Below are 72,089 nucleotides of genomic sequence, written 5' to 3' on the forward strand. Positions count from 1 at the left end.
TTGCATAGGACTGGCGTGGGTACGAGGGGAGATTGCTGGTTTGTGGTGGACTGTGACAGACCCGGGAGGTCCTCTTGGTTGTTAGTGGCGATACCTGATTGGAGGACGGTCGGGGGCAGGTGCCTAGTCTTTGGAAGTGACGGCCTGCTCATGATGGCTGAAAGATGATGGCTACCCCCTGGGGATTTGGCGATTATTGAGGGCTTCGGAGTCGGCGAGCTGCTGTGGGCTGTGGCCCTCCTCCCCTTTACTAATTGGGCAGAGGCTGTAGAAACACCCTTACACATCGAATGGACGGGGCAGCGGGGTCATAATGGTGGTGGCGCCGCCCGGGCAGGGCCTTCGTGGATGGCTCCCCCTTTGCTTCTTTTGTTGCCGCACTCTTGCCCAAACACTGCGGCCTGATTTCCTTACTACACGACTGTCTTTGCCTAGAGGCGCTACACCCACAGTAGCTGAGAATCGCTGATCTTGGCGGGGGGCCGCCTTGGACTCTATTCCTGCGACGGAGGTGACCACATCTGGAACTGCATGGAGACAATAACCGCTTCTCCCCTCCCCCCCAATACTTTTTTGTTGGTCTGCTGCTGTGGTATCATGGTCCGGAAAGGAGTCAAGGGGCTGGAGAGCCTGGGGGATCCAGAGATGACTTGAACCGGGTCGGCCGGCGGAGATGGGAGGACCCCGCCCGGGACCGCAGGTACGGCAATGGTGGGGAAGCACCAGCGGACAAGCTGGACTTAATTCTGAAAGAGATACGAGACTCCAGAACAGCGATGGAGCAACAACTAGGTGCCCTAACTACGACCTTATCCCTATTAAAGGCAGACCATGGTAAATTGGCAGATAAGGTGAAGGATCAGGGTCTTGTCCTTGCAGATCTCACACCAACGGTGGCTGATCACACTTCCTCCATACAACAGCTCCAGCAGCAAGTGACCTCACTGACGGATCGAGTGGAGGATGCTGAAGGGAGAAACCAACGCAATAATATACGCGTCATAGGCCTGCCGGAACGATGTGAAGGAACGCGTGCTGCAGACTTCATGGGACAGGATGTCCATAGCGCCCGGAGGAAGGAATGGACGCCCGGGCCCATCGTGGAAACAACAAAAAAAGGACCAGCTGGGTGCGATGGCGAAAGCGGGTGCCTTCCGGGAAGGCTCAGAGATGATTAGGACTGACTCTGAAGACAGTACGATTCAGTCGGACTCTGATCGCAGTGTTGTCCTGTTCCCTACTATCACACTCAGAGCCGCTGATGATATAGTTGATAACTGAAGAGGAGGAAGATCCGATTTGATATGAAAACGTGGTGTCAGTATGGGAAGTATCCTTTTTTGAAACAGCAATAACTATTATTCTGTTTTGTACTCATGTCACATCAAGTTCACTGTGCTGAATGTTGACTGGGATGATCTCAGACTGTATCAACATAGAACTATGGAGTTACCATATGTGATACCCTATACGCAATACTAGCTGTACTGTTTAGTTCCTTATTATGGTCCATTGTGTGCAACTCGGGAAGGGAGAGATGATTGTGATGGGTTGGGAGGAGGTACACATCTAGAGATGGTGGATGTGCCTGGCTGGGAGACTCCCTTTATAGACTCATCTATTCATTCTGAGGCCCTTTCCCTTAATTCCCACAGTGCCCTGCTGCTTGCTATTCCATATCCTGGTTTCCCAGGATGCTATTCCGTGGAGCCAACGGAGCTGACCATGAACGATGTTGCATTGGTGCGAACGCTTGACCCCCCCCAATGGCGTATGCACCATAATTTGGAAGAATATGTTTGTTATTCTAATGTTGGGCACAGCGTGTGTTAGGTGCTGTGCCGAGTTTGGTTGGGTTTTGATGTTATTGTTGGGATGTAGGGGCTCCTGGTCGCTTTACAAAATGGAGGATGCTTCAGGGCTAAAGGTACTTTTACACAGGATAGAAGACACACATGGCTGAGAACGTCGGGAAATACCAATTTCTCACCTGGAATGTGAGGGGGTTAGGGGCAATTCTGCAACGTCACCGGGTCCTCTCCTTTCTTCTTAGGCGCAATGCACAGATTGCATTCCTTCAAGAGTCCCACCTAACTGACACAGAGTCACAGAAACTGAGGAAGAAATGGAGGGTGCGATCTACTCTACTACATACTCAGCCTTCTCTAGAGGGGTGACTATATGGGTCTGCCATGGAGTGCCGTTTGTGGAGCTGTTGAGGAGGATGGATGATCAAGGCAGGTATATCTTAGTGAAAGGTACGCTGGATGGGCAGTTGATAGTTTTGGGAAGTGTATATGCACCAAATTACGACCAGGATAAGTTTTTACACACACTGGGCTTGGCACTTTCGGACTGGGTTGGAATACCTTGGGTGTTGGGAGGTGATTGGAACGCGGTTCTAGATCTGAGTATGGATAGGTCACATCCTCCCTTAGAGGCTACTGGAGCGACCAAGTTGGCTGATCTTTTTGCTTCCTGGGTCGAGGTTTGGACACTAGCAGATACATGGCGGGAGTTATACCCTACACATAAAGAGTATTCGTTTTATTCCCAATTGCATAATTTACATACTAGAATCAATAGGTTTCTGTGTTCACGGTCGACACTTACCAAAGTGAGGAAATCAGAATATTTAGCAAAAATGTTCTCCGATCACAGACCCTTAACTCTTACACTCCTTTGGGGTAGAGTGCTGACTCCGGTGCCTACCTGGTGACTTAACCCTTCCCTCTTAGAGGATCCCCCTTTCCGTGCAGTTTTATCAAATGCCCTCAATGATTATTTTAGAGTGAATTGTAATTCTGCCTCTTCGAACGTAGTGGTCTGGGATACCATGAAGGCCGTGATTAGGGGTGCAGCTATAGGACAATTGGTGGGAGCCAGACAAGAGATTCATAAGAATCTTTGTGAATTAGAAGATCGTTTAAAGTTCCTGGAGTGAGAGGCAAGTCTCGATCCTGGGAAGAAAGGAGCTTTACATGCAGGATACATTGAACACGTAGAAGTCTTAGAAACACTGAGGATGATAGACCATAAAGAATACTTAAGCCGCCAACACACGGAAGCTGATAAGTCAGGCGCGCTACCGGCCAGACTGGTGCGGGACCAACAGGATCCACCGACCATAATGCAGATACGGGCCCTGACGGCTACCTTGGTCTGTACACAAGTAGAGGTGAATCAAGGCTTTTTGGCCCATCTGAGGGGCCTCTATGCACCTGTAGACTCAGGGGATTTAACACAGATGACTGACGTTTTGAGTGATCTTCCCTTCCCTGTCCTATCAGACGACGTACAAACGACGCTGGAGGGGTCCATTACACAGCACGAGATACGTGCCGTGATCAAGAGCCCTAATCGTAATAAAACGCCTGGTTTAGATGGGTTACCAATAGAGTTTTACTCGACGTACTCGGATGCCCTTGTCCCGATGCTGGAGAAGATATACAAAATGGCATTCACAGAGGGTCATTTGCCGGATTGGACCATGCAGGCCCTGGTTACATCTATACCTAAGCCGGGCAGAGAGGCTCTGGACATGGCCAATTATAGGCCTCTTTCCCTCCTTTCGATTGAATACAAAATCCTTAGTGAAGCTCAGGCTCTTTGCATTTAGCCTCACCTTAATACACTCATACATCAGGACCAGTGCGGTTTCCTTCCAGGGTGCAGTACTTCATTGAATATACGTAGATTGCATGCCTTGATGTCGTCCTCACCTCCGGATCTCCCGCGCTTATTATATTATTATTATTATGTTTCTTATATAGCGCCAGAATCAACCCCCGAAGGGGTATCTCCGTGCTTGCCTTGGGAACCCGTCCTGGCTTTTCCCTGTGAGATAGCCCCTACAGGGCATCCCCAAGGTGAAAGCCAAGGTGAAAGCCAGGCATCCTGCCGTTGGGGGGGGTGGGCCGTTGTGGAGATTAAGCAAGCTTAGTGCCCAGAGTTGCAGAGTGTGAACCCATGATTAGGTCAGACACCGAAGTGAGAATTATCGAGTCCATGGACATTTGAGCTCAAGACCCTGCCGCGTCGGGAATTGAACCCTGGTCCCGGGTCTGACCTCTGCTTCAGGGTCTGCCTGCTCTAACCAGTGAGCCACACTGATTTGAGGCAAGCATTTGACTCTTTGCCCTGGGGGTTCATGTTTGAGGCGCTCAAACGTTATAGATTTCCAGTCATCTTGATACGCTGGATACACCTATTGTACACTAACCCCACGACCAGGGCGCGCACGGGCAGGTGTGTCTCCGAGTGCCATGCATTGCATAGGGGTACCCAACAGGGTTGACCCCTGTCTCCAATTCTATTTGTGTTGGCACTGGAACCTCTAGCGTTGGCATTATGAGCCACTTTGGAGTGGAGGGGAATCCCGGTACGGGGTACACACCACTTGATATCTATTTATGTCGATGATATTATGATTTATTTACGGGACCTGGAGGCAGATCACACGGCGTTTCCCACTATTTTCCGACAATTTGAAACGATTTTGGGTCTTGCGATTAACCCTGGAAAATCGGTTGGATTCTTCTTTAGGGAAGGTGTGCAACCATCTCATATCCCCTTTGGCACGTATCTGATTCCGGTAGCTCCGATATCTTTTAAATATCTGGGCATACAGGTATACAGAAAGCCTGAAGACCAGATTGACGGGAATGTTAAATCAGCCATCACACGACTTCGCAATAGCGTGGGGTTTTGGACCTCGATACCACTATCGGTAATGGACAGAGTTGCTCTTTCTAAAATGATTATGGTCCCCCGCTTATATTATTTTGTGAATATACCAGTAATCCTACCCCAGCATATTTTTAAGTCAATCAACACTCTCTTGATTACCCTTATTTGGGGCACTGGCCGAAGACGCATCAGTTTGCGTAAACTTCAACTGGGTACCAAGCTCGGGGGACTCGGGGTACCGGACTTCAGGGGCTATTACTACGCCAGCCAATTGCAGTGGCTATCCTATTGGGTTGCAGGCAGGAACCTACAGGAGATAGCCTTTACCTAGGAGCAGTTGGGTTGTGGGGAACTCCACGCTCTACTACTACCGAAGGCCCGCATCCCACAGAATTGTGCTTCCCTCCTACGCGCAGCTTTGACTTGCTGGAAGAAAACCCTGTTGTATACATCCATAGTACCGCCTTATGCAGCAAATTTCCGATTCTTGGGCATTCCGATACCGCAAGGGAGGCTTACAAGGAAGGCGTTACAGCCGTGGGAGGACAGCTGGGCTGGAGTAGTGGGGGCCTTTTTCGGGGGCGAAGCGATGTTAGATCACGACTCCTTCATATAGATCACTGGAGCTTCTCAGAGGTTATACCTGTTATACGCCACTGTCTCACACTATATTAAGAACACGGGGGAACCCTTAGGACTCAAACCTGCGCAACACAAATTAGTGTATTTGATGTATTACATGGGGGAGGGAGGAAACATCTTGTGCATTGGCTCTACACAGGGATCAGGGAGCATGCTGCAATCCCGCTGACGACCCTTAGAATGACCTGGGCTCAGACCTCCGATTTGGAACTGACGGACAAGATGTGGCAGCTTATATTGGAGCACCCGAAAAAAGTTTCATGTAACGCGAAATTCAGGTTCATCCGAACGATGGTGCTCGATAGGGCCTATCTAACTCCCAAGCGAGTACACCGCGTGTTCCCCGATTCCCCACATTGCTGTCCCCGGTGTCAGGGAGACGAGGCTGATCTCATTCGCATGTTGTGGACTTGCCCACGATTGTTAAGCTACTGGGCTGACCTGTGTCAAACGCTTCACACTGTTACACAGGTGCCTGTTCCGATGGAAGTTTTGTATTGTTTAATGGGGATGCGTAGGAGATCCAAGTCGTTGAAAGTTCAATTAAAATGTATAGACCTGGTCTTGCTACTAGCGATTAGATGCATAACGATGAGATGGAAGTCCCCCAGGCCTCCTAGGTATATCACATGGCAATCGGATGTAGTGCAATGGGGTCGGGCAGAAGGTGTGGCTTTACGTAGAGAGGAGGGAAAGGGACATAGGAAGCAGCCTATAGCAATGAAATGGGACGCACTGGTACTGAAACTAGTGGGAATAGATTTAGAAGTCACCCAGGTAGGGAGGTAGCAATAATTTGAGCAAGTGAGCGGAATCGGGATTTTTTGCTGTCCCCCCTCCTCCCAACACAGGAAAGAGTATAGGATAATTACGCCCTGCTGACAGTCATAGCGGTTGGCTCTACGGAGATTCCTGTAGAATGTTTCATAGCGACCTGGAGAGGGTGGGCTTGAGGGTGGGAGTTGAAATGAGGGTGGGAGTTTACGGTTTTGAGATGATTATTGCTCTTGTATGCAGTGAATTTTTTTGATGCGGTCAGTACGAGAATACTGACAAAGGTGGGGTTGGACTTAGCCTCCCTTCCTGGTTTTCTGTCTGTTATTTGGTTAAGAGACTGTATATATTCATTGTGAGACAAGAGGGATATACATGTTATCACAAAAAAGAAAAACATGACTGATAAGTATGCATATAATACTGTAAATGTGAACCCTTCTTGCAGTCATCAATAAAGAGTTACAAAAAAAAAGGTATAATGTGTTGCTAGGGGTCACCGGAATACTTGTCACCACTAACAGAACCTCTACTGAGCAACAGCAGAACCCTGGTGTATGTGGCACTGTCTCAACACCACAATAGTTCTTAAGATCACAACAATATCCTAACAGTTCTCAGTATCTGCTTTTTACCCTACCCGTAACCATCCTCATTGCTCATTGCCCTATTGTTACACCGCGATACATTGCGCTCCTCCCCACGCTCCTGCCCACGTGACCTAGGTGGGCATACCGAACGCAAAAGATATAAGAGTCTGTACAGGAAGATATACACCACAGTCCTGCACTTTCCGCGCTAATAACCTCTGAGAATAAATCAATCAATCAATCAATCAGGTAATTTGTAGAGCGCGCTACTCAACCGAGAGGGTCTCAAGGAGCTGGAGGAGGGGGGGGGGAAAGGGGGGGCTACTGCTGTTAGAAGAGCCAGGTCTTGAGGCGTTCCTGAAGGCGAGATGGTCCTGGGTAGTTCTGAGGCATGTGGGGAGGTGTTCCACGTTTTGGACACCAAGTAGGAGAAAGAACTTCTTCCGGCGGTGGTTCTGCGGATCCGTGGGACGGTGGCGAGGGCGAGGCTGGCTGAGCGGAGTTGACGGTGCAGTGCCCAGTGCCGTGGGCCACCAGGAGTCGTCCCAGGCTGAAGGGGTTTGTCCAAGGACGAGGACCTCCATCTTGTCTGAGTTCAGTTTAAGGCGGCTGAGCTTCATCCATTCCGCAACGTCTTTCATGCCTTCCTGAAGGTTGGTTTTGGCCGTGGCTGGGTCCTTGGTGAGGGAGAGTATCAGCTGGGTGTCGTCGGCGTAGGAGATGATGTTGATGTTTTGTTTGCGTGCGATGCCGGTGAGGGGGCTCATGTAGATATTGAAGAGGGTTGGGCTGAGCGACGTACCTTGGGCTACGCCGCAGATTCTCTAGGTGGGTTCTGAGCGGAAGGGAGGGAGGCGGACTCTCTGGGTTCTGTCGGAGAGGAACACGATGACCCAGTCCCGTGCTTTTCCAAGGATTCCAGTGGTGCGGAGGCAGGTTATTAGGGTGCGGTAGCACACGGTATCGAAGGCTGCCGAGAAGTCAGGATGATGAGGGCGGCTATTTCTCCGTTGTCCATCAGGGTCCTGATGTCGTCGGTGACTGTGATGAGGGCGATTTCTGTGCTGTGGTTGGCTCGAAATCCCGACTGGGGTGGGTCGAGCGAGTTGTTAGCCTCGAGGAAAGCGGTCAGCTGTTTATTGACGGTCTTCTGGATGACCTTGGCTGGAAAGCCAGACAAGAAGAATCTAATACTCTACGAATGTAATTAGAGAATATTGAGCCTAACCACTCAAGCACTTAACTACATCCATCGAGTAAACCCTGTTCGAAATGGCGGAGAAGGAAGGCAGATCTTCATACAAGAAAGTAAAACCAGAACCAACCACCTCGGATTCACCAATAAAGGCCAAACCAGACATAAAAAGCACAATTGACATGATACTAAAACAATTAGCGGAGGTCCACAACCTGGCGAAATCCACAAAACAAAATACAGACTCCATGCAATTGGAACTTACTGTGATTCATGCAGATATGAACACTATGAACACACGAATTGGTGAGTCAGAACAAAGAATAAGCAATACCGAAGACAAGACCCCCCCAAGCGATCAAAGAAATCAAACACCTCCACATCATCACCAGTGAACTCAAGAAACAAAATGAGGAGTTGGAAGATCGAAATAGGAGAGGGAACATATGCATCTTTGGCATTCCGGAAGGATCAGAGACAGACGCAGGTTCATGCATGGCCTTCCTTTAAACCTGGATCCCGATGGTAACGGGTTTAAAATTCCACTATGGTTTGGAACTAGACAGAGCATACAGAATCCCAACCTTCAGCTCTCTGAACAAAAAAGGATCTCGGCCGATAATATGCAAACCACTCCGCTACCAACACACAGAAGTCATTCTAAACTTCGCCAGGAAGAACCACCACGTAATCTGGGATGACCAACGGATAAACTTCACACAGGACTACTCTAAAGAGACAGTTGACATACGGAAAGGCTTCCTACAACGGAGAGACAAATTGAGGGTGAAAAACATTCAATTCTCATTTGCAGGTCTGTCAAAGTTTAGGATTACAGAGAATGGCAGACCACACATCTTTACAAACCCTCAAGACCTCTCAAGACACCTGGAGGAGTCGCCCTCCCAGGAGATGGACCTATCTGGAGGTTCCTCCAACAAGCGGAAAACCTGATATCTTTTGAACTGCTCTCCTTTGTTCTGTGGCACTAATGGGAACCCTGTTATCCTCCATTATGTCATCCTCTCTTTGAACAGCTAAGCACACTCTCATGTTTATGCAATATGTTTACAATACTATGCAATTCTTGTTAACCCTTAGTGTATACAAATGTATTGATGTTCACCCTATACAAATCACCTTAATGTTCATTAGTGACTCTACAACTCATTCTGTTATACAATTCAACCACGCTCTTGTACGTTCTACGCTAACCCACACAGATCACATCTTTGATTTTACCATATGTGGCAACACACACCAAAGATAATGTCGTCTTCCCCTAAGTTCCTGTTGTTCACCCGACTCAAAACACCTTAACGATCACCCATGACTCTGCGAGTCTACCTGTTATACTCCGTATATATCTTCATGCACGTTCTACACTAACACTGCATAGGTCACACAGACCGAAAAAACAGTATTCATCTTCCTACTATTGACCACGTGTCGCAAAGTGTTTTTCCAGTCTGCAGTAGCACCTACCACTATATCATTACAAACTCTATTTCATAGTTAACTCACAAATGTTTCTCCTGATGTGACACTGTTTACTCAAATCACTCCGTGTTGCCTTTGAACGGACCTGCCATCGCAGCTCCTAGGTTCGAGTTTTTCAGGGGAGGGTGGGAGTGGAGGGAGGGATAGGGGAGGGGGACAGGGACGGGGGGGTATATGTAAAATTGATTGTTTCCTTTATGTTTTAATCCCATTTATATCTGCATGTTAACTCAAATGTCCCTGTAGTACCAGATGTAATCTACCTTGTACATTTGCTCAAGGTCAACTACCAATCATGCACCGCTGTGAGAAATACCCCACTAAGGCATAGCTTCACAACATGTTATGCACGTTTTAACCAATGTAATCTTTTCTGGGATGACACTTTCACTGGTATAACAACCGTAGAACTCACCACATATATAGAGACTTCAGACCCCTAGATGACACAACATAAAACCTTAGCAGAAAACCTTAATATTGTATCTCTGAATGTTAAAGGCTGCAATCACCTGGTAAAGCGCAGGAAAATCTTTGAGTTCTTAGCAAAAACTAAAGGAGATATAATTCTACTCCAAGGAACGAAACTCCCAGAAGAAGATGTAGGATTCATTAAATACATTTGGATCTCCCATATTTTATGCTCCCCGGCAGATCACAAGAAAAAAGGAGTGATCACCCTTATCTCCCAAAAATCTAACATCACCTCTATCTCACACACCCATGAGGACGATGGAAGGCTATTAGACACACACCTATAGAGAGGGGACGACCCCATCCATGTAGTCAAGATCTATGGGCCTAACACGATGACCCAGAATTCTGGGAAAAGGTCTCTATTACCCTTGAGAGCCTCCCCCAGGAAGACCTCACTGTTGTGGGCGGAGACTTCAACCTACCAATGGACCCGCGTATAGACCGGCAATCCAAATGCAAATACCAACCTTCCCGTTCACATGAGGTCCTCAAATTAATATGTTCCAAGGACTCATGGCGTCTTCAATACCTAGACATGAGGGACTACACATTTTATTCGGCGCCACACAATTCCTACTCTAGGATTGACTACCTCCTACTCTCAAGACTGTTCACACATCTAATACACGAGACTGATATAGCCCCCAAACTAGTTTCCGACCACTCCTGCATCAGCACTAAGAGTAGTAAGTTCATTATGTGTATGCTAAAAGTAGTAAGTGCATTCTGTGAATTCCAAAATAGTAGTAAGCTTAGGATTGAGTCTTAAGTTCATTCTGTGAATCGGGCCCTAAGCTTGCAGGTACCCACATCATCCTACCCCCAAAAAGATGGCACTTTAACAATGGCATACTCTCCGACCCAGAAAATAAATAAAAAATTGAAAACGTAATTAAAGAATACATTACAATGAATGACCTCTCTGACACAAGCACTCCCACCCTATGGGATGCACTTAAAGCGACCATTAGAGGAGTCATTATCGGTATGAAAGCGCAGATCAACAAAAAGCTAAACCTAGCACTTGAGTCGCTAGAAGAAGAAATCAAGTCACTTGAAGTTTCACACTCGGTGAACCTAGACAACATAGACACCCTGGACCAATTAATTAGGGGGGAATACGAATACAATAAAATAGTGAGCAAACGTGCTGGAGTGTGATAAATAAATTCAAGGCACTCAAGCTGTGTGAGGGAAAAAAGGCAGGGAAATTACTAGTGTCATACCTAAAACAGAAACAAAAACAATTCACTATTTCCTCGATCAAAGACTCCAAAAATGTTATCCAAACCAAATAAAATAAGATACTAAGTACATTCCATGCCTTGTACGAGGATCTATATAAAAATAAACAAACATTGAATCTGGAGGACTGCTCTAAATACCTAGAGTCACAGAACCTGCCAAAACTATCAGTTTCAGACAGTTCTGCGCTAGGGACTCCCATCTCTGAAAAAGAACTCTCAACTGCTATTAAATCCCATAAAGCCCTAGGCTCAGACGGCTTCTCGGCCACCTTTAAAAGGAGTTTCAAGAATCTCTAAGAAATACTCTACCAAATTATTCAACTCTATAGCCAAGGAGGGCAGTGTCTCCAACTCAATGAGTGAAGCCAATATTATTGTCATTCCGAAAGAGGGAAAAAACCTCCTCTTAACAAAAAATTATAGACCGATTTCACTCATCAACTTGGACTGCAAGATATATGCAAAAATTCTAGCCAACAGACTGAACGCTATCCTCCCAAAACTGATCAGTAACTCACAGGTGGGGTTCCTCAAATATCGCATGTCTAATGACAACACTAGATTACTGTGTCACATTCTAGAGAAAGCTAAGATAACGGCCACCCCCTCTATCGCCATTACCCTGGACGTAGAAAAAGCATTTGACAGGGTATCATGGTCATTCCTAAAGCAATGCCTGGTGTCTTTTAATCTTGGTGAATCATACATCAACATGGTGATGGCATTTTACTCTAACCCTACCGTTAATGGTACACTTTCGGATTCATTCCACTTAGAACAAGGCACCAGACAGGGTTGCCCTCTCTCTCCTGCACTATTCCTCTTAGCCTTAGAACCTCTAATCACAGATATCAAAACCAATGAAGAAATTAGGGGAGCAAAATTTGGAGAAACTTGTGTGAAACTAGCCGCATACGCGGACAATATCCTCATGGTTACAGAGAATCCGGGTGAGTCCATCAAGGCACTTATGACTACCATAGAAAGATACTCTATCCACTCCGGATATGTTAAACCGGGATAAGTCAGAAGTCAAACCGCTGAATATTCTCAGCTCTCGGGACATGCTAGGTGACTCTGGCCTCACATGGCAGCCAGGTTACATTAAGTACTTGGGGATTGAGTTCGGCAGCACAATACTAGAGACGCTCCAGCGTAACAAAGCCATCACACTAGAGAAAATTAAAACTCTCCTAGATGCATGGTCACCTAGATTTATAACATGGTGGGGAAGGATCGAGGCCATCAAGATGATGATTTCCCTACTAGTGAACTATCTAATTACTATGCTTCCCCTAGTGTTATCTGAAGAATTCCACCATAAATTAGACATCTTACTCTCGAAATTCTTATGGAAAGGGAGAAAAGCAAGAATTAGTCTGAAAAAACTCAGACTAGATAAATAATTGGGAGGGGTCATCTAGCTGACTTTAAGCTCTATCAGACAGCATTTTTGGCAAAACAAGTCTCTTACTGGCTGGGGCCACCGGCCAAATACACCCCTGTGTGGCTGGACATTGAGGAATCAATCCTTATGAACCTTACACCAGCGACCCTCATGACCACAAACCTGAATACGGTCATCTGCTCTAAATCCCTCTTCAAGAACACAAAGTCCGCCCTACTAAAGATCAACAAACATTTAGACGTTAGCGTTAAGCGATTTAACCTCCGATTATACTTGTTTAAAGCTTAGCCACCACAGAAGCCACATCCACAATAGTCTTATAATAAAACGACTTAAAAGTGGTCTCTGTTGACCAATCAGCTGCATTCATAATGTCTGTTAAGCTGACCCCTAAAAAGAAAGACATAGATGTCATAGCCCCTCGAGCTGAATGGGCTCCAAATTTTGATACATCAATGCGCTTCGTCCATGAGCCAGCGCACCCATCTTGACAAGGGGGCAGGAGTCACAGGCGACATGGCTTTTGCAGCGTAATTAGTAGTTGTCCCTTCATGTCTGAACAAAATTCAGCTCATAGTCTTTTACGTATTGCACAACACACAGTTTAGGGTTATTAGGAAAAGCTAAGATACCCAAGCGGTATTGCACTTAGTCCGCCTTGTGATAGCAAAAGTTACACCCTCTGGGGAAGACTTAAGTTTCGCTAGATCCAACGCTTGGACATCTGAGACTCGCTTGCATGACACCAGATAAAGCAACATGGTCAGTTTGGAAGACAGTGCTTTCTTGACAAATACTTATTGGAAGGCCAGGCTTCCAAGAATCTCAGGACGGTAGACACATCCCATAATTCTGAGTATTTTGGGCAAGGTGGTTTAACCAACCAGATACTCTTGAGCAGTTTACACACCAGGGGATGTTCTCCCATCGTTTTGCCCTCCACTGGCACGTGCCCTGCTGAGATTGCCGACCGGAAATTGTTTACCGTTTGGTAGATTAAACCCGAAGCAGCGATGGATGCAAAAAAGTTCACAATCAAAGAGACATGTGCCTTAGTGGGATCCACTTCCCATTGAGAGCACCAGCTACCCCACTGTTTCCAGACTGAGTATCGTTTGTGAGTGTTAGCTGACCCCGCTTCACTAATAAACCTGTCAGCGTCTCTTGAAAGGCCCTGAACATTCCATCTGTCCCTGAAACCCACCAAGCTACCAGAGGGAGTTGTCGCGTTTCTATCTATGAATGAGGGGCTTTTTGAGGGTCCAGCAACAGATTCCACTGTTGTGGAAGAAGGATCAGCACTGAACAAAGCATTTCCACAAGCATTGGGAACCATGCTAGCGTTCTCCAGACTGGGGTGACCACTATTAACTCCGATTGTTTACATTGGGTTTGTGCCAGAACTCTGAGAATCATCATGAACGGAGGAAAGGCATAGCACGGAGATGCTGGCCAGTTTTGCATAAACTCCGGATCTGGCTGCCAGCTGTAAAATGCTGGGAATTGTCTATTGAGATGTGATGCAAACAGGTCCAACTGTCAAGGGCCCCAAAGGTGGTTCAGTGACTGGAAAACCTGGGGATGGAGCCTACAGTCATGGAAGTCCAGCAGATGACGGGAGTGCCAATTGGCCACCTCATTGTTGCAGCCCGGAAGGTATTCCGCTACCATTGAAATTCTGTGCTGCAGAAATCCTTGGCGATCTCCGAAAGAATCCAGGACCTCGTCCCCCCTAGCTGGTTCATGTAACGTACCGCTGACACGTTGTCCATGCGAAGCAGGATACAACAGTCCGTCTTCCAAGGAGACAGCTAATCACAAGGGAGCCTGCCAGTAGCTCAAGACAATTGATATGCAATGAGAGATCCTCCTTTGACTAGCGCCGCCGGTGGAAATCTGCCTACAACGGGCTCCCCAACGACTGGCATCGGATTCAATCACTACTCCCGGGGTGGATCCAAAGAGGGCTCCGCCTTTCCAAGACTCCATGTGGTCCAGCTAACACGACATCTCCAACCCCACCACCTTGGAGAGAGGAATCTGTTTTCCAAGGCCTTTCCGGAGATGCTAAATCTTTAGCCTTTGGAGTGCCTGGTAGTGATGGGGGCCCAAGAAGATCGGTCGAATCGAGGAGGCCAGCAGTCCAACGACCCGGGCAACAGATCTCAATGACACACTCTGTTTGCTTAAAATCAACCTCAAATCTCTCTTGATGGACCTGACTTTCTGAGATGGAAGGAGGAGCTGGCAACTCCGGGAGTCGATATGAAATCCCCAAAACTAGATCGACTCGGATGGAACTAGAATTGACTGCTGTGGAGTCACAAGAAAACCCAGATTCTGCAATATACTATAATGACTATAATCATTACCATAACCCAGAAACCGAAGCTAGTTATACCAACAAGCAAAGTAAAATGGGGATGCACTTAACTGATTCTATTACAGGACCGGAGGCTTCAGATTATGCTTCTCAATCTTTACTGCAATAAACACAGCAGTCAATGAAAATGTATATTTTCATAAATAACAGTAAAACAAACTACATTTCCCATGAGTACACAAAAGCAGAGGCACGCCCCCATAGTCCATAAGAACCCCTTGCGTGCTCCCACCATCCTCTTTCTTTGCTGCTCACAGCAAGAGTTAAGTGCCCTTGTTTATTGTTTATTAGTCCCCTCACTCTGCTGTAGCATGGGGCAATTTATGATAGATTATTGTGCTATTATTCTAGGTTTTATTGCTTGCTTAGCTGATTACTTGCTATAGTGGCGCTATTTGTAGACTACTTGGTGCAATTGCATTGTTAATTTGGGGCATTCCTACGGAGCCCGTTGTCGCGCTCCGAGACGATCAGGGACTTCAGGCGCTTGCTGGCTTTTCGCCGGTTTTGTAAATGTCCCAATCGCGCTGCGAGCGCATCTAGTCACGGTCTCTGACCGGTAGGGAGCCGGTCGCAATCAACAGAGGAACCCGTTTTTCCGGTGGCGCTTCGGCACGAGTTGGGCATCCCTCATACGCCCTTCACGTTGTGGCCGGGTGGCTCACGGCCGACGCGCGCGCCCAAAACGCGACCAAATTGGGCTTGTTTTTGGTTGGTTTTGGTCGCGTTTGGGCTGCGCGCCTCGGCACGATCCCCAGACAGACTAAAAACGCATTTGCTCAGCGTTTCCACACCGGCAGGCTCCCTGTGTGATCGCCTCTTGTCTCAAGTGTGTAGAGGTCGTAAAATACGAGGCCATTGAGTGGGCACATGCTCTGGAAATACTTGGCCAAGGTCTCTGACCATACTGATTACAGCATTGCTGAGTGGGTTTGGGTAACGTGATAGAACTGTCAGTGTGCTGTGGGCTGACCCCCCCCCATTACCCCTCCTGAGTTGGGCAGTAGGGAACTGTCCCAGTGTATCTATACTCCGCATTTAGCACTATGGAGGAGTGGGCCCAGGACCCTGAGGAGTATTATGGAGGAGAGGAGGAAGTCGGAGAGGGACAGCAGGAGGCTGTGCTAGAGGACAATATTGTTGAGGCTTTGGATGCCTCAGTCCAGGATTCTGTGAACAAAGCCATGGAGACTAAGGTTCCTCAAACGGTGCAGCAGGCACTAGCTGTGGCCCTTCGCCCTATCAGGAAGCAACTAGAAGGGTTTGCCAAGCGTCATGGGTATGACAAACCGAAGAAACAGAAGAAGGAGCAAGCCCCTTCCACCGCCACTGCTTCACAGTCCCAAGATCAGTCCCAAGATAAGTGGCCGCACTCTCAACCACTAGCATCTTTGCCAGCGTCAGGTGCAGCGGACCACGCTTACTCAGGCGGGAAGGCGAAAGCTAAGCGCCTGGCTCCGGATACAGACACTACTACAACCAACACGGACACAGACACTGATACCTCGGAGGAACCCCCTCCTATGAAAAAGGCCAAAGTGGCCCCTAAGGCTGCGGCAGACAAGGTGAGCACTCCTTTCACTTTCGACCCATCAGACATTATGCACCCCCGGTCCTCGGAATGGATGCCACCCCCTGCAGTGTCTGAGTATCTTCATGACAATCTGCGGAAGAGCTTCTCTAGAGAAGTCCGCAATCGTTTGAAATCCGAATGTCCCCGTCCGGAACTGCCGGACAACGTGGCAGAAACTCCAGAAATTGATGCCAGCATGCTGACCTTTCTGAAAAAATTCTCGAAGGACCCGAAACGTGGGCTCAACCGTGCTTGGCGCGGTTGCCAAGATAAAATGCTTGACGCCGTGGGTCCCCTAGCAGAGATACTAGAGTTGGCTCTGGCGGCCAAGGAGGGTGCTTCACCAGTCGACCCGGACATTTTGGCAGGCTGGACTCAGCGCGCCATCTGCCTCCTAGGCAATGCAAATTGCGCGATATCAATGGAGAGACGCAAGTCCTTACTCCTTAGGATGGACAGCAATCTGGCGGAACTAGCTGAGGCGGAACCAGGCCCCCTGGCTGATGGTCACTTGTTCGGAGACCGGTTTGACAAAGATGTGTCCAAATACGTTGGAACATTCACTGCTTTGGACAAAGCTCAGAGTGGCATCAAACGAGCCCTTACCCAGGGTGTTTTCAACAGGGCCGGGCGAGGCGGGGGCCGCTCGTCAGGCTGGGGCTATCAACAAGGCTCTCAGAGAGGTGACTATGGCCGCGGAAGAGGAGAGTGGGATTCCACCCGCGGTGGTACCTTTTACCCGTCCCGCAGAGGCTTAAACAGGGGCCGTTTCCAATCGGGAAACAACAGGGCAAACTTCAAGTCCCAGCAAAAAACAGGTGAGTGTGACACATCTCTCTCAGTTTCCTCTGGGGGGTCGCACACGACATTGTCTTCCACAGTGGCAGACTCTGACTCAGGATGCTTGGGTTCTGCAGACTGTACAAGGGTTTCAGTTGGAATTTTATTCTCATCCGACACAAGTGTTCTCTCCCCCTGCTCTCCATTTTTCCCAACAAGATCACAGTTTCATAGAAAAGGAAATTGCAGACTTGCTGCAGAAACACGCGATTGTGCAATGCCAAGGCGGACCTCACGGTTTCTGCAGCAACGTCTTTATTGTTCAGAAAAAGGGAGGAGGCAACAGGTTAGTGCTCAACCTCAGAGACTTCAACCAGTATCTTACTTACAACCATTTCAAAATGGAAGGTATTCATCTGTTGGCAGATATGTTACAGGAAGGGGATTGGATGGTCCGGTTGGACCTCAAAGACGCGTATCTGTCCATACTAATTTTTCTTCCACACCGCAGGTTCCTGCAGTTCCTCTGGAACGGCCAGTGTTACGAATATTTGACTCTTCCTTTCGGGCTTTCCTCAGCTCCCTGTTGCTTCACCAAGGTGATGAAACCAGTGGTAGCTCACCTCAGAGAGAGGGGGGTCAGGCTTATAATGTACCTGGACGACATACTGATTCTGGCGCAAAGCCAGTCCACACTCAAGCAGCATTTAGACATGACGACATCGCTGCTTCAGAGCTAGGGGTTTGTTATCAATCAAAAGAAGTCGGTGATGCTGCCGTCACAGGTAATAGACTTCCTAGGGTTCACAATAGATTCCCAGGCAGCACAACTGTGTCTTCCTCAGGCGAAATTGAGAGACTTGAAGAAGGAAATTCTGAGGTTACTGGACAGCCAGACGGTTACACTCAGGGCGATTGCCAGAGTGGTGGGAATATTAGCCTCATCCATTTAAGCAATATTCCGGGCCCTCTTCATTACAGGGCAATGCAGCGCCTGAAGATCAAAAATCTTCAGAGAGGTCTGTCGCACACGGACTCCATTCCACTGTCGGAGGAGGTCCGAACCGAGTTACAGTGGCGGCTCGGACATGTGGAGGCCTGGAACGGCAGGGCGATCTTCGGATCACAGCGAGAGGTGGTAATCTAGTCGGACGCCAGCAGATGGGGCTGGGGCGCATGCTGCGGAGATATCTCCACAGGAGGCAGATGGTCAACGCAAGAGCTCGCTCTACACATAAACTGCTTAGAACTGCTCGCAGGATCGTTTGCGATCCTCACGTTATCCCCGAGGCAGACATCTTGTTGTATCCTACTGCGTTTGGACAATGTGTCCGCAGTGAGATATATCAACAAGTTGGGCGGCACAAGGTCGTCGCTTCTTGTTCAAATGGCCAAGGACTTTTGGCATTATTGCCTCGAGAATCAGATCTCGGTGATAGCGGAGTACATTCCGGGGCAATCCAATCAGGTAGCGGACTGGAATTCCAGGCACCTCAGGGACTACAGCGACTGGAAGCTGCTTCCCCAGGTCTTTCAGTGGTTACAGACAATTTGGGGTCCTTTTCAGATGGACCTATTCGCCTCCAGGCTGACCTACCAGATTCCCAGGTGTTTCAGCTGGAGGCCAGATCTGATTGCGTCTGCAACCGATGCCTTTCTCCAGGATTGGTCGCAGGGGATTCAGTATACCTTTACCCCGTTCTTGTTAATCCCCAGGGTAATGACACAGGTGATCAGACAACGGGCGGAAGTGGTCATGGTGACACCGTGGTGGACGTCTCAAGCTTGGTTTCCCAAGTTGTTGCAGTGGAGCTGCGATCGCCCACGGTTGCTGCCGGACCCGGAGTGGCTATTGCAGGGCCCTCGTCAGGAGCAGCATCCTCTGCTGTTGGAAGGCAGGCTAACCCTGATGGCATGGAGGCTTTCAGGGAGCAGTGGCACCTGCCAGGAGCTTCGAGCGAAACTTCAGAATTCATCAAGCAGGCATGGGCACCATCTACCAGGAAGCATTACTCCGCGGCCTGGAAGAACTGGGTGGATTGGTGCGTGGGAAGACAGGTGGATCCCGTGGGGGCAGAGCTACCCCACGTGTTAAACTTTTTGGCGAATAAGGCGGCTAGTGGCCTAGCCTATCGCTCGGTAAACAATTTCCGTTCAGCCATTTCTGCGTGGCATACCCAGATAGACGGGAAACCGGTAGGCATGCACCCAATGGTTTGTAAACTGCTGAAGGGGATTAGGGTAGCTAATCCCCCATACCCAAATATATAGGTTTGTGGGACGTTTCGTTAGTCATCTCTTTGTTCAACAGATGGCCTGATAATGCATTCTTATCCAGGAAGCAATTATCAGCAAAGTTGGCCATGTTACTTTGCCTATCAGCATACAGACGATCTTCGGACGTGAGAGCACTCGACGTTACAGGTAGAGTGTGTACCCCGGAAGGGGTTTCTTTTACTATTACAGGTCGTACCAAAACGATGTCAAGACACATTGATTATAATGCATTTCCAGACAATGAAAAAGTATGTGTAGTCAAATGTTTAAAAGCATATAAGGATTGTACAAAGGCCTTGAGGCCTCAGGGTTGTTCACAGTTCTTGATTGCTTTGCAAAAGCCGTGTAAACCTGTAGCGGCTGCCACAATTGCCAGATGGCTTTCGCTTCATAATGAAGGAAGCAGGTATTGATACGCAGATCTTTGGTGCTCATTCAGTGAGAGGCGCTATGGCGTCAAAGTCTTATGGTTTAGGATCTAGTATCCAAGACATTATGCGATGTGCAGATTGGTCTTCAGAATCAACGTTTAAGACGTTTTATTATAAGCCGGTGGGAGATATTACTTCTGTGGTTTTTAATGAGCGTTAAACTAGCATAATCTGAAGCCTACGGTCCTGTAATAGAATCAAAAATGTGCTAGCATTTGCGCCAAGAATTTTCAATTCTATTAAGGACACGGAGGCGAGGATTATCCCACCCGGCTTAATTTACAGTAAATAAGCTTGCCCACCCAGTTATACAGTGGTTACGGTGGTGTTGTTTCTTTTCTTTCAGGATCAGATAAGAAGTCTGATTGATCGACGACGGACGACAGGATGTTTGGCCTGAAACCTTGTTTCTTCCATGTTGGAGGAGTTATTCATTATTCAAGTTATCTTTGGACTTGGTTCGCCTCAAAGAAAGAGGATGATGGGAGCACGCAAGGGGTTCCTATGGACTATGGGGGCGTGCCTATACTCATGTGTACTCGTGGGAAATGTAGTTTGTTTTACTGTTATTTATGAAAATATACATTTTCATTGGCTGCTGTGTTTATTGCAGTAAAGATTGAGAAGCATAATCCTCGCCTCCGTGTCCTTAATAGAATTGAAAATTCTTGGCGCGAATGCTAGCAAATGTTTGACAGTGGAGCAGCAAAGAAAGTGGCACTGTCACCTCAGTCTGGGCTAATATAGGGATACTCTCTATGGTTGGTCATGTGACATTGGGGTGTTCATGGGAAATGTAATCTTTATTATTGTTTTCTTTTTATTGGCTACTGTGAAAAAAAACAGTGAAGAAATGAGAACAGGGGCGGCCTTAGGCATGTGCAAGGTGTGCACCTGCGCAGGGCCACCAAACCCCAGGGGCCACCACGCCAATATATATCCTTAATATAATAATCTTCTGAGGATGGATACATATTTGCTTGGCGGCCCCTGGCAGGGATTTGGCGACCTCCGGCTCTGTTCCACTTCCAAACACCCTGACCCGCCCTCTTCACTAACCTCAGCGCTCCGCCTCGCCCGGACCCCCTCTTCCGGGGCCCCCTACCTATGCTCCCTGCCCAGGGCCACCATAAGCCTAGAGACGCCCCTAATGAGAAGCATAATCGGAGCCTCCGGCCCTGACATAGAATTGTCCTATCTCTGTACCGTCTCTCTCACTACAGCCCTCCCACTGTGACATCTCTACAGCCGTGAACAGTGACGTCAATGCACAACTCCAGACAAGGGAGGAGAATCCGTGAGGGATGGCGGGTGTGGGCGGGAGGGAGGGTGTGTTTTGTCCTACCAAGATTTGGAGTCTCCTTTAAGAGCTGCAGCCTGAGTACCAAACTTTGTGGGGACTCTGAGCGAGCCTCTCGTAAAGCCAAGCGCTGTGCCACTGTGAAAGTGACGTTATAACGTACAGCGCTACTCATGCCAATGCAGGGTTTCAGAGCGCTTTACCTCACACACGCGCATTATATAGAGACAATGAATGATACCAGTGAGCATGTATGGAGAATGTTACATAAGACAATGACGAATACAAGGTGTAGGAGTCGTGCCATAAGCAGTATGTTTGAAGAGTGCTTGGTCTGGAGAAGCACAAACTCAGGATTTAAACACAGTAGTTGAGGTTGACTTTATTAATAAGAATATATATTAAACAAACAAAACATTTTTTGCAAACTTAACATGACGAAAGACTGAGAACGAACATGAGGATCTAGCTTGTGCCTTCCAATTTGCCTGCAGCTCTTTGATGCCAGTCCATAGCTCACTGTGCTATATGGGAAGGGTTGTAATTTATGAACCGAAAGTTCCAAAGCTATCGTTGTGACAATAGCAGTAACCCACTGAGCTATCCACATAAAGTATGATTCAGTGATTTGCACTTACACATGCTTATCCGCAGGCACATTAACCCTTTACTCTATGTATGATGGGTCAAAACTTTCACTAGATACATCTGAGCTCTTTCCAGCGGGCAGATTAATCACCGGAATTATCTGGAAATGTTTAATATTGCTTGAACATACAGGGTGCAGGGGAACTCTGACTCTGCTGCAGGTGCTTTTAAGCCTGCAAGATAATTAATAAAATAATACAGCGCACCTGGAGCATGGCGCCCAGTGCGGTGGCACCGGGCGCACGACCCTAACGCCAAACAGGTGTAGCCCAACAGTGAAAAAATGGAAAGGAACTGTGGCTTTGCAAGCACTATTGGCTTTGCAGGAAAGGAACAGGAGCTTTCTTGTGGTGACAGCCTGTAAGAGTGCAGCTTCCGTTTCACTGACCTGTCTATTAATAGCGCTCCCGACGAGGGTGGCAGAAAGCAGAGCTAGCAGGGGGGAAAAATGAAAGAAACTCTTTGGAAAAATAGGAGTTAGTGCAAGCTTTGTAGAGACTAGAAGAGAAATGCGCAAATATTTAATTAAAAAATGCACCTTCCCATACCGGGAGTCGAACCCGGGCCGCCTGGGTGAAAACCAGGAATCCTAACCGCTAGACCATATGGGAGATTGGCTTGGAAGACTTGTAACTGAAATCCTAACAGGGAAAGGTCAGAGAGCAGGGACAGAGTTTCAGGGTGGTCGGGGATGTCAACATGAAAATTAGAATCGCCTAATGGGAGAAAGTTTTCTTTAGCTTTAAGATGTTGTGCTAGTAGTTCTGTTAGAGATAGGGTAAATCCATTACTTGGCCCAGGCGGACGATAAATCAGAGCTCCTTTCTAATTTTCTTTGGAGCCTGGCTTTATCTTAAATATCATCACTTCCATCGATGGGCAGCAACTCTGTTCGATTATGGAGACTCTCAGGTTTTCTTTATATATTATGGCTATCCCGCCTTCGGTTTTAATTGGGCGGTCGAGCCTTAGGATTTTATATCCTACCGGAATTCCTAATGTTATTGCCGGGGTGGTATGCGGTTTTAACCAAGTTTCTGTTAAGAAGCAAATTTCAGACTAACAGTGTTTATAAGATCCCATATCTCAAGGTAGTGTTTGGGCAGAGAGTGTACATTAAGAAGAAAACGTTTCCATCCCTTAAACGCTGGTGTTTTCCTAACCGCGCATCCAATGGAAATGGCGGTATGAGATGCTTGAAATCTACACTGTATGCATGAAAAGGGACCTTCCGGGCATGGCCATTGATCACGGGCACAACACACACCCCCTGTGGTCGTAGGTTATGTAACGCTTGGGAAGTGTACCTGAGTCTGGAGCCCTCCGTAAGTACCATAGCAGATCTTGGCTTTGCAAGCACTATTGGCTTTGCAGGAAAGGAACAGGAGCTTTCTTGTGGTGACAGCCTGTAAGAGTGCAGCTCCGTTTCACTGACCTGTCTATTAATAGCGCTCCCGCTGAGGGTGGCAGAAACCAGAGCTGGCAGGGGGGAAAATGAAAGAAACTCATTGGAAAAGGAATATGCTACTTACCAGTATGCATCTGTTCTTGGCATAGAGGGCTGCAGAGTGGTACATTATGAATAGATCGCCATCTGGTGTTGGGCTCGGATGATTGCACTTTGTTTTTCTCTTGGAGAGTCTTTTGTATCTTGGTGACTCCTCCCTTGGTTGGTAGTGCGCATGGGCATCGGCTCCATCCTTAGATTGTTTTGCCATAGTAGGGTTAGATGGAGTAGTATAGTAGAATACAGATAAGAGTGCCCATGTAAGTGTATCTAAATAAGATAATGTTGGAACAGACACAGGTTTCCGGGGAGGCTGGGAGGGCATGTACCACTCTGCAGCCCTCTATGCCAAGAACAGATGCATACTGGTAAGTAGCATATTCCGTTCGAGGCATATGGGCTGCAGATGGTACATTATGAATAGACTATACAGCAGTTTTCTCCCTAGCGGTGGTCGCCCGTGTCTGTTGCAACTGTCTGAAACAATGTTTTTAGTACTGCTTGTCCCACTCTAGCTTGTTGTGTTGTGTGCACATCTACACAATAGTGCTTTGTGAAGGTATGCGGTGTAACCCAGGTAGCTGCTCTGCATATGTCATCTAGTGGAATGTTTCCCAAAAATGCCATAGATGCTCCTAGTTTATGTGTAGAGTGAGCTCTAGGAGGAACAGTTAATGTTCTCTTTGCCTTTAAGTAGCATATTTGAATGCATTTTACAATCCATCTGGCAATGCCCGCTTTGGAGATGGGATTGCCTTTATGTGTAGGAGAAAACGCAACAAATAGCTGTTTTGTCTTTCTGAAAGTTTGTGTTCTTTCTATATAGTACAATATGGCCCTTTTAACGTCCAGTGTATGTAGGGCTCTTTCAGCTACTGTTTGTGGTTTTGGAAAGAAAACCGGTAATTCCACTGACTGATTGATGTGGAATGCTGAAATAACCTTCGGTAAGAATTTTGGGTTTGTTCCAAGAACCACTTTATTTTGGTGTAGCTGCATAAATGGTTCTTGAATCGTAAAAGCCTGCAGTTCACTTACTCTTCTAAGTGACGTGATAGCTATGAGGAAGGCCACCTTCCATGTGAGGAATTGTATTTCACACCTATGCATCGGTTCAAAGGGTGGCCCCATTAGTCTGGTAAGCACTATGTTGAGATTCCAGACTGGGGAAGGTGGTCTTCTTGGTGGAATGACTCTTTTGAGTCCTTCCATGAAAGCTTTAATTGCTGGTACTTTAAACAGTGACAGATGTTGCCTGTTTTGTAGGTACGCCGCTATGGCTGCGAGATGAACTCTGATAGAGGTATATGCTAGGTTACATTGCTGTAGGTGTAATAGATAGCAAATGATTTGTTTAGTAGATGCGTCCAGAGGGTTGATGTGCTTACTGTTACAGTGTATAGCAAACCTCTTCCATTTTGCTGCATAGCATGCTCTGGTGGTAGGACGTCTTGCTTGTTTAATGATTTCCATGCATTCTGGTGGTAAATCTAAATACCCAAACTCTATGACCTCAGGAGCCAGATCGCTAGGTTCAGTTGTTTGGGATCTGGGTGCATTATTTCTCCATGGTTCTGTGTAAGATGCATGGGTAATAACCTTAGCTTTTGATGTGGTACTTGTGAGAGTTGTAGCAGCGTGGTGAACCACGGCTGTCTTGCCCACGTGGGTGCCACTAGTATCATTGTCATTGAGTGTTGCTGTAGTTTCCGAACCAGTAATGGAATTAGTGGTGGAGGAGGGAACGCGTAAGCAAATTTGTTGGACCAATTTATCCACAGTGCATTGCCCTGGGACCTTTGGTGTGGGTACCTGGATGCGAATTCTTTGCATTTTGCGTTCTGATGATTGGCAAACAGATCTATCTCTGGTTGCCCCCATTTTTGGAAGAATGGCTGTAGTATTTGGTCGTGCAGCTCCCATTCGTGTACTTGTTCTGACTGTCTGCTTAGGATGTCTGCTATTTGATTTTGAACTCCTGGTAGGTGTTCCGCTAACAGGTAGATCTTTTGAGGAATGGCCCATCTCCATATGTCCTGTGCTAGTCTGGACAGTTGGAGAGAGTGTGTCCCCCCCTGTTTTTGAATATAATACATTGCAGTCATGTTGTCTGTTCTGATCAGGACTGCTTTTCCTGCTATTTGTATTAGGAAAGCCTTTAGTGCTAGAAATATTGCTAATAGTTCTAGGTGGTTGATGTGCAGTTTCTTTTGCTGCACACTCCACTTCCCCTGTACTGTGTATCTGTCCATATGCGCTCCCCATCCGGAGAGCGATGCGTCCGCTGTTATCGTCACTTGTGGAATTGGCTCTAGGAACGACCGTCCCTTGGAAATGTTTTCTGTGTTCCACCACTTCAGAGAGCGATGCGTCCGGTCGTTTACCAACACCAGATCTGTAATCTGACCTTGAGCCTGATTCCACTGTGTCGCTAGACACTCTTGTAGTGGGCGCATTTGTAGTCTGGCATGTGGTATTAGCTGTATGCAGGAGGACATCATGCCTAATAGTTGCATAAACACTCGTGCTGGTAGTAAGTGTTGTGGTTGAAATCTTTGTATTAACCCGACCATTGTCTGTACTCTGATTGGGTTGGGGTATGCTATTGCCTTCTCTGTGTCTACTGTAGCCCCCAGGTATTGCTGAATCTGGTTTGGTTGCAGGTGTGATTTTTTGTAGTTCACCGTGAACCCTAGGTGGTGCAGCAATTGGATTGTCTTCTGTGTGTTGTGAAGACATTCTTCCTTTGACTTGGCCTTTATTAGCCAATCGTCCAAGTATGGGAAGACATGTATTTGTTGTCTTCTTAGGTGTGCTGCCACCACAGCTAGACATTTTGTGAAAACTCTTGGTGCTGTTGTGACACCGAACGGAAGGACTTTGAACTGATAGTGTTGTCCTTCTAACACAAACCTTAGGTATTTCCTGTGGGCTTTGTGAATTGGGATATGAAAGTAAGCGTCTTTTAGATCCAGTGTAGAAAGAAAGTCCCCTTTCTTCAGTAAAGGGAGTACTTGTTGGAGCGTGACCATGTGGAAGTGCTCCGAATTTATGTACGCATTGAGAGGTCTGAGGTCTAATATCGGTCTTAGTGACCCGTCCTTTTTGGGGATCAGGAAGTATAGAGAGTATACTCCCGTTCCTTGTTGATCCTTTGGGACCTTCTCTATTGCATGCTTTTGTAGAAGTGCTAGAACTTCTTCTCTTAACAATGTTAGATGATCTTGACTCATTGGACGCTGTTTGGGGGGGATGTTTGGTGGGGTAGCTGTGAGTTCTAGGCAATAACCATGTTGGATAATTTGTCTCACCCACTTGTCTGACGTGATGTTTTCCCAGACAGGTAGGAACTGTGATAGACGTCCCTCGACTGGTGTTATGTTGTCTGGGGGGAGTTCTATGAAGTCACTGTTTTGGTGTTGAGGCGTTGCGGTTGTTATTATTTCCGCGGCCTCTACCCTTATTGTTGTTACCTCTGTAACTCCCTCTTGAATTACCTCTGGGTGATGTTGGTGTGAAAGATGTGGTTTGCTGATTTGTTCCTGTGTTCTTTGAGCCCCCTCTATAGGTGGATCTACGAAAGGAACCTCTGTGTGTTGGCTGTTGCAATGCTCCCATTGACTTAGCCGTTTCCGTATCTTTCTTCATTTTTTCTAATGTCTCGTCTGTGCTTGAACCAAACAATGTTTTTTGATCAAATGGTTTGTTCAGTAGGGCCGTTTGTACTTCTTGTTTGAATCCTGAGATTCTAAGCCATGCATGTCTTCTTAGCATGACACTCGTGTTAACAGACCTTGCTGCAGTGTCTGCTGCGTCTAATGCACACTTAATGGAAGTATTGGTTATTATTTTACCTTCCTGTATTAATTGATCTGCCTTTTTCTGGTGTTCTTTTGGGAGATGTATGAGAAGTTTCTCTAACTCATCGTAATGTGCTCTGTCATACCGTGCGAGTAGTGCTTGTGTATTTGCTATACGCCAGCTATTCGCTGCCTGTGATGCTACTCTTTTGCCTGATGCATCTATCAGCTTTGATTCTTTATCTGGTGGAGGTGCCTCTCCTGTAGATAATGAGTTTGCTCTTTTACGAGCGTTTGAGACCACCAGCGAGTCTAGAGGTACATGTCCTTTAATAAAAATTGGGTCCTTTGGAGCCGCTTTGTATTTTTTATCAATTCTTGGGTTTAGCACCCTGGCTCTCACTGGGTTTTCGAATATTTCCTCTGTGTGAGTAAGAAGACCCTTTAACATAGGAAGAGTACCTGATGTTCTCTGTGCATTAGGTAGAGTCTCTAACAAGAAATCTTCTATTTGAGGTTCTGTATGCATGTCTAACTTGTGATATTTTGCTGCCCTATTAATTAGCTGCACAAAGCCTGTGTTATCATCAGGTGGTGAAGGCTTTGAGGGATATAGTTCTGGGTCATTGTCCTCATCTGACCCTACATCATAATTTTCCCATGGGTCCTCCTCATCTGGGATGGTTTCATCATCCCCCTGAGGTTCTCCCTCCCCTAGATCACTGTCTACATCTGACTGAGGTGTAGCTGGTCTTGGTGTGGAAGGTGTAGGAATATTTGGCCTATTGTGAGGAATAGGAGAAGAGGGTGTGACCCTAGGACGAGGAGAAGCAGGAGGAGTTATATTAGTCCCCATTGTTCTCTTCTTTGGAGGAAGAGGTCTATCTTCTGATTGTTCACTCTTTCTCTTCTTTGTGACCACTTTCCCAGTTTGTGGATCAATAAACAAGATCTTTTGTTTTGGATCTGTCTGTTGCTCCTGAATCGGTACCGAAGGTGCTGGTTCCGAGAGGTGCTTTTGTTTTCGATCGTCAGATCTTGTTGTTTTCGGCACCGAATGTTTGCTCGATTCCGACTTTCTTGGTATCGAGTGTCTTTTGGGCGATAAGGAATATTTATGTTTCGACATGGAATGTTTCGGTACCGAGCTCTCCTTTGCATGTAGCCTCGGTGTCGAAGTCGATGTCGCCCTTTTGTCGGATCCGACATGGTGGGAGTCCGAGTGTTTCGGTTTCACTTTCGGTTTCGTTGCCGGGCCCGAGGGCGGGGCGTCGGAAACTTTTTTCAGCGGTTTGACCGGGCCCGAGGGCGGGGTCGTTACCGCACGGGGTCGATTTTTCGGTAAGGGGACGTCGTCACTCACTGTTTGTTGATCGATGAGTTCCTCAGTCTCCGACTGGTCCCCTTCCGACCCCGACTGTTCTTCTTCTTCTTCCTCGATTTCGATTTGGTCGTCTCCGAACAACTCCGGGATCGCTTCCGCCTGCATTCTGGAAACCTCGTGTCTTCGAGCTCGACGATTTCCAATCGTTAGCTTGGAGGAGAATGCTGCGCAGGCTTCGCAGTCCCTGGATTCGTGTTCCGGCGACAGACAGAGGTTGCACACCTCGTGTAGGTCCTTGTGTGGGAACTTAGCACCACACTTTGGACATTTTTTGAATGGAGTCCTTTCCATGGACTCCGGGCTTGACTGCGCCGAGAAAGGCCTCCTGTTCTTCGACGTAGATCCAAGTTTTTCTCTTTGATTTTTAATTTGCAACGCGTCGGAATGGAAATGAACGCGTTCGATAACAATACAGTCGAATTGGAAAGGGAATACGCGGCGATAAATCACTTATTTCCGAAGTTGATCTGGAGCGTCTCGATCCTCATCCGAACCCGATGGCGGAAAAAAACAATCTAAGGATGGAGCCGATGCCCATGCGCACTACCAACCAAGGGAGGAGTCACCAAGATACAAAAGACTCTCCAAGAGAAAAACAAAGTGCAATCATCCGAGCCCAACACCAGATGGCGATCTATTCATAATGTACCATCTGCAGCCCATATGCCTCGAACATAGGAGTTAGTGCAAGCTTTGTAGAGACTAGAAGAGAAATGCGCAAATATTTAATACAAAAAATGCACCTTCCCATACCGGGAGTCGAACCCGGGCCACCTGGGTGAAAACCAGGAATCCTAACCGCTAGACCATATGGGAGCTTGGCTTTGAGGATTTGTAACTGAAATCCTAACAGGGAAAGGTCAGAGAGCAGGGACAGAGTTTCAGGGTGGTCGGGGATGTCAACATGAAAATTAAAATCGCCTAATAGGAGAAAGTTTTCTTTATCTTTAAGATGTTGTGCTAGTAGTTCTGTTAGAGATAGGGTAAATCCATTACTTGGCCCAGGCAGACGATAAATCAGAGCTCCTTTCTAATTTTCTTTGGAGCCTGACTTTATCTTAAATATCATCACTTCCATCGAAGGGCAGCAACTCTGTTCGATTATGGAGACTCTCAGGTTTTCTTTATATATTATGGCTATTCCGCCTCCGGTTTTAATTGGGCGGTCGAGCCATAGGATTTTATATCCTACCGGAATTCCTAATGTTATTGCCGGGGTGGTATGCGGTTTTAACCAAGTTTCTGTTAAGAAACAAATTTCAGGACTAACAGTGTTTATAAGATCCCATATCTCAAGGTAGTGTTTGGGCAGTGAGCGTATATTAAGAAGAAAACTTTTCCATCCCTTAAGCGCTGGCGTTTTCCTAACCGCGCATCCAATGGAAATGGCGGTATGAGATGCTTGAAATCTACACTGTATGCATGAAAAGGGGCCTTCCGGGCATGGCCATTGATCACGGGCACAACCCACACCCCCTGTGGTCGTAGGTTATGTAACGCTTGGGAAGTGTACCTGAGTCTGGAGCCCTCCGTAAATTCCGTAGCAGATCAGACAGAGTATATAGCCCTTAGCCCCGTCCAGTCGCGGACGGGTGCAGACGGGCAACTCTTTGGCTACTCTTCGGCGTAGCTTCGGCTCCCCTGCGCGCAACCGCTGCGCGCTCAGGAGGGGGCGAGGGCTAAATAGCCCATAGAAAAGCAGGCACTTGAGCGCTAACCGCTCCAGCAATCACCCCACAAGAAGTGCCTGGCTCTCCCTGACCCGCCCTCCGCGCAACGCTACTAGCTACCACGTCGGACCGGGGTGGGCAGGAGTGTAAATCGAGCCCAGGCTTTCTTTTCTGACCAGAGGTGTCGTCCTCCCCCTATTGATTCAGGACTGAGGAGAAGTAGCAGAGGTAGCGCTAAGTACTTGGCTATCACAGGAAATTTAGTGTTTTAAAATGTGTGCTGACACAGAGAATTTGATTTTTTTAAATGTGTGCATTTCACAAATAAAATCCGTTTTTTAAATCAACAGCAGCATTTTTAAATCAACAGCAAAACAGCATTTAAAAGCTAGCAATTCTCTCAACACAGCAGCTTAGGCACAGCGCAAGGCACAGTTCTGATACCTCTAGCGAGCAAGCGGATCGGGATGACTCTTCCACCGTCACCCTACCGCAGCTCGCAGGTGTAAAGTCTCCGCCTAAATCGCCCAGAGAAAAGCAGGCACTAGAGCGCTAACCGCTCCAGTAATCACCCCACAGGAAGTGCCTGGCTCTCACCCACTGCAGTTGTAAGGTGTCAGCAGGAGCCTGGACCGAGCAGCTGGGATTTAGAGCAAGAAAAACGCTGCTCCTGTGCTCTGTCAAGCCCAAAGGATTGTTAATACCAGGCAAAATGGCCACCAAGCATGCGCGATGCCGGCCGCTCATCAGCACAGAAAGAGGACTGCACATCAGGTCAATGCGTGTCCTCGCTTCCTTTTACTCCCTCCCCACTGACACACAACATGGGTGCCAGACGCCCAATCAGGGAGGCAGAGCGCTCCCAGAGCATGTGCTCGACTAGGCGATCCGTAAGCTTGAAGGACAAATACTTGCAATCACGCAATCAGTGACAATTACCAAGCGCAGAAAAAACACACTTGTAAAAGCGGCAAAAACTACAGCTTCCAGATGCAAAGCAACTCAGGAGCGATAAATACAATTGGCAAATAACAATAAATGACTATAATCATTACCATAACCCAGAAACCAAAGCTAGTTATACCAACAAGCACTAATGCACTAATCTACCTCTTCTGGAGACTCAGCCCCCAGTCCCACAGATTTGGTCAGATCATTTCTTGGTCCCCTTTCACATCAAGCTCTCAAAGCCCCAACCTCCAGTCAAATTCACTCACAATTTAGGGAACCAAGTTAACTGGACACGAGTAGAGGCTAACTTGAAGCTGAACCCTATCGCTGCGCCACTTATTTCCTTCACGCCTGGCGATGCTGCCCATCATAAGTGGATGCAACAGGAGATTAAGGACAGACTTCCACAGATTCGCCGGCAAGGTAAAGGGAAGAAAGGGAAGATTAATTCCCCTTGGTTTTCACCTGAACTAGCAAAACTGCATCTATTATGCAGAAAAAAAGAACGTAACTGGCGAAAAACTTACGACCTGACAGATAGAAGCCTGTATACTCAGCAGAGAAAAATTTACCTCACGGCAATCAAAAGAGCTAAGAAGGATTTTTATATTAAGGCTATTAACACAGCCAAACAAAAGCAAAAAAAGCTTTTTTCCATCGTCAAGTCCTTCACCCATTCTAGGGCCCTACAACCAGAAATGTCTTTGTCTCTAGAATTCTGCAATCAGATTGCGGACTTCTTTGAAGAAAAGATTTCACAAATACAAAAGGACTTTCAAGCTCCTTGTCAAGCTTTGTGTGTTACTTTACCGGATTGTGGAAAGAATCTGAAGGGCTGTTTCAGCACCTTCCCTCCGGTTACGCTTCTTCAGACACGTGAGGCAATTATGTCATGCAAATCTGGTGCCCCCTCAGATTCATGTCCTCCAAGAATCCTTCACCAAGTAATTGAGGTGGTTAGCGTGCCTAGCGAGTGGAAGCACGCAATCCTGAGACCTCTAATGAAAAAGGCAAATAAATCCCCTACAGACCTTGCTAATTTGCGCCCGATTTCACTCCTCCCGGTTCTAGGAAAGATCACTGAACAAATGGTCCATAAAGAATTAAAAAATGATGTTGATACCCATCAAATCCTTCATCCTCAGCAATCTCTTTTCTGGCTGACAGGTCCCAGACCATCTCTTTGGGCACGTTTCTCTCTAAGGAGATGAAGGTACATTCTGGAGTCCCTGAGGGCTCAATATTGAGCCCTTTATTGTTTAATATATATATGGTCCCGCTCATCACTTTAATTGAGTCATATGGCATATTAGTAACATCATATGCCGATGACACTCAGTTGATTGTTCCCTTGGAGAACAATTCTACAGATGCTGAGTTGAATTTCAAGAAGTGTTTGAGAGATGTCTTCTGTTGGATGAATCAAAATCATCTTAAATGCAACACCAGCAAGACGGAAATCTTGCCTATCTGCAAAAATTTCCAATTCTGTCCCACCAAATGGTGGCCTGAGGACATCCCCGCGCCACCGCAAGTAGTGGCATCAGCGAGAAATCTGGGCGTTTTATTTGACGCCGATTTATCTTTTGACCAACATGTCAGGAGTGTTGCAGGAAGCTGTTTTAACATCATTAAAAAAGTTTTTTGACCTGCTTCCCATCGACTCAAGAAAGGCAGTGGCAGTGGCCTTAACTCTTGCACGTCTTGATTATTGCAACGGCCTGATGGCAGGTGTCAAAAAGAAAAACACTCTCAAAAAACTCCAAGGCGTGCAGCATGCAGCGGCTAGACTTGTGCTCAAGTTACCTAGGAGATCTTCTGCCTCTGCTGCACTCAAAACCCTTCATTGGTTACCTCTATCTAAAAGAATATTGTTTAAAATCTTAATTATAGCTTTCCGTGCATTTAACGGCATTGGCCCGATTTACCTTATCAAACGGTTTCCACATTACAGTCCCGTAAGGACTTTAAGATCTTCAAGTCAGAATTTAATCAAGCCGTTAAAATTCAAACTTAAGACTAAAGGAGGCAAGTCTTTGTCCTTCCTATCTGGCAAAGCGTGGAATTCTATCCCTAACCATCTTAGAACTCTAACTCAGGAAAATCAATTTAGAAAACAACTCAAAACGTGGATTTTTTCGTTTTCTGACGATTATGTAACCTCCCTCATATAGCTTTTCCTGTTTAATTTTATTGCACACTGTTTTGTCAGCGCCAGGATGCTCCTTTCGGAGCGATTGTTTGCGCTTTAGAAATACACAAAAATATACAAATATACAAGCAAAGTAAAATGGGGATGCACTTAACTGACTGTGGAGCAGCAAAGAAAGAGGACACTGTCACTTCAGTCTGGGCTAATATAGGGATACTCTCTATGGTGGGTCATGTGACATTGGGGTGTTCATGGGAAATGTAGTCTTTATTACTGTTTTCTTTTTATTGGTTGCTGTGAATAAAACAGTGAAGAAATTAGAAGCATAATCGGAGCCTCCAGCCCTGACATAGAATTGTCCTATCTCTGTACCGTCTCTCTCACTACAGCCCTCCCACTGAGACATCTCTGCAGCCGTGAACAGTGACGTCAATGCACAACTCCAGACAAGGGAGGAGACTCCGTGAGGGATGGCGGGAGTGGGCGGGAGGGAGGGTGTGTTTTGTCCTACCAAGATTTGGAGTCTTCTTTAAGAGCTGCAGCCTGAGTACCAAACTTTGTGGGGACTCTGAGTGAGCCTCTCGTAAAGCCAGGCGCTGTGCCACTGTGAAAGTGACGTTACACCGTACAGCGCTACTCAAGCCAATGCAGGGTTTCAGAGCGCTTTACCTCACACACGCGCATTATATAGAGACAATGAATGATACAAGTGAGCATGTATGGAGAATGTTACATAAGACAATGACGAATACAAGGTGTAGGAGTCGTGCCATAAGAGGTATGTTTGAAGAGTGCTTGGTCTGGAGAAGCACAAACTCAGGATTTAAACACAGTAGTTGAGGTTCACTTTATTAATAAGAATATATATTACCCAAACAAAACATTTTTTTGCAAACTTAACATGACGAAAGACTGAGAAAGAACATGAGGATCTAGCGTGTGGCTTCCAGTTTGCTTGCAGCTCTTTGATGCCAGTCCTTAGCTCACTGTGCTATATGGGAAGGGTTGTAATTTATGAACCGAAAGTTCCAAAGCTATCGTTGTGACAATAGCAGTAACCCACTGAGCTATCCACATAAAGTATGATTCAGTGATTTGCACTTACACATGCTTATCCGCAGGCACATTAACCCTTTACTCTATGTATGATGGGTCAAAACTTTCACTAGATACATCTGAGCTCTTTCCAGCGGGCAGATTAATCACCGGAATTATCTTGAAATGTTTAATATTGCTTGAACATACAGGGTGCAGGGGAACTCTGACTCTGCTGCAGGTGCTTTTAAGCCTGCAAGATAATTAATAAAATAATACAGCGCACCTGGAGCATGGCGCCCAGTGCGGTGGCACCGGGCGCACGACCCTAACGCCAAACAGGTGTAGCCCAACAGTGAAAAAATGGAAAGGAACTGTGGCTTTGCAAGCACTATTGGCTTTGCAGGAAAGGAACAGGAGCTTTCTTGTGGTGACAGCCTGTAAGAGTGCAGCTTCCGTTTCACTGACCTGTCTATTAATAGCGCTCCCGACGAGGGTGGCAGAAAGCAGAGCTAGCAGGGGGGAAAAATGAAAGAAACTCTTTGGAAAAATAGGAGTTAGTGCAAGCTTTGTAGAGACTAGAAGAGAAATGCGCAAATATTTAATTAAAAAATGCACCTTCCCATACCGGGAGTCGAACCCGGGCCGCCTGGGTGAAAACCAGGAATCCTAACCGCTAGACCATATGGGAGATTGGCTTGGAAGACTTGTAACTGAAATCCTAACAGGGAAAGGTCAGAGAGCAGGGACAGAGTTTCAGGGTGGTCGGGGATGTCAACATGAAAATTAGAATCGCCTAATGGGAGAAAGTTTTCTTTAGCTTTAAGATGTTGTGCTAGTAGTTCTGTTAGAGATAGGGTAAATCCATTACTTGGCCCAGGCGGACGATAAATCAGAGCTCCTTTCTAATTTTCTTTGGAGCCTGGCTTTATCTTAAATATCATCACTTCCATCGATGGGCAGCAACTCTGTTCGATTATGGAGACTCTCAGGTTTTCTTTATATATTATGGCTATCCCGCCTTCGGTTTTAATTGGGCGGTCGAGCCTTAGGATTTTATATCCTACCGGAATTCCTAATGTTATTGCCGGGGTGGTATGCGGTTTTAACCAAGTTTCTGTTAAGAAGCAAATTTCAGGACTAACAGTGTTTATAAGATCCCATATCTCAAGGTAGTGTTTGGGCAGAGAGTGTACATTAAGAAGAAAACGTTTCCATCCCTTAAACGCTGGTGTTTTCCTAACCGCGCATCCAATGGAAATGGCGGTATGAGATGCTTGAAATCTACACTGTATGCATGAAAAGGGACCTTCCGGGCATGGCCATTGATCACGGGCACAACACACACCCCCTGTGGTCGTAGGTTATGTAACGCTTGGGAAGTGTACCTGAGTCTGGAGCCCTCCGTAAGTACCATAGCAGATCTTGGCTTTGCAAGCACTATTGGCTTTGCAGGAAAGGAACAGGAGCTTTCTTGTGGTGACAGCCTGTAAGAGTGCAGCTCCGTTTCACTGACCTGTCTATTAATAGCGCTCCCGCTGAGGGTGGCAGAAACCAGAGCTGGCAGGGGGGAAAATGAAAGAAACTCATTGGAAAAGGAATATGCTACTTACCAGTATGCATCTGTTCTTGGCATAGAGGGCTGCAGAGTGGTACATTATGAATAGATCGCCATCTGGTGTTGGGCTCGGATGATTGCACTTTGTTTTTCTCTTGGAGAGTCTTTTGTATCTTGGTGACTCCTCCCTTGGTTGGTAGTGCGCATGGGCATCGGCTCCATCCTTAGATTGTTTTGCCATAGTAGGGTTAGATGGAGTAGTATAGTAGAATACAGATAAGAGTGCCCATGTAAGTGTATCTAAATAAGATAATGTTGGAACAGACACAGGTTTCCGGGGAGGCTGGGAGGGCATGTACCACTCTGCAGCCCTCTATGCCAAGAACAGATGCATACTGGTAAGTAGCATATTCCGTTCGAGGCATATGGGCTGCAGATGGTACATTATGAATAGACTATACAGCAGTTTTCTCCCTAGCGGTGGTCGCCCGTGTCTGTTGCAACTGTCTGAAACAATGTTTTTAGTACTGCTTGTCCCACTCTAGCTTGTTGTGTTGTGTGCACATCTACACAATAGTGCTTTGTGAAGGTATGCGGTGTAACCCAGGTAGCTGCTCTGCATATGTCATCTAGTGGAATGTTTCCCAAAAATGCCATAGATGCTCCTAGTTTATGTGTAGAGTGAGCTCTAGGAGGAACAGTTAATGTTCTCTTTGCCTTTAAGTAGCATATTTGAATGCATTTTACAATCCATCTGGCAATGCCCGCTTTGGAGATGGGATTGCCTTTATGTGTAGGAGAAAACGCAACAAATAGCTGTTTTGTCTTTCTGAAAGTTTGTGTTCTTTCTATATAGTACAATATGGCCCTTTTAACGTCCAGTGTATGTAGGGCTCTTTCAGCTACTGTTTGTGGTTTTGGAAAGAAAACCGGTAATTCCACTGACTGATTGATGTGGAATGCTGAAATAACCTTCGGTAAGAATTTTGGGTTTGTTCCAAGAACCACTTTATTTTGGTGTAGCTGCATAAATGGTTCTTGAATCGTAAAAGCCTGCAGTTCACTTACTCTTCTAAGTGACGTGATAGCTATGAGGAAGGCCACCTTCCATGTGAGGAATTGTATTTCACACCTATGCATCGGTTCAAAGGGTGGCCCCATTAGTCTGGTAAGCACTATGTTGAGATTCCAGACTGGGGAAGGTGGTCTTCTTGGTGGAATGACTCTTTTGAGTCCTTCCATGAAAGCTTTAATTGCTGGTACTTTAAACAGTGACAGATGTTGCCTGTTTTGTAGGTACGCCGCTATGGCTGCGAGATGAACTCTGATAGAGGTATATGCTAGGTTACATTGCTGTAGGTGTAATAGATAGCAAATGATTTGTTTAGTAGATGCGTCCAGAGGGTTGATGTGCTTACTGTTACAGTGTATAGCAAACCTCTTCCATTTTGCTGCATAGCATGCTCTGGTGGTAGGACGTCTTGCTTGTTTAATGATTTCCATGCATTCTGGTGGTAAATCTAAATACCCAAACTCTATGACCTCAGGAGCCAGATCGCTAGGTTCAGTTGTTTGGGATCTGGGTGCATTATTTCTCCATGGTTCTGTGTAAGATGCATGGGTAATAACCTTAGCTTTTGATGTGGTACTTGTGAGAGTTGTAGCAGCGTGGTGAACCACGGCTGTCTTGCCCACGTGGGTGCCACTAGTATCATTGTCATTGAGTGTTGCTGTAGTTTCCGAACCAGTAATGGAATTAGTGGTGGAGGAGGGAACGCGTAAGCAAATTTGTTGGACCAATTTATCCACAGTGCATTGCCCTGGGACCTTTGGTGTGGGTACCTGGATGCGAATTCTTTGCATTTTGCGTTCTGATGATTGGCAAACAGATCTATCTCTGGTTGCCCCCATTTTTGGAAGAATGGCTGTAGTATTTGGTCGTGCAGCTCCCATTCGTGTACTTGTTCTGACTGTCTGCTTAGGATGTCTGCTATTTGATTTTGAACTCCTGGTAGGTGTTCCGCTAACAGGTAGATCTTTTGAGGAATGGCCCATCTCCATATGTCCTGTGCTAGTCTGGACAGTTGGAGAGAGTGTGTCCCCCCCTGTTTTTGAATATAATACATTGCAGTCATGTTGTCTGTTCTGATCAGGACTGCTTTTCCTGCTATTTGTATTAGGAAAGCCTTTAGTGCTAGAAATATTGCTAATAGTTCTAGGTGGTTGATGTGCAGTTTCTTTTGCTGCACACTCCACTTCCCCTGTACTGTGTATCTGTCCATATGCGCTCCCCATCCGGAGAGCGATGCGTCCGCTGTTATCGTCACTTGTGGAATTGGCTCTAGGAACGACCGTCCCTTGGAAATGTTTTCTGTGTTCCACCACTTCAGAGAGCGATGCGTCCGGTCGTTTACCAACACCAGATCTGTAATCTGACCTTGAGCCTGATTCCACTGTGTCGCTAGACACTCTTGTAGTGGGCGCATTTGTAGTCTGGCATGTGGTATTAGCTGTATGCAGGAGGACATCATGCCTAATAGTTGCATAAACACTCGTGCTGGTAGTAAGTGTTGTGGTTGAAATCTTTGTATTAACCCGACCATTGTCTGTACTCTGATTGGGTTGGGGTATGCTATTGCCTTCTCTGTGTCTACTGTAGCCCCCAGGTATTGCTGAATCTGGTTTGGTTGCAGGTGTGATTTTTTGTAGTTCACCGTGAACCCTAGGTGGTGCAGCAATTGGATTGTCTTCTGTGTGTTGTGAAGACATTCTTCCTTTGACTTGGCCTTTATTAGCCAATCGTCCAAGTATGGGAAGACATGTATTTGTTGTCTTCTTAGGTGTGCTGCCACCACAGCTAGACATTTTGTGAAAACTCTTGGTGCTGTTGTGACACCGAACGGAAGGACTTTGAACTGATAGTGTTGTCCTTCTAACACAAACCTTAGGTATTTCCTGTGGGCTTTGTGAATTGGGATATGAAAGTAAGCGTCTTTTAGATCCAGTGTAGAAAGAAAGTCCCCTTTCTTCAGTAAAGGGAGTACTTGTTGGAGCGTGACCATGTGGAAGTGCTCCGAATTTATGTACGCATTGAGAGGTCTGAGGTCTAATATCGGTCTTAGTGACCCGTCCTTTTTGGGGATCAGGAAGTATAGAGAGTATACTCCCGTTCCTTGTTGATCCTTTGGGACCTTCTCTATTGCATGCTTTTGTAGAAGTGCTAGAACTTCTTCTCTTAACAATGTTAGATGATCTTGACTCATTGGACGCTGTTTGGGGGGGATGTTTGGTGGGGTAGCTGTGAGTTCTAGGCAATAACCATGTTGGATAATTTGTCTCACCCACTTGTCTGACGTGATGTTTTCCCAGACAGGTAGGAACTGTGATAGACGTCCCTCGACCGGTGTTATGTTGTCTGGGGGGAGTTCTATGAAGTCACTGTTTTGGTGTTGAGGCGTTGCGGTTGTTATTATTTCCGCGGCCTCTACCCTTATTGTTGTTACCTCTGTAACTCCCTCTTGAATTACCTCTGGGTGATGTTGGTGTGAAAGATGTGGTTTGCTGATTTGTTCCTGTGTTCTTTGAGCCCCCTCTATAGGTGGATCTACGAAAGGAACCTCTGTGTGTTGGCTGTTGCAATGCTCCCATTGACTTAGCCGTTTCCGTATCTTTCTTCATTTTTTCTAATGTCTCGTCTGTGCTTGAACCAAACAATGTTTTTTGATCAAATGGTTTGTTCAGTAGGGCCGTTTGTACTTCTTGTTTGAATCCTGAGATTCTAAGCCATGCATGTCTTCTTAGCATGACACTCGTGTTAACAGACCTTGCTGCAGTGTCTGCTGCGTCTAATGCACACTTAATGGAAGTATTGGTTATTATTTTACCTTCCTGTATTAATTGATCTGCCTTTTTCTGGTGTTCTTTTGGGAGATGTATGAGAAGTTTCTCTAACTCATCGTAATGTGCTCTGTCATACCGTGCGAGTAGTGCTTGTGTATTTGCTATACGCCAGCTATTCGCTGCCTGTGATGCTACTCTTTTGCCTGATGCATCTATCAGCTTTGATTCTTTATCTGGTGGAGGTGCCTCTCCTGTAGATAATGAGTTTGCTCTTTTACGAGCGTTTGAGACCACCAGCGAGTCTAGAGGTACATGTCCTTTAATAAAAATTGGGTCCTTTGGAGCCGCTTTGTATTTTTTATCAATTCTTGGGTTTAGCACCCTGGCTCTCACTGGGTTTTCGAATATTTCCTCTGTGTGAGTAAGAAGACCCTTTAACATAGGAAGAGTACCTGATGTTCTCTGTGCATTAGGTAGAGTCTCTAACAAGAAATCTTCTATTTGAGGTTCTGTATGCATGTCTAACTTGTGATATTTTGCTGCCCTATTAATTAGCTGCACAAAGCCTGTGTTATCATCAGGTGGTGAAGGCTTTGAGGGATATAGTTCTGGGTCATTGTCCTCATCTGACCCTACATCATAATTTTCCCATGGGTCCTCCTCATCTGGGATGGTTTCATCATCCCCCTGAGGTTCTCCCTCCCCTAGATCACTGTCTACATCTGACTGAGGTGTAGCTGGTCTTGGTGTGGAAGGTGTAGGAATATTTGGCCTATTGTGAGGAATAGGAGAAGAGGGTGTGACCCTAGGACGAGGAGAAGCAGGAGGAGTTATATTAGTCCCCATTGTTCTCTTCTTTGGAGGAAGAGGTCTATCTTCTGATTGTTCACTCTTTCTCTTCTTTGTGACCACTTTCCCAGTTTGTGGATCAATAAACAAGATCTTTTGTTTTGGATCTGTCTGTTGCTCCTGAATCGGTACCGAAGGTGCTGGTTCCGAGAGGTGCTTTTGTTTTCGATCGTCAGATCTTGTTGTTTTCGGCACCGAATGTTTGCTCGATTCCGACTTTCTTGGTATCGAGTGTCTTTTGGGCGATAAGGAATATTTATGTTTCGACATGGAATGTTTCGGTACCGAGCTCTCCTTTGCATGTAGCCTCGGTGTCGAAGTCGATGTCGCCCTTTTGTCGGATCCGACATGGTGGGAGTCCGAGTGTTTCGGTTTCACTTTCGGTTTCGTTGCCGGGCCCGAGGGCGGGGCGTCGGAAACTTTTTTCAGCGGTTTGACCGGGCCCGAGGGCGGGGTCGTTACCGCACGGGGTCGATTTTTCGGTAAGGGGACGTCGTCACTCACTGTTTGTTGATCGATGAGTTCCTCAGTCTCCGACTGGTCCCCTTCCGACCCCGACTGTTCTTCTTCTTCTTCCTCGATTTCGATTTGGTCGTCTCCGAACAACTCCGGGATCGCTTCCGCCTGCATTCTGGAAACCTCGTGTCTTCGAGCTCGACGATTTCCAATCGTTAGCTTGGAGGAGAATGCTGCGCAGGCTTCGCAGTCCCTGGATTCGTGTTCCGGCGACAGACAGAGGTTGCACACCTCGTGTAGGTCCTTGTGTGGGAACTTAGCACCACACTTTGGACATTTTTTGAATGGAGTCCTTTCCATGGACTCCGGGCTTGACTGCGCCGAGAAAGGCCTCCTGTTCTTCGACGTAGATCCAAGTTTTTCTCTTTGATTTTTAATTTGCAACGCGTCGGAATGGAAATGAACGCGTTCGATAACAATACAGTCGAATTGGAAAGGGAATACGCGGCGATAAATCACTTATTTCCGAAGTTGATCTGGAGCGTCTCGATCCTCATCCGAACCCGATGGCGGAAAAAAACAATCTAAGGATGGAGCCGATGCCCATGCGCACTACCAACCAAGGGAGGAGTCACCAAGATACAAAAGACTCTCCAAGAGAAAAACAAAGTGCAATCATCCGAGCCCAACACCAGATGGCGATCTATTCATAATGTACCATCTGCAGCCCATATGCCTCGAACATAGGAGTTAGTGCAAGCTTTGTAGAGACTAGAAGAGAAATGCGCAAATATTTAATACAAAAAATGCACCTTCCCATACCGGGAGTCGAACCCGGGCCACCTGGGTGAAAACCAGGAATCCTAACCGCTAGACCATATGGGAGCTTGGCTTTGAGGATTTGTAACTGAAATCCTAACAGGGAAAGGTCAGAGAGCAGGGACAGAGTTTCAGGGTGGTCGGGGATGTCAACATGAAAATTAAAATCGCCTAATAGGAGAAAGTTTTCTTTATCTTTAAGATGTTGTGCTAGTAGTTCTGTTAGAGATAGGGTAAATCCATTACTTGGCCCAGGCAGACGATAAATCAGAGCTCCTTTCTAATTTTCTTTGGAGCCTGACTTTATCTTAAATATCATCACTTCCATCGAAGGGCAGCAACTCTGTTCGATTATGGAGACTCTCAGGTTTTCTTTATATATTATGGCTATTCCGCCTCCGGTTTTAATTGGGCGGTCGAGCCATAGGATTTTATATCCTACCGGAATTCCTAATGTTATTGCCGGGGTGGTATGCGGTTTTAACCAAGTTTCTGTTAAGAAACAAATTTCAGGACTAACAGTGTTTATAAGATCCCATATCTCAAGGTAGTGTTTGGGCAGTGAGCGTATATTAAGAAGAAAACTTTTCCATCCCTTAAGCGCTGGCGTTTTCCTAACCGCGCATCCAATGGAAATGGCGGTATGAGATGCTTGAAATCTACACTGTATGCATGAAAAGGGGCCTTCCGGGCATGGCCATTGATCACGGGCACAACCCACACCCCCTGTGGTCGTAGGTTATGTAACGCTTGGGAAGTGTACCTGAGTCTGGAGCCCTCCGTAAATTCCGTAGCAGATCAGACAGAGTATATAGCCCTTAGCCCCGTCCAGTCGCGGACGGGTGCAGACGGGCAACTCTTTGGCTACTCTTCGGCGTAGCTTCGGCTCCCCTGCGCGCAACCGCTGCGCGCTCAGGAGGGGGCGAGGGCTAAATAGCCCATAGAAAAGCAGGCACTTGAGCGCTAACCGCTCCAGCAATCACCCCACAAGAAGTGCCTGGCTCTCCCTGACCCGCCCTCCGCGCAACGCTACTAGCTACCACGTCGGACCGGGGTGGGCAGGAGTGTAAATCGAGCCCAGGCTTTCTTTTCTGACCAGAGGTGTCGTCCTCCCCCTATTGATTCAGGACTGAGGAGAAGTAGCAGAGGTAGCGCTAAGTACTTGGCTATCACAGGAAATTTAGTGTTTTAAAATGTGTGCTGACACAGAGAATTTGATTTTTTTAAATGTGTGCATTTCACAAATAAAATCCGTTTTTTAAATCAACAGCAGCATTTTTAAATCAACAGCAAAACAGCATTTAAAAGCTAGCAATTCTCTCAACACAGCAGCTTAGGCACAGCGCAAGGCACAGTTCTGATACCTCTAGCGAGCAAGCGGATCGGGATGACTCTTCCACCGTCACCCTACCGCAGCTCGCAGGTGTAAAGTCTCCGCCTAAATCGCCCAGAGAAAAGCAGGCACTAGAGCGCTAACCGCTCCAGTAATCACCCCACAGGAAGTGCCTGGCTCTTACCCACTGCAGTTGTAAGGTGTCAGCAGGAGCCTGGACCGAGCAGCTGGGATTTAGAGCAAGAAAAACGCTGCTCCTGTGCTCTGTCAAGCCCAAAGGATTGTTAATACCAGGCAAAATGGCCACCAAGCATGCGCGATGCCGGCCGCTCATCAGCACAGAAAGAGGACTGCACATCAGGTCAATGCGTGTCCTCGCTTCCTTTTACTCCCTCCCCACTGACACACAACATGGGTGCCAGACGCCCAATCAGGGAGGCAGAGCGCTCCCAGAGCATGTGCTCGACTAGGCGATCCGTAAGCTTGAAGGACAAATACTTGCAATCACGCAATCAGTGACAATTACCAAGCGCAGAAAAAACACACTTGTAAAAGCGGCAAAAACTACAGCTTCCAGATGCAAAGCAACTCAGGAGCGATAAATACAATTGGCAAATAACAATAAATGACTATAATCATTACCATAACCCAGAAACCAAAGCTAGTTATACCAACAAGCACTAATGCACTAATCTACCTCTTCTGGAGACTCAGCCCCCAGTCCCACAGATTTGGTCAGATCATTTCTTGGTCCCCTTTCACATCAAGCTCTCAAAGCCCCAACCTCCAGTCAAATTCACTCACAATTTAGGGAACCAAGTTAACTGGACACGAGTAGAGGCTAACTTGAAGCTGAACCCTATCGCTGCGCCACTTATTTCCTTCACGCCTGGCGATGCTGCCCATCATAAGTGGATGCAACAGGAGATTAAGGACAGACTTCCACAGATTCGCCGGCAAGGTAAAGGGAAGAAAGGGAAGATTAATTCCCCTTGGTTTTCACCTGAACTAGCAAAACTGCATCTATTATGCAGAAAAAAAGAACGTAACTGGCGAAAAACTTACGACCTGACAGATAGAAGCCTGTATACTCAGCAGAGAAAAATTTACCTCACGGCAATCAAAAGAGCTAAGAAGGATTTTTATATTAAGGCTATTAACACAGCCAAACAAAAGCAAAAAAAGCTTTTTTCCATCGTCAAGTCCTTCACCCATTCTAGGGCCCTACAACCAGAAATGTCTTTGTCTCTAGAATTCTGCAATCAGATTGCGGACTTCTTTGAAGAAAAGATTTCACAAATACAAAAGGACTTTCAAGCTCCTTGTCAAGCTTTGTGTGTTACTTTACCGGATTGTGGAAAGAATCTGAAGGGCTGTTTCAGCACCTTCCCTCCGGTTACGCTTCTTCAGACACGTGAGGCAATTATGTCATGCAAATCTGGTGCCCCCTCAGATTCATGTCCTCCAAGAATCCTTCACCAAGTAATTGAGGTGGTTAGCGTGCCTAGCGAGTGGAAGCACGCAATCCTGAGACCTCTAATGAAAAAGGCAAATAAATCCCCTACAGACCTTGCTAATTTGCGCCCGATTTCACTCCTCCCGGTTCTAGGAAAGATCACTGAACAAATGGTCCATAAAGAATTAAAAAATGATGTTGATACCCATCAAATCCTTCATCCTCAGCAATCTCTTTTCTGGCTGACAGGTCCCAGACCATCTCTTTGGGCACGTTTCTCTCTAAGGAGATGAAGGTACATTCTGGAGTCCCTGAGGGCTCAATATTGAGCCCTTTATTGTTTAATATATATATGGTCCCGCTCATCACTTTAATTGAGTCATATGGCATATTAGTAACATCATATGCCGATGACACTCAGTTGATTGTTCCCTTGGAGAACAATTCTACAGATGCTGAGTTGAATTTCAAGAAGTGTTTGAGAGATGTCTTCTGTTGGATGAATCAAAATCATCTTAAATGCAACACCAGCAAGACGGAAATCTTGCCTATCTGCAAAAATTTCCAATTCTGTCCCACCAAATGGTGGCCTGAGGACATCCCCGCGCCACCGCAAGTAGTGGCATCAGCGAGAAATCTGGGCGTTTTATTTGACGCCGATTTATCTTTTGACCAACATGTCAGGAGTGTTGCAGGAAGCTGTTTTAACATCATTAAAAAAGTTTTTTGACCTGCTTCCCATCGACTCAAGAAAGGCAGTGGCAGTGGCCTTAACTCTTGCACGTCTTGATTATTGCAACGGCCTGATGGCAGGTGTCAAAAAGAAAAACACTCTCAAAAAACTCCAAGGCGTGCAGCATGCAGCGGCTAGACTTGTGCTCAAGTTACCTAGGAGATCTTCTGCCTCTGCTGCACTCAAAACCCTTCATTGGTTACCTCTATCTAAAAGAATATTGTTTAAAATCTTAATTATAGCTTTCCGTGCATTTAACGGCATTGGCCCGATTTACCTTATCAAACGGTTTCCACATTACAGTCCCGTAAGGACTTTAAGATCTTCAAGTCAGAATTTAATCAAGCCGTTAAAATTCAAACTTAAGACTAAAGGAGGCAAGTCTTTGTCCTTCCTATCTGGCAAAGCGTGGAATTCTATCCCTAACCATCTTAGAACTCTAACTCAGGAAAATCAATTTAGAAAACAACTCAAAACGTGGATTTTTTCGTTTTCTGACGATTATGTAACCTCCCTCATATAGCTTTTCCTGTTTAATTTTATTGCACACTGTTTTGTCAGCGCCAGGATGCTCCTTTCGGAGCGATTGTTTGCGCTTTAGAAATACACAAAAATATACAAATATACAAGCAAAGTAAAATGGGGATGCACTTAACTGACTGTGGAGCAGCAAAGAAAGAGGACACTGTCACTTCAGTCTGGGCTAATATAGGGATACTCTCTATGGTGGGTCATGTGACATTGGGGTGTTCATGGGAAATGTAGTCTTTATTACTGTTTTCTTTTTATTGGTTGCTGTGAATAAAACAGTGAAGAAATTAGAAGCATAATCGGAGCCTCCAGCCCTGACATAGAATTGTCCTATCTCTGTACCGTCTCTCTCACTACAGCCCTCCCACTGAGACATCTCTGCAGCCGTGAACAGTGACGTCAATGCACAACTCCAGACAAGGGAGGAGACTCCGTGAGGGATGGCGGGAGTGGGCGGGAGGGAGGGTGTGTTTTGTCCTACCAAGATTTGGAGTCTTCTTTAAGAGCTGCAGCCTGAGTACCAAACTTTGTGGGGACTCTGAGTGAGCCTCTCGTAAAGCCAGGCGCTGTGCCACTGTGAAAGTGACGTTACACCGTACAGCGCTACTCAAGCCAATGCAGGGTTTCAGAGCGCTTTACCTCATACACGCGCATTATATAGAGACAATGAATGATACAAGTGAGTATGTATGGAGAATGTTACCTACAACAATGACGAATACAAGGTGTAGGAGTCGTGCCATAAGAGGTATGTTTGAAGAGTGCTTGGTCTGGAGAAGCACAAACTCAGGATTTAAACACAGTAGTTGAGGTTCACTTTATTAATAAGAATATATATTACCCAAACAAAACATTTTTTTGCAAACTTAACATGACGAAAGACTGAGAAAGAACAGGAGGTTCTAGCTTGTGGCTTCCAGTTTGCTTGCAGCTCTTTGATGCCAGTCCTTAGCTCACTGTGCTATATGGGAAGGGTTGTAATTTATGAACCGAAAGTTCCAAAGCTATCGTTGTGACAATAGCAGTAACCCACTGAGCTATCCACATAAAGTATGATTCAGTCATTTGCACTTACACATGCTTATCCGCAGGCGCATTAACCCTTTACTCTATGTATGATGGGTCAAAACTTTCACTAGATACATCTGAGCTCTATCCAGCGGGTAGATTAATCACCGGAATTATCTGGAAATGTTTAATATTGCTTGAACATACAGGGTGCAGGGGAACTCTGACTCTGCAGCAGGTGCTTTTAAGCCTGCAAGATAATTAATAAAATAATACAGCGCACCTGGAGCATGGCGCCCAGTGCGGTGGCACCGGGCGCATGACCCTAACGCCAAACAGTTGCAGCCCAACAGTGAAAAAATGGAAAGGAACTGTGGCTTTGCAAGCACTATTGGCTTTGCAGGAAAGGAACAGGAGCTTTCTTGTGGTGACAGCCTGTAAGAGTGCAGCTTCCATTTCACTAACCTGTCTATTAATAGCGCTCCCGCTGAGGGTGGCAGAAACCAGAGCTAGCAAGGGGAAAATGAAAGAAACTCTTTGGAAAAATAGGAGTTAGTGCAAGCTTTGTAGAGACTAGAAGAGAAATGCGCAAATATTTATTAAAAAAATGCACCTTCACATACCGGGAGTCGAACCCGGGCCGCCTGGGTGAAAACCAGGAATCCTAACCGCTAGACCATATGGGAGCTTGGCATCTAGTGCATTAAAACTCAATTCTAGAAATATTCTGCGGTCTGTAAGTGATGGATGAGTCAGTTTTGAAGTGTACCTAGGAGCCTGCAAACACGGCAGAAAGAACTTGACAAGCTCGGCCCCCACAGGAGTAAAAAGTCAAGAATCAGACTTAAGTGGGATTTCTTGCAGCCGGCCTCTTGCTACCTGTGTGTGGGGGTAAAATGCACAATTTCGAGGCCTTCACTGTAAGACAGCTGAAGCTGAAGGAACCGGAAAGAAGGGGTAACATCACCACCGCTGCCCACTAGTTTATAAACAATAGACGTGTGTTGTTCCATAGAGGACGCCGTTCCCATGCTCAGAACAACATGTATCAAGTCGTGCTCTCTCTTCTCTCCAAGGCCAATGTGTCCCTTCCGGGGCTCTGCATCCCACCCTGGCCGCCCATCCCTGGGCTCTGCATGGTACCCTGTCCCTCCCTCCTCCCTGGGCTCTGCATCCCATCCTGGCCGCCCATCCCTGGGCTCTGCATGGTACCCTGTCCCTCCCTCCTCCCTGGGCTCTGCACGATACCCTGTCCCTTCCTCCTCCCTGGGCTCTGCACGGTACCCTGTCCCTTCCTCATCCCTGGGCTCTGCACGGTACCCTGTCCCTCCCTCCTCCCTGGGCTCCGCATCCCATCCTGGCCGCCCATCCCTGGGCTCTGCATGGTACCCTGTCCCTTCCTCCTCCCTGGGCTCTGCATCCCATCCTGGCCGCCCATCCCTGGGCTCTGCATGGTACCCTGTCCCTCCCTCCTCCCTGGGCTCTGCATCCCATCCTGGCCGCCCATCCCTGGGCTCTGCATGGTACCCTGTCCCTCCCTCCTCCCTGGGCTCTGCACGATACCCTGTCCCTTCCTCCTCCCTGGGCTCTGCACGGTACCCTGTCCCTTCCTCATCCCTGGGCTCTGCACGGTACCCTGTCCCTCCCTCCTCCCTGGGCTCCGCATCCCATCCTGGCCGCCCATCCCTGGGCTCTGCATGGTACCCTGTCCCTCCCTCCTCCCTGGGCTCTGCACGATACCCTGTCCCTTCCTCCTCCCTGGGCTCTGCACGGTACCCTGTCCCTTCCTCATCCCTGGGCTCTGCACGATACCCTGTCCCTCCCTCCTCCCTGGGCTCTGCATCCCACCCTGGCCGCGCATCCCTGGGATCTGCACGGTACCCTGTCCCTCCCTCCTCCCTGGGCTCTGCATCCCATCCTGGCCGCCCATCCCTGGGCTCTGCACGGTACCCTGTCCCTCCCTCCGCCCTGGGCTCTGCACGATACCCTGTCCCTCCCTCCTCCCTGGGCTCTGCATCCCATCCTGGCCGCCCATCCCTGGGATCTGCACGGTACCCTGTCCCTCCCTCCTCCCTGGGCTCTGCATCCCATCCTGGCCGCGCATCCCTGGGCTCTTCACGGTACCCTGTCCCTCCCTCCTCCCTGGGCTCTGCATCCCACCCTGGCCGCGCATCCCTGGGCTCTGCACGGTACCCTGTCCCTTCCTCCTCCCTGGGCCCTGTAACCCATCCTGGCCGCCCCTCCCTGGGCTCTGCACGGTACCCTGTCCCTTCCTCCTCCCTGGGCTCTGCACGGTACCCTGCCCCTTCCTCCTCCCTGGGCTCTGCATCCCATCCTGGCCGCCCATCCCTGGGCTCTGCACGGTACCCTGTCCCTCCCTCCTCCCTGGGCTCTGCATCCCATCCTGGCCGCCCATCCCTGGGCTCTGCATGGTACCCTGTCCCTCCCTCCTCCCTGGGCTCTGCATCCCATCCTGGCCGCCCATCCCTGGGCTCTGCATGGTACCCTGTCCCTCCCTCCTCCCTGGGCTCTGCACGATACCCTGTCCCTTCCTCCTCCCTGGGCTCTGCACGGTACCCTGTCCCTTCCTCATCCCTGGGCTCTGCACGGTACCCTGTCCCTCCCTCCTCCCTGGGCTCTGCATCCCATCCTGGCCGCCCATCCCTGGGCTCTGCATGGTACCCTATCCCTCCCTCCTCCCTGGGCTCTGCACGATACCCTGTCCCTTCCTCCTCCCTGGGCTCTTCACGGTACCCTGTCCCTTCCTCATCCCTGGGCTCTGCACGATACCTTGTCCCTCCCTCCTCCCTGGGCTCTGCATCCCACCCTGGCCGCGCATCCCTGGGATCTGCACGGTACCCTGTCCCTCCCTCCTCCCTGGGCTCTGCATCCCATCCTGGCCGCCCATCCCTGGGCTCTGCACGGTACCCTGTCCCTCCCTCCTCCCTGGGGTCTGCATCCCATCCTGGCCGCCCATCCCTGGGCTCTGCACGGTACCCTGTCCCTCCCTCCGCCCTGGGCTCTGCACGATACCCTGTCCCTTCTCCTCCCTGGGCTCTGCACGGTACCCTGTCCCTCGCTCCTCCCTGCCTCTGACCCCAGCAGCTGGTGCTGCTGCGCGTCTCTGTAGCCCCGTAGGGCTCACACAGTCTTATCTTGTGGGAATACCGCGTGGTCTAATGGGTAACGAGATTGTCTTCAGGTCAGAAGATGAAGAGTGCGAGTCTTTTCATGGGCGGCTATTTTATTCAGCTGCCGAAAATTAATTATTCTATGAAATATATAAATGGGCTGCATTTTCTTATTTTCATTGATACTGATCAATGGTGCTCATTTTAATGAAAGCATAAAAATATCAACAAACAAGTGACACCAACAACTGACCTGCTGCTCCCTGTGACATGTTGAAGTTGCTGCAGAAACAACAAGCATTGAAAATGCAACAGGCCTCGCCTTTGATTAAGTTAAAGCCATTTGCTTTGCTAATGGTTTTGTATAGCAAAGCAAATGGCTTTAACTTAATGAGATGCGAGCCCTATTGCATTTTTAATGCTTGTTAATTCAGACAGCGCCCGGCTTGCAGGCGTTCGTGCAGCGGGAAAGTCAGGAATAAGGAAGTCCAGAAATCAGGCATGCTGGTTAAGGGAGTTAATGATTAATATATGATGAGTGTTAATGTGTATTTAATCTTTGTATACATGTACTTGTATTTGATGTGTGAGGGATTAAGGGTTTGTGTGCAACTGCATATATGATTGTGTGTGTGCATGGCTGTATAGGTGCAGGCAAATTGTATGTAATAGGGTGTGTGCCTGCGTCCTGTGTGTATGTGAGACTGTATTTTTGCCATGGTTTATCATATGTTTGTGTGATTGGCCTCAAGGCCAGAGCTGCCTTGGAACTGGGAAACCAGGTTCGAGTGTCGGTGTACACTCAACAACTTGTCATTCAGGGCAAATCACTTAATTTCCCCCTGACTAAAAAATTGTATGTTTCTTTGTGTAACGCAACTGGTGCTCATATAAAGAGCTCCAATATCTGTGGGTGGAGTTCGCCCATATAAAACTGCAAAAAAAAATGTGTTTTCCAGTCAGTGTGTGGGCGTGTGTTGGCATCAACACAAGCATTCTGGAATCATGTGCTTTTTATTGTTCTTGTATAGATAGCTGCTGTAGCTGCACGATCTGTCACGTCGCCAACAGGACGGGTAGTAGAAACAGCAAATCTACTGAGAAATGTTTAGTCTGGAGACACCTGTGGACCTTCTCAAAGAAAGGCGATCTAGGGAAAGAAGCCGAGGACACACACAAGTGCTGCTGCGCACTTCCACATATGTCCAACGCCTATAAACACTGCGAGCTCTGCCGCGGGGGGTACCTGCGCGGTCCAAGTGCGTAATGTAGTTCCTGGAGCAGGTCTAAATCCCTGCCTTTCCTCAGCGTGCATCCTGGACCCCGGCCGCCCACAGCAGAGGAATGTCCTCACGGGGGAGAGCCCCCAGCTCCCGCCAACTCCGCGGGCTGATGGTAATGCCGGGTGACACTAGACAAACAGTTAACTTGGGCTGCAGAGATGGAGTTAATTATCCAGTGAGCTGCACTGAAAGCTGTCCCACCGGGGGCAAATTATTTGCTGCTAGATCAGAAGATAGAAGGGAGGTTGGGGGAAGGAGGAGGAAGTGATACAGATTCATAAAGAAGCATGAACGGGCACCAGAATGAAAATATATAATTAACAAACAATAAAAATATTGAACTAAACCGATCGCGTCGTCCGTAAAGCGGAGCCACGACTCGGGACTGTGCCGAAGAAAAAAGTGCATCCAGCCATTATAAAGCCCACCGTCTCACCACCAGTGAACGAGCCAATCCCTGTGGGTGTGGCTTAAAGTGGACAGGGTGGTAACTAGGAGGGACTAAAACCCTCCAGTGCAATGGACGAAGTATGTTCAGCATAATTGCTGACGAGAAACGAAGCACGCCAATGATAATTGGAGGCAGAGCGGAGACATGGCTTCTGAAACCGGATTGATTCCAAGAAGCTTGCATGGCGAGGGCAGCGCATGCGCGCTGCTAACACCAGGCGAGACCTAATAAACGTGGCAGTGCGTAGGGCCAGACAGTGCCTCGAAGGGGCCATTCTTACTCCAATGCAACTGCTGCAAAGCACTAAGAAAAGACTGTGTGAAAGAGACTGTGAAGGAGAACTAAATATAAAGAACTAAATATGAGATGGAATGATACTTTGCTAAGAACATTAACCATTAAGTGAGGACTGAAAGGAGGAAGAGACATGCATTAAAAAAAGCTACAAATTTTAGCATATACATTATTTTACTGCATACTATTTAACTAAAACGAAGTATGACGTCACGGATGCTCTGCAGTAGGATTAATGCTCACTGTGCAGCTGCAAAGTGGAGTGCAATAGTGTTGTGGACGCTGATGGAAACAGGGGATCCCATGTATGGACTGTAAATGAAAAACATAAGTTGGTGCAATGGGTCTCTTAAACACCTAGGTAGACATGTGCTCCCTTTTTCCTCTCCACATGTCATCCATCTGCATATCTTACACCTCATCTCTTTCCTCTTCAGCACCCTCTTTTCACTTATCTCCTGAGGCACTTCCTCGCATCTTTTACTTTACCCCAACACACTACCCACACACTCACCAGTAAGCACTGCATTTTCTTTTACTTTCACCCTGTCAGTATTTTGACACCTGTGCACCTTCTTCACCGGTTTGCACTGAATTTCAATTGCAACTGGAATACAAGATAACTGCTCTGCGCTCTGCAGAGAGGCCAAGGATTGGATGAGCTTGTATTCTGACCCACTGAGAGAAAGATTCTGAATTGAGGAGCAGCCTCCAGGCCCCTGACCAGCAGCCTGAGCTAGCTGATTGGCTCGCGAGACCCCAGGCAACCCTCAGCCCTCCCATCACACCTGCCCAGGTCGCTTAACCCCCAAAACATTCACCTTCATTTTGTGAGCTGCAGTTTCCCTGTGCACAAGATACACAGAACTCCAGAGTGTGGATTGAGCCTGTATGTCTCCTAGGAGATTCTGACTTGAGGGGCAGCTTCCAGCCCCCTGCCCAGCAAACATTGCCTGAGGTCGTAGGCAGTGGCACCTTATATAGGCTGCTATTTGATGCTACATGTGAGCCTTGATTGATCGCATTATGGTTAGTGTTCTCATTGGTTGAGTATTTGAGGGTGCTGATTTGTTCCTGGGTCAGTGATTCGATTGGATGTAGCGCTTACAGTTAGTGCTCCAGATTGATGGATAGGTGTAGGGCTTATGGGGTTAGGGTTTCTATTGGACATAGGGCTTATGGTTTCATGCCTGATTGGCTGTAGGGACTAGGGCTGGGACAAGGGTTTTATTGGTTGTAGGGCTTAGGGGTTCACGTCTGATTAGCTGCTGAGACTCGGACTGTGATTGACTGTAAGTGGCTGGTGTCCTATATGTCATAGGGATGATGGCTAATCTTGTGATTGGTTGGGGTTAGGGCCAGGGCTCCCATTGGCCAAAGGGGTCACCTGATTACTAGGCTATTAAAGCTTAGGGTTCAGGGCATCTCAGCCCAAGGCTAAGGGGGGAGAGGACAAGGGCAGCTACCTGTTTGAGACTGTTTGAGACTGGTTAGGACTAGGGCCAGAAATGGTGCCCAATTTTACATACAGCCGCACCCACAGTACCCCATCCACAACCAGAATAACACACTCATGCACATGTACTCCACCAATTTACTACAAACGAACCCAAGACAAAGTTCAGTGTCTCAGCACTCACTACAAATCTCCAGCAATCAAACCTATACACCATTCTATCCCAGATACCACACATTTCCACCATCACTTTCAAACAATAAACAACTCTTTCCTATACCACTAGCCAATCAACTCATCAATAACACAACCCAATTCCACACCATACTTAACTGTGTCCCGTCCAGACACACACTCCCTTTTCTAATTACTCCTTACAGACCCCTTTTTGTCACTAACAAACCTATACTTTGCCTTGAAAGAAATCGATATTTTAAGCATTGACTCCAAAGTGGCCTTAACTTCTTCCCAATATGCGATGATAAGAGGGCAGTCCCAAAACATATGGATATTGGATGCTGCTGGAAGATGGCATTTATTGCAGCACTTCCCTGGCTGGAATTTAGATAGGCATTGGGGGGAGAGATACGCTCGGTGCACAGTGAACAGGTGGTTGCGTCTTAACCATGCTGGCTTGACAGTTTTATAGAGGAGACTAAAAGATCTAGACCATAAGTCATCCGCCAGTGCTCCCATATCACGGGGGTGGCAAGAACCTTTTTGTTTTACGCTGTCCTCCTGGCGAGACGGCAGATTTGCAGATATTGGGTCGACCCCAAAGCACCAACACATGCAAATTGGCTGTCATCTCTCAATGAAACATCAAGGCTGGACACAGCTAGATCCTGTAGTTCTCGGAATCTTGCCTTTTGGAACCTGCTTGTCAAGTGGAGATGATTAGCCATTCAGGGCTCCGGGTTTTTTTTTTCCCCGGGTCCGATGATTAAGCCCCTACACTCCATGGTCCAGACAGAGGGCCAGCCCGAAAACGAAAATTGGTCCAACACAGGCTGAAACATGCCTTGATGGAGTAACATCTTCCAGAGAGTACCTCCCGCCATTCTGGTACGTCTGTCCGGGTATAGGAAGGGATCATTTTTTGGTCTTGTGTCTTAGGGACATGTGGGGTGGTTGGCTACTACTTGGAATGAAGGTCTGGCTAATGAGGACAAAAAAACAACCTATACTTAGCCTTCCATCTTTTCGCCCACCAACGCCCTCCTCTTCTTCCTACCACAATAACTCAACCGCACAACACTTACACTCCACTGCAACACTAATATTACCTCTTGCAGTAATCAAATCCAACACAAACACTCTAAACTCTAGTTCATCCCTTCCTACACACAACATACACTCCACTCACAAACACATTACCACCCACTTTACCTTACAACTTCCACTCACAAACAATACTCTACAAACAAATCCTTCTCAGAAAAAACAAATACATCAGCACTTCCTTTCACTACTCCTTAAAAACAAAACATAACACACACACCAGCACAACATTTCTCACGCACAACATCTCAGATACTTTCCTTCACAAACTACAAACATACACCCGCCTTCCAGACTACACAAATGATACACACCATGAACAAATTCAAATGCAATGCTTTCTCCCTTCCCCCACACCCAACACCTAACACATATACAGCAACACCGCAACTCTTAACCACCTCTCATCCATTGGACAATTTAGAACCTTACTACATGACCCACATGCTGCACCACCACCCCTAACTCATACACCTTCCTCCCTAAACCGATGCAAACAAATTAGGCAACTTAGCAGTCCACGCACCTTTGCTTCTCCATGTCTACTGCACAATAAGGTTACACTACAAAAACAACACTGCTCACCAACTCACTCTAAAACACTGTCTCTACCACCTACACACACAGACCCATCAAAATGCCTTCTTAGCCTACTGGCGAGGAATACGATACATAACAGCTACACAATTGCTGTCCTCATACAGCTAATACTAACACTAAGGACTCACCTGCAACAAGCCCACTAAATACTACTCACTCTTCTACAAAAAAAAAGTCACACTATTGCCAAAGCACATTCTCTAAGCTGTATACCAATAAATACTCAGTCGCTCTCTAAAAACAAACATCATAGCTTCGACCTCCTCACTGACATAAAACCTGATGTGCTCTTCATTCTGAATTATGGTTAGGAGATGATATGGCTCCTGTTCCGCATGAAGCAGTTCCTCTCGGCTATCAAAGTATCACGCAAAGTTGTGTAGGCAAAAGAGGAGGTGGCCAAGCTGTTTTGTTCAGGCAAATATTACATATCACTAAAGCGGACAACATCTCCATACAAGAATATGAGGCCCTTTTGAACAGACGCAGTCCTACACCATTGAAAGGGCCGGGCCCATAAGTTCTAGATATGTTCTGGACTCACAATCAAATGGTTCTTTTTCGCAGCATGAAAGTGTAAAGGGGAGAAAAGTTGTTAAAATGCCAATCAATTGATCAATACTTCTTGGGACACATAGTAACCACAGACAACTTACTTAAGGTGAGTTAATTTGTTACAAAGCCAAAAATAACTGGACACAAAGACACCTCAATACAAGAGTGTAAAAGTACATCGGAATTAGTATATAGCCAAATCTGTGCATCCACTTTAGATGATGAAGCATAAGTAATACAATTAATTCAAGAAGCACAATGCAGAGTATCAAAAAGCATAAGTCCAATTGTCCCTTCATCAAGGGCTGATGAATAGAAAGCATAAATCTGTCCCTATGTGTAGTAAAGTGCTCCTTTTTGCATAGCTGCCCCCCAATGTTTACCTGATCTCGATTCCCTTTGACTAAGTGTGCACTGGGCTCCTGCCAACCAGTTGCCCAGGGCCTATGTTCTTTCCCTAAAACTGTACTTTTGCAAACCCAATTGGCCACTCTCTGGCCACATGTAAGTCCCTTGTAAAAGGTACCATGGGTACCAAGGGCACTGTGACCAGGGGAGGCCTCTAAGGACTGCAGCACATATTGTGCCACCCTTCGAGGCCCTGTAGCTTACCAACACCCACACAGTGCCATGGCAGGCTGCATGTTTTGGTGCAGAGAAAAGTAAAGGAAGTCGATATGGCACACATCCCTATATGCCATGCCTACAAACCATTGCTTATGGCATAGGTAAGCCACCCCTCTAGCTGGGAGCTCTATACCACTGGTGAGGCTACAAGTGCATGAGCTCTGTACCCTTTCAATGTGTAAGTCCACTCTTAGACATTGTAAGTGCAGTAAAGCCAAAAAGAGTATATGGTCTGGGAGTTTGTCACTACACACCCCACAACACCATAATGGCTTTACTGAAATCTAAGAAGTTTGATATAAAACCTCTTAGCACATTAAACCCAAACGGATGCCAGTGTGGGATTTAATGTCAAAAGCACTCAGAGGGCATCTTAGAGATGCCCCCTGAAAAACAACCTAACTCTAGTGTCTTGGCTTACTAGCTGCTTGCCAGCTGCCACCCAGACTTGTTTCTAGACCCCTCGGTTAAGAGCCTCCCCCTCTACGGGTCCTGAAACAAAACACATCCTGGGTAGATGTGCAAAGCCTTCTCCCCCAGGATGGGCATGGTCCTCGAAGGGGAAGCTTCAAAGGGTTGCTGCCTTTGTGAGCTGACCCACCATTTGCTGCTCCCAGAAACTGGCCCCCACCAGTTTTAACCCCCACTTTGGGAGACAGAATAGGTGGGAAAACCAAGATAGGAGGAGAGGTGTGCCTACCTTTGCAACCCCACCCCTGAGGTGGGAAGGTGAGGTGAAGCACAACTCTCATTCCTCCCCATCTGAAGATGGGGGAACCAGCCAACCAGAGTGAGCCTTATGCCTCCCTGCCACTGAAAGGTAGCAAGGAAGGGGCCCATTGGTCCCAACCTGCACCAACCTGAAATGTACCTAAATTTTGTATTTATTGGCAACCTTGCCTCCTCAGACAAGCAAGAGGAAGAAGAAGGACCAAAGAGCTGTGCTGAAGGAAGAAGTAGAGGACACCAACCAGTGATGTAGCAAGAACTTTGGTTGCCGGTGTCGGTCCCCGTGTTGGCCGCACAGCAAGGGGGAAGGGTGCTGGTTGGATTTTTTGCATTTGCCGCCCCTTGTGGTTGAATGAAGAGCGGGGTGATTGCCTCCCCTAGACAGCAGGTAAGAGCTGGGAGAGCCTGCCGCACCCAAAACTCATGCCACCCCGCCATGCTCCCCTTGCTATGCCACTAACACCAACTGCCTTGGCTCCAGCCCTACCAGCCTGTCCCAACCTCAACCTACTCCAGCGGAATCTCGACGTGTCCTGAAGCCTGAGGACCTGCCCTTCCTTCCCTACAAAGAGTTTGTTTCTCGTGAGCACCGGACTTGCTCAAAAAACAGATTCTGGCTCCCGCCAAATCAGCAAGTCTGCACCCAACGCCCACGGCCCAAGTTCGAGTGGCCCAACCCCATGAGGAGATCCCCCAAGCACACTTGACTTGGGCCCCGGTGACCCCTGACCTACCTTAAGCCTTCAACAACACCTGCAGCCTTTATCTTGAGGGTCCCCTGACTGCAACCGGAGCTGGTAAGAAAAACCTGATGCCTCAAGACACCATTCTACCCTAGGCCCCAGGGACTTGGGTAGCCCAATCAACGGTGTCCAGGCAACCCCCAGCATCCCAACTTACCTCTCCAACCAGCGGTCGCCTCCTGTTACCCTCCTTGCCTAAAACCGCTGCGTTTGTTCAGACCGGAGATACTCCATTGAAAACAACAGGGAACCCGACACTGATCCAGCATTCTTCACCCAGCCGCACCTGTGCCACTGTGGGTGCAACCTTGTATGCTAACTTGGACCTCCCTTTGCCCTGAGATTAAGCCTAGGAGCTTTATTCTATCAACCTTGTTGCCTGCCCAAGAGCAGCCACCAACCGACGGCCCCCCAAACCCTTTAGGTTAACACTGGGCCTCAGCACTCTACACCCGGCCACCCTAGTGCCGCTGAGGGTGCTTTTTGAGTGCATCTTTGACCCTGGGGGAACCATTGGTCTAACTCCAGAAACTCAACCCTCAAGACCGTGAACTTACCTGCAAACCGATAACCTCATTTTTCTCCATAGGATTGCATTGACTGTTTTCCTCTGAAAAACTTGTGTTGAGAGTGTTTGTATGGAAACATAAGAAACTGTGGTTTTATGAACACTGTTTGCTTACCTTTTATCTAGGAAATGTCCCAGTGTGATATCAAGGCATATCACACGTAGTAGAAAAAGTAATCTAAAAAGGACTCTAAAAAAATAATCGAAAGTAATCCAAAAGTAATTTCAACTGTTTTTGAATCTTTTCACAAACCTGTAACAAAAGTCATTCTTATCCAGCTTGCTTGTTGATCAATCTGTCTGGAAAAGTACAATTCCATTTACCTGTATCAAGTCCTACTTGGTTCTAAAAAATAAAATACAACTAAATAAATATTTTTACTACAAACAATTGGTCTGAGTACAGTCTTTGAGTGTGTGACATCATTTCTTGCCTGAGTGTGCACAAGAAATGCTTAACACCACCCTCTAATAAAGCCTTACTCCTCGCCCACAAAACACAAATAGACAGTAAGGTATTATCTACTTTTACCTCAGTAAGCCTTTGGGGATCTACTGGACTCTGTGCACACTATATCTTACTTTAGTATAGTATATACAGAGCCATCTTCCTACACTCCTCTAACGCTAAAGTTACTTCCCTACATAGCATTTACCAAATAGAGGATAAAAAGGCTTCAGCATGTGGAGTCTTCATAAGAAGTCTCTCCACAATGTGGGTCAATGTAGCATGAAGCTACCAAGACAGAGCTCGTCTAGGATGCTCTCTCTTCGAAGGCAAAAGAAGAAGTGCGGGCTCTTTCCCTACTTCACATAATTCAAAGGTGACCTCCCAAGATCCCCTATGGGTCACACCATGTGCTCTGGGTACGATCCTGAAGGTAACTTTCCACAGGACAACTGTATTCTTTTCTCAATACATTTTAGCCTTGGTTGCCAGACCTTCTCCTGTGTGAAACATCCTTTATTGATTCAACTGCCCAAATGTAACTTCTCCTCTACTCGCCTGACTGGTGAAACAAAGACATTTTTATAGCTAACATGAACGCTTCTCTGACCTGCATCACAAACCGTGAGAAAGAACAGATTCACAGTACACATAAAATTCAGCTATTCATTCTAAAGCAAGAGTTTTCTAGGGAACTCATTTCAGGCCTACAGAATTTGGCTAAAATAAGAAAGCATCATATGAGCTTCACGTATTCGCATAACATTAAGGCACTTTCATTTAATGCATTTACTTACATCTAAAATAACACGTTTAAGGAGCACATCTAACACATGAATGATTATCAGTTGCACAATACATATTCTCCACGTTAATGTTTTCAGCTAGTTACATCCATTTTCTACGTAATTGCAAGTTCCATTTCAATAGCCTAAATCACACAACGTTTTCATGTTATTACATTTCACAAATTCTAACACTTCATGATAATACAACAAAGGATTATATGCGGGTGCAGTGTGTGATTATGATTCACCCCTACAACTGAAATGCGATTTCTGCTATATCAGTTCTCCACTCTGATGATGCTGAGTCATCACAAAACTTTAAAATCCCTTCAGAGTATCCCGATCTAAACAGATCTCATAGGTAGTGTCCTCTGTCTGAACTCTTCCAACGTCGTTTGACTCTCATAATGACTGTTCAGCCGTCTTTTTCACCCTTCTCTTCTTTTCCCTTAATGAATTCTCCAATTTCCTTGCCTTGTGCCATTTGTACGCGCTTATCATTCCTACCATGATGATAACACAGATCACAACAATTATTGTTGGCTTCAAGATATATCCAAGAATTCCCTTTCTCAAGTTAGCAAACCAACTTCCAACTGGGCCAAAACCTTTCCTAATGATATCCCAGACTCCCTCTGTTTCCAGGTCATGTATCTCATGATGTATCTAAGTGACATTACTTATATATCCCCTTAGGTCTTTATTTCGGTCAGGTATATCAGTACAACACTGTTGGACCCTCAGCATCCGACAGACTCCACCTTTTTTTGCTAGTAACACATCTAATGCAAGACGGTTCTAGATCATCATCACCCTTATCAACACCATTTCTCCATCTATGAGCAACATTGACTGAGCTGTATTAACTGACAACTTATCCACAATAGTAGACCACTTCCTTATCTTGATGTCATTCAGAAATTCTCCTATGCTGGGTATCATCGCTTCTAAGATACGGTGAGTGCCGCGGGTGGGGGTGGCTGGGGTGTGCTGTGCATTAAAATTGGAGATATTGAGGCCCAGAACTTAACCAGTGGCAGCACCTAGTCGGTGATCAGAGTCACGACATGAGGCGGGTCCTAGATGGGAGAGCCCAAGGCAGTGGGCTGAGAAGCTAAACTCAGAGTCAGAGGCCCGCGAACAGATCTGGCGCATGGTGGCACTGGGCTCACTTTGGGTGCCTTCTGAAAGGTGACAATAATGCAGCACTAGAACTAGTGCCTCCAGGACCAGGTAGGGGAGATCCCTGACTGCCCCCCCCCCCCAATTCCACAACTAGGAGGTGCGTTATGTGGACACTGCATTGGGGCACGACCGACCGCCCTCCCATACTCAAAGGTGACCCATTGAGGACCCCTCCCCTCAGTCCAATAAGCTGGACAAATACATGGTGCTCTGTACGGCAATTGCAGTTGGTGTGGCGCCACATGGGAATCCAGAAACAACTAAACCCAACGCACTTGTTGCACAATATACATTCCTATTGTTGTTGGATTCCCTATAGTAGTAATCAATGTCCCATCTAGGAGGATGCACCCACATCAATCATCCCCCAACACCGTCCGTCCCACCCTTTTGTCTGTGGTTGTGTTCCCATGTAGTGAAGGGAGTCCCCCGCACTTCGGGAGATCAGTCATCATCATCATCAGTCGGGTTCTGGAGAAGATCCACCATCGCCACCCAGGCTCTCGCCGTGTTCAGTAATCTGTCATTGCCAGTGCTCCGGGCCATTTGGAGCCGGAAGGTCCCCTCGCAGTCCGCCCACTTTATAAGTTTCCTGCAGTCATTGTGCAGTGTTGGGGCAGTGACCACCTTCCAATGGCTAGTAATTTCCCTTTTAGCTAGGACTAACCCCAAATCCAGGAATTTGCTGGTGGATTTTTTACGGGCAGTGTGGGGGAACCAGTGTAACAGGCAAACACCTGGGGTTAGCTGTAGCTCCCTTTCTGTCACCTCCTTCAGCCTGGTCAGGACCTCCCCACAGAACCCGGAGAGTAGTGGGCAATCCCAGAGCATGTGCATAAACTCTGCATTTTCCATTTTGCATCGTGGGCAGGCAGTGTGGGAGCCGAAAAATTAATTGAGTTTGTGAGGAGTGAGATACACCGATAAAACACGCAGAATTGTATTAGCTGGAATCTCGCATTCCGGGAGCATTTCTAAGGGCGACCCCAGGTCCGCCTCCCATTTAATGCGCAGCCCCTCTAAGGGAGTCCTGGACCCCTGCATCAATCTCCTATACAGCCACGTAACTGCCTTAATCCTACCCGCCGAGATTACTATGTACTGGCAAGGGAGGAAGGTCTGTGGCTCCTCCATTCTTTTTTTCCAGTGTTGATGCACAGCAGCCGTCAGCGCCACATGCAAAAGAAAATCCATGAGGTCTTGAAATGGTAAGAGGGCACATCCTCATACAGATCCCCAATGGTGGAGATCCCCAGTTCCTCCCATTCCCACAGTCTCTGCCAATTTCCCCCATGTGGCAACTCCTCCTAGAGCCACACTGGAATCTCGGACGTATACGCAGGACCCGCTTTGTTTTGTCATAGGGCCCTATTCCAGCATTGCCACATTACCCATAGATCTCTGAGCACCTCTCTTTTGCGCACCGGAAGCTGGAACAAAATCCTAGTCAGGTGGCGAAGTCCCATGTCCCTAACTCTCTGGTCCACCTCTGCTCCCAATTTCCCCGCCATCCACTGCGTGAACCATTGGAATTGGGCCGCGCGATAATATGCCTCGAAATCAAGTGCTGCAAAGCCTCCTTCCTGTCTAGGGCGCATCATAGTATTCAGTGCCACTCTACACCTCCCTGAGCCCCACAGAAAACTAGTAACCGTAGAGCTTAATTGGGCAAAATATTTCCCAGGCACCCAAAGTGGTAGTGTACCAAAGTAGTAAAGCAGGCGAGGCAGGGTCATCATTTTTAGCAATGCCACTCGTCCCACAACCGATAAAGGCAGAGTCCCCCAGAAATCAAAATTACTCTTGGAAAATCTAAGTGCCCACCCTATGTTGCCCTCAAATAAATCAGCAGCCTCATGATAAATTCTGACCCCCAAATAAGGCAAGCATCTGCCTTCCCAGCGCATATCTAGCCTCTCAGGAGGGTCGCCTCTGCCCCCTCGTACCGGAAATAGACAGGTCTTACTCCAATTGACTCTAAGCCCTGCCGCTCGCCCCAGTCTCTCCAGCAATTCCCGAGCACCCCGTAACTCTTCAGTAGCATTGGCAAGGAACATTAACAAATCGTCAGCATATAGAGCAATGTAGTGCATCTGGCCCATCCCCTCTAAGCCCCTGTAGTGCCTCCCCATCCGTGCGCGGCCTACCAGAGGCTCCATTGCCAGGGCAAATAGGAGGGGAGACAGCGGGAAGCCCTGTTTCATCCCCCTACCCACATCACGCATGTATGACGTTACAATGCATGCTTTTACCACGCATGCTGTTACAACGCAAGTATTACAACGAAAACCTTTACAACGCATTACACTTGGGGGTGCTGGATAGTGAATAGTTTAATTTACTATTCCAACTCCAGTCCCCGTGGACACTAGGGAAGGTGTTGGATAGTAAATTAAAACTATTCCTTATCCTAGAGCGCCCCCCAGTGTAATGCGTTGTAATGGATTTCGTTGTAATACATGCGTTGTAACAGCACTGCGTGGTAAAAGTTGCGTTGTAAAGGTGGCATACCCCACATCACAAGCCTCAGAAATTGCCCCCCAATTCGAACCCTGGCCATAGAGTGATTATACAGAATTTTCGTCCAGGTCACAAATTCTTCACCTAAGCCAAACATCCTCAAAACTTTAACAGATATGGCGCTCTAAGCTATCGAATGCCTTTTCAATGTCTATCGATAGTACACATGCCTCCTCTCCCTCTGCCGTTGCCTCGTGTAGCAATTGGCACAGCCTCCATATGGTCATGGCCATATTCCGGGTAGGAATAAACCCAGCCTGGTCCCCATGTACCAGATTTGTCATGTGTGCCATCAGGGGACCTGCCAAGACACTGCTCAAGATCTTATAGTCAATATTCAACATTGCCAGGGGGTGATATGCTGTGCGGTCCCATTCCGGCATGCCCGGTTTAAGGAGGGGTATGATCACTGCTTCCCTTGTCGAGCTAGGTAAATATCCATTTTGCTTCGACCGATTGTAAAGAGTCACTAGTTGCGGGGCTAGTAAATCTACAAATTCTACATAAAATTCAGATGGTAACCCATCAGTACCCGGCGATTTGTTCTTGGCCATACGCTTTATAGCTCCCCTGACCTCGCCCAACTCCACTGTTTGGCCCGCACCCCGTCTCAAATTAGGGCAGATCTATATCTAGGAAAACCCCTTCCTCCACCTCCCTGGGGTCCAACCTGCTGCAATATAAAGTAGTGTAGTATTCCAGGAACTGCATGTTAATGGCCCGCTGTCCATAGTGGCCACCAAGAGAATGGATGACCAAATACATAAACTCACACACCAATGCAAGAACATGGTGGCTAAGCTAGAGGACCAGGAGGGGCAAGCCCAGAGCAATAACATCCACGTTGTGGGGGTCCCCGAGGGGGCGGAGGGCCCCTGCATGGACCTTTTCCTGGAGGATCTCATTCTTAAGCGCCACCAGCGAAAACTCTTGTCCAGCTACTTTTTGGTGAAAAGGGCGCACAAGACACCTGTGCTGCAACTGAAACCAGGGCCCGCCCCACGAACCATCATCGCAAGGATCCTCAACTTCAGAGAGCAAGATCCCATCCTGCAGGCCGCCCATGCAAAAGGTGATCTACCCTATGACAACGCGTCCATACGCTTCTTCCCAGACTTCACCCTCACGGATCAACGGCAGCGGCGTACTTTTGTTGCGGTTAAGCGTACACTACGGGCCAAGGATCTCAAGTACACTATGTGGTTCCCATCCAAATTAAGAGTGCTTGACCAAGGAAAAAATTGTACTTTACATCCCCTAACGAAGTGAGGGACTGGCTAGGGAAAGGGTGGAGGGTGACACGGCCAGTACAGTGAGGCCACAACCAGCGACGGGGAAAACAGGGGGAAGCCCCCTCCCGGGCTTCCCACTTGGACCACGAAACAGACAGCTAAGTGACTGGGACTGTTCCCCCCTGACCAAGCTCGCAGAACTTGAACCTATACCTGGCACTGTCACTGCAGAATACTATGGTCAAACAACACCTCTTCAGCAGATATAAAACAATAAGAGAATGAGACACACACTTACACATTATCAAAGACACACATTGTAACAGATAGTGTATGAAAACAGGGAGGGTAGCTGCTGGAGCACAAACATCAGCGCCAGTCAACCCCAAGGTATAATGAGTCAAACTGGGTGACAAGCACTTTGCAAAATTGGGTAGGTGGTAGTTACAAACCTACAGTGCAGGACAGCAGGAGGGGGATATTATAAGGGATTCATGTTGCAAAAGTGTAATGTTATATATATATATTGTTTGATGTATTTTACGATCCAATTAAAGATTCAGAACACCAAGCATGGAATGGCAGGCAGCTTTCGAGGGAGGGTGGGCTAGGGAGGGCACAGAAGGAAAGAGGGCAATTGTTAAGAACTTGAATAAATCTATAGCTGCAAAACCCACAACCACATTGAAAATCCTCTCATGGAATGTAAACGGGTTGGCTGGCAAGATCAAAAGGACTACGGTCCTGCAATACCTGCGCAGGCACTCCCCTGACCTCGTCCTCTTACAGGAAACTAACCTGCTAGGCCACCACTACCTGGCAATGAACAGTTTTGGATATACCCTCCGGGCACATGCAGGCTTCACATCAGGCTCCAGGGGGGTGGCAATCCTGGTTAAAAACATTGTGACTTTTATTCCAGGCCGCACCTGGCAGGACCCACTGGGAAGGTTTGTGGCCATACCGGAGAGGTGGGAAGAGCCGAAGCCTAAACCTATTCTCTACATATATTTCATCATAGCAGCATGCTGGACCTTTCCCTGAACTGAGTAATACACTGCTCCCTGGTCTGCTTATAATGTGTGGGGACATTAACGCAGTGATGTCTTCAGATCTGGACAGAACAACACATCACACTCGGACAGTGGGAGGCAGACCTTTTGCAATCCTTTATAACCGCAATCGGTGTGTCGGACCTAAGGAGATTGCATAACCCTTCCTGTAGGCAAAATAAGCACATATCAGCGGCACATGGGAGCGGGTTCCATCTAGAGTACATCTCCACACAGTGTACACAAACAGGACATTTCCGCTGGGCATATCAAAAGGCCAGAGGCATATTCGATCACTCACCGGTAGAGATCCTATTACATTGCCCAACTTGTGACTACACCATTTCCCCGCACATAGCTCTGTGGTACCCTCAAGACAGAGATTTCCAGGACAAGCTCAGAGAACGTACCCAACAATAATTTGCTGAAAAAGTGGGTTCAGTTGACTCGAGTTGCACACTCTGGGAAGCGTACAAAGTAGTGGTCAGGGGTTACATTCTGGCTACCGTGGGCGGACTAAACATGAAGAGACGAGCCAGGCATGAGGAACTCGAGGCGTAGATTGATGCACTAGAGCGGGAATTACACCAGGAGGAACTTGACACCTCTGATTTGTTCACAAGACTGCGTCTTAAGCAAAAGGAGCTCAGGGAACTTAGGGAAGACGCGGCATGACAACAAGCACTGGCCGCGTGGAGACGACTATGAAGTAGGGCACATGGCCAATAAGTTAATTGCATGGTTAGAGAGACAAGATCGAGACTGGGTTGCCGAAATTAAGACAAGTAGTGGGAAGACACTTAGCTCAGGGTGGACATTGCAGAGGCACTTGCATCCTACTACGAGACAGTATATCAGTCGGCATCTACCAGATCATTTGACGAATGTGCTTAACTACTTGCGGGTCTATCCTTGCCAACTTTCACACATGAGGACAGGGAGGACACTGACCGGGACCTGGTGGTGGAGGAAGTTGATGGGGCCATCAGGGATCTACAATCTGGGAAGGGGGTAGGCTCAAACGGGATCCCGTGGAGCTTTTCAAATGTGTAGCAAGCGATGTGGCAATGCCCATGTTGGATATGTTCATCACTGCACTACAGGAGGGCTGTTTACACACAGATTTTAGAATCAGCACAATTGTGGTCATCCCGAAAAAGAACAAACCCCCAGACTCTGTTGCTTCTACCGACCCTTCTCCTTGTTGAATTTTGAAAGAAAAGTTCTTGCAAAGGTGTTGGCAAACCGGCTTACCCTAATTTTGAATCTCTCTGGAGCTCTGCTCCCATTCACTTCAGAATGTGCCGCCCGAACACCACATGACAAATTTAACTACCTGGGTATTTGGATGATGCATTTAGCTGAGGGATTTCCCCAAATGAAGGTTATACACAGTTGACTACACTTTGCGAAGACACTGACCACTGGCGCCAATTACCAAACCCCCTGATGGGTAGGGCAGTGCTCTTCAAGATACTGGCCCACCCGCGATTACTCTATTCTTTACAAAATACGCCACATAAGATCCCGAACACCTTCTTCCTGGCCATTAAGGGGTAGCAGTGTAACCTACTCTGGATTAGTGGGACACCGCAAATTGCATTACGCAAACTCCAGCAGGGTTATATGAAGGGGGGCTTGCTATCCGGGATATCCAGAACTATTACCTGGCGACCGGCCTCATTAATATAAATGGCTGGGTCATTGCACCCCGCTCCGAACCTGCATGCCGATTGGATTGTCAGGCCTGGGAGCCAATGAGCACCTACCAGCGTTGTACCAAGGAAGAGGGGGGAACCCGCTCCCTACACACACAAGTAGTGGTGCGAGCTTGGCATGTTGCCACCAAGGCACTGGGATGGAAGGACAGATTGACCAAGCAAACCGCATTGTGGCACAGTGGCGCGTTGACAGAGGTAGACCGCTTACAAGAATTCCGCAGATGGAGGCTCATAGGAATAAATACCCTTGGGGATACATGGCGCAAGAAGAGGATGATCAGAATATCAACTGATGGACAAGGAACAGTATAAGTACCTACAGTTGAGACAAGCCTTCAGGTGCCACATATTGGACGTGGAGTCACTGCCTGAGTACTCCCCCCTAGAAGAATGATTGTTATTAGACGCTATACCTGCCAGGGCGATATCCCACACATACAGGAAATTAATGAATAACCTCCCGGATCCTCTTGGACCACTTAGAGCTGTCTGGGAAATGGACTTGGGACTGATAGAGTGCGATGATTGGAAGAGGTCCAGAGCCCCAGAGAGATCGCCATGTGGGCGCGATTCCGACTAATGCAACTCAGAATTATACATGGAGCATATTTCCCCCGTACACTTCAACACAAGATCGGAAGGGCTGAGTCAGACCAATGTGTTAGGGGTTGCAGTGTAGGCAGCCCTTTCTTCCACATCATCTGGGGATGCCCCAGAATTCAACGCTACTCAGTCAGTGTTGCCGGGGGGATGTCGGAGGATCCGTGGATGCGCATTTAACCGGAGGCACACTGGCACCTACTCGGGATCACGGGGGGATACTGATGGCCCACGCACATACAGAAATGTCTAATGCTGGCTTCTGGGGTGGCAAAACATAATATTGCATAGCTGTGGGGGGCTGAGGATCCCCCGAAAATCTTCAACTGGATAGCGGATATGGACTGGTGCTGATTGGCAGAAAAAGTAATCTACAAGAGCAGGGGCTGCCCAAAGAAGTAGGAAAAATATGGAGCCCATGGGAGAAGTATAACACTTAACAATGGTTGAGGGATGGGGATCCAGATCTGGGAGTACTGTGGATGTAAACAATTGCAATGTAATACCCAGTCTGATATATCTGTCCTCTACCGCACATGCATATTGTTGCTCTCCTTGTAATGGAGTCCTTGTGATGCATAACTGTCTGACAACTTTTGTGTAATTGGATGGATTGTTTGTTCAAACAAAGAAAAGAAGATTAAAAAAATGCACAACAGAACAAAAGCAAACAGGCACCTTGGAGAAATACAGAGATAAAAGAGTTAAAACAACAAATTAGAAAGCTGTAACGTGCCTGCTCAAAACAAACATCAATCAAGACACACTTCACCTACAGAAAGTTAACAGATTATACAAGTCAGCTATCAAAAAGCTAAGAAAAGGTACTATTCAGACTGGACTCAAAATGCTAACTGTGCAAATAAAGAATTCTATAAAAGGATACATTGATGGCGGTATAGGGTCCGAAATAGGGTAGTGTATTGGAAAGAGTAGTAGAATGAGGTTTGAGATGAGTCCGAGAGTTGAGGTAGAGGATATGTTGAGAGCAGTATAGGGTGATAAATAGGGTAGTGCCTTGAATAAGCTGAATTAGAAGAAAAGTAATAAATATATACATACATATGTACATGGAAGGTATATATATGTATAAGGAAGGTAATATATGTACATTAAAATACATTTAATAAATGATGGTTTTCAAGTGTTGTACTTTAAATTAATGTATTTTTTTTGTAATTCAATTGTGAAGGAATTCTAGATAAATATGATAAAAGATTTACTTATTTATGCAGTCACTTATATACATGTTAAAACAGTTCTTAATGATAACATAGTAGTCTGTTATTGTTACATCGTCGATTTGTTTCTCATTTCGAAGGGGTCAGAGCAGCAGCGTCTGTGTTCATTCAAGAAATCAATGTTAACAACCTCAATTTGCAGTTCACAGCACAGGTTAGCCAGATGTCTGTAAACTTTTTGGATGTGGAGGTGTATGTCCAGAATTGTAGGCTTGAGACCAAATTGCACCGCAAAGTAACGGCAGGCAACACAGTGCTCCACACCACCAGTCACCATCCGGGCAATCTGATACGCAGCATACCCTATGGTGTGATGCTGCGTATCAGACGCATTTGTAGGGTGGACGAGGATTTTTTCTTAGCCCAGAGTGACAGCAAGAAAAGGTTTCTGGCTAGGGGTTATTCTGCTGAAATTATAGATAAGGCGATCATGAAAACCAGGTCCATTTCTAGGTCTACAGCCCCATGTCTCAGTGCTAGAACTGATGTAGAAGCCACTGTACCTACAACCTCTGCTGACCCCCCAAGACTAATAACAACATACAGCCACCAACATCGTGCTCTGCGCAAAATCTTTAATAAGAATTGGGCAGTAATTCGTAATGACCCCGTGATTGGTGAATCCTTGACAGAAGCTCCCAAAGTCATCTTCCGGAAAGCACGCGCTATGAGTGATATGCTCGTAAAAAGCAGTCCGGAGGTGGTAACCAAGAATACCTGGTTACAGACAACCAAAGGATTCATCAAATCTAGGAAAGAGTACAGCATCATACAGAACTCCCTTTTATGATGCTCCTCAAACTATATTCAAAAAGCTGACTTGTAAAACTGATTTTGCTATTTATCTGCTGGAGAGTACGTGTGGCCTGCAATATGTTGGTAGTACCAAGTTGCAGGTCCACAAACGTATGCTCCAGCACATGAGGGCAATCAGTAATTAGGATGCATCATATCCAGTAGCCAGGCATTTTAAGAATGTCCATGATAGTCGCCTGGAACACCTAAGTTATTTTGTGGTTGATATGGTTCCGCCACTTAGACGTGGTGGTGACCGAGAAGCCTTGTTGAGGATATTAGAAACCAGATACATCCTCGAGCTGGACACTAAAACGCCTAATGGGTTGAACTCAAGCAAAGATTTCTTCACATGCCTTTAAACCAGTCTCATATTAGTTTTGTCAACTTTTAGCACATGTTCCATAACATCAATGCATATGTCTGACCTCCTCGATGCAAGTAGAGGCATTTTCTATAATGTAATTTTAAACACTTTTTTTTATTTTTGGGCACCAGCACTTTTTCCAGGCAGAGGACATAGAATAGCCTACCAGGCATGTATTTGCTGCTCCATACAGCACAATGACAGGCAGTGATTGATCCAAGTAATTAGCAAACCAAACATTGAATCTGATTTTAGATATTTATGAGCCAATACATATTTATTAGGGTTTAGGTTCCTATTTATTTAATTTAACATGAATTGAATTTGATTTTTAATATTTATGGGGCATTAACTATTTATTAGGATTTTAGGCTCCTATACATGTAAAGGGTTTTAGGATTTATAGGATAATAGTAATAATTATTTAGATATTTATGAATTAATAAATATAGAATGTAGTTTCTAAAATTATGTAAAGGCCATCACTATCAATTCCTTTCTTTCCCTTTTTGGATACATACATATGATTTTATCCTGGCACCATTCTTTAGACAGCACATCTATATTCAATGGTAAATACAAGCAAATTGGACCCACTAGGGTGGTATCTGGGGCATTAAATGGATGTACGTAATGCACAACGCGATGGCCAAGGTGCACCATAGTGTGATATGTGTCCACAGAATTCTGCCATCTTTTTAAAATCCTGCACAGGGACCCACTAGGGCTTTACCCGTGTTGGTATAGGCACATTACATGGGCAGGGCAGGAATAATGAAACAGGTTTAAAGACAGCGATATTTTGCTTTTTATGTTAAAAATACATTGTTTTCGTATACATCAACAGTTTATTAATATTTTGTGTATTTGCACAATTGACTGCTGCTATTACCTGCCTATTTGTACTCCGTATCATTGTGGTGTAATTGCATATCGGTTGACCAAATTGGTGCAACACATGAGATTTTAGCTCTAAAAACAAGTGTTCACCGGGTTCAATTGTTGTTTGCGTAGCTGTACATCTTTTATGCTCATTGAATGCTTTGTTTACATGTGTATTTGTTTATTTGTTTGCAATTTTTTCTTAACCCCTTGTTGCGGCGGTAATTCCGCTGTGGCGCTGGGGGGGGAGAGGGCCGCGCAGCACCGCCATGCTCATGACGGAACCACTCTGTCACAAGCCACGGGCGTGCTGTGCTTGTGACAGAGTGGTTCCGTCACGGCCCCGCCAGCTCATTAGAACGGCCGCGCAGGCGCGTAATTCCTGCAGCGTGGGCGGGGCGGCCGCGCCGTGACAAAACCACGCCGTCACCAGCACAGCGCGTCCGTGGCTTGTGACGGAGTGGTTCCGTTACGAGCACGGAAGGGGTTAATGCATTTCAGCGTTTGGTACTACTGTGATATATGGAAAGAAGTGAAGAATATT

General features: G+C 47.0%; 5 non-coding genes across 5 annotated transcripts; all 5 read right to left on the bottom strand.

The window, feature by feature from the left end:
* Positions 1 to 22,453: 22,453 nt before the first annotated feature.
* TRNAE-UUC (transfer RNA glutamic acid (anticodon UUC)) lies at positions 22,454 to 22,525 on the bottom strand. Its single transcript has one exon. It is a non-coding gene; the product is annotated as a tRNA-Glu (tRNA).
* A 6,824-nt stretch (positions 22,526 to 29,349) lies between these two features.
* Positions 29,350 to 29,421, bottom strand: TRNAE-UUC (transfer RNA glutamic acid (anticodon UUC)). The gene has a single exon. It is a non-coding gene; the product is annotated as a tRNA-Glu (tRNA).
* Positions 29,422 to 35,032: 5,611 nt separating this feature from the next.
* On the bottom strand, positions 35,033 to 35,104 carry TRNAE-UUC (transfer RNA glutamic acid (anticodon UUC)). Its single transcript has one exon. It is a non-coding gene; the product is annotated as a tRNA-Glu (tRNA).
* A 6,825-nt stretch (positions 35,105 to 41,929) lies between these two features.
* Positions 41,930 to 42,001, bottom strand: TRNAE-UUC (transfer RNA glutamic acid (anticodon UUC)). Its single transcript has one exon. It is a non-coding gene; the product is annotated as a tRNA-Glu (tRNA).
* Positions 42,002 to 47,610: 5,609 nt separating this feature from the next.
* Positions 47,611 to 47,682, bottom strand: TRNAE-UUC (transfer RNA glutamic acid (anticodon UUC)). Its single transcript has one exon. It is a non-coding gene; the product is annotated as a tRNA-Glu (tRNA).
* Positions 47,683 to 72,089: the final 24,407 nt, after the last annotated feature.

The sequence above is a fragment of the Lissotriton vulgaris genome, chromosome 1_1 (assembly GCF_964263255.1).
Source record: "Lissotriton vulgaris chromosome 1_1, aLisVul1.2, whole genome shotgun sequence".
Classification (NCBI taxonomy): Eukaryota; Metazoa; Chordata; class Amphibia; order Caudata; family Salamandridae; genus Lissotriton; species Lissotriton vulgaris.